We start from the raw sequence: 72,089 nt of genomic DNA on the forward strand, positions 1-72,089 counted from the left end.
CAGACACAGTTCCCATGAAACTAAGTCTTATCTTTATGTTTCACTGTAATCTGAAGGAAATGAACACAGAGCCCTAATGTTATGTTTGCTTTATAGCATGTGTTCTTGCAAACTGAGGGTGCAGAATAGACAATTGGTTTTTTTTTTTCTGGTTTCCTTGTTCCCAGAGATATTGTGACCTGTTGCCCAGCATGCGTCTGGGAAGCACATGCTCATAAACCTGCTACTACTGCCCCAAAATCATTGCTGTGCCATGTGCAAGGCACTCCTGAGCCTGCACTAGATATACTAAAGCTCCAGTTATTTTTGTAGGCAGCATCACATGTTTTTCCATCCCCTTCACATCTCACACCTGCTTGACTTGCAGCCAAGCTGCCTCCTGCCAGCAGCTTGTACATGGTCAGCTGTCCTATGCCAGGGAAGCAGATCAGCCACATATGCCAGACTGTCAGCAGGCACAATTGTCCCACTGATGATGGGTCACAGTTTTGGACAGGAGCAAAGCGATCACTTGTTCATATTTAAGTAGCTCTGGTCCCTGGAATAATGTCAGGCCACTGTGGGCTTGGTGGTGGTTTCACAGTTGGACTCCAGGATCTGCCAAGAAAGACTGCTAAATCTTTCTTGTTTACATGATTATGTACATTGCAGAGAGGCTAGCAGTAGGTTTACATATGCCAGCAGTGATGGCAACACTGCAGTGAAGATGCAGTAGATAAGTGACCACCTTCATCACCCATCAGCCACCCAAATCAACGACTGCTGGGAGAGCATCATGGGCTAGGAGCTGAGGATTCATCTGCCAGCACCCAACTGAGCAGCTGTGGGCTGGGCACAGCCTTTGGGACTGATACTGCTGCAACCTGATGCAAAAAATGTGCCAGATTATCTCCATTCATCAAGTGAGAGAATAGAAAAAATGGCCATTTTAATACAGTCAGAATTAAACTTGCATAGAAAAAAATGAAACTAGATGTCTAAACAGAATAATTTTTTTATAACTTTCACAGTGATCTATAAATCATCCCCAGCTAGTTCACGTCTGAGTGGAAGCTTTTTGTGGAAAGCTGATCTTATCTTAATGCAAACATTTTGCTCCTGTTCTCTGGAAAAATGTTCGGTTCAGTTTGTAGAAAGAAATACAATCTTGTTGAGAAATGTTGGGATTTGTGACAGTCCAGGAATAAAAAAACTCACAGAAAGATAAGGTGGAAAAAGTGTTATTAGCTCTCTGGTAAAGGATCAATTCACTGTTTGAAAATGTTGCAGGAATTTGCTCTCTTCTTTTGTATGGCACATGTGAAAAAAGGATTGACTTTTAAATATAATGTTATAAATTGGAAATAAGTTTCAAGGGTAAACTTAGAAATGAATATTTAAACAGTAATGCTACCCCTTTGTACTGACGAGTACAATTAAGAGGCAAGTAGACCCATAAACACTGTAAAAGAGCAAAGCCCTGCCTGGTGAGCACTCATGTACTGACTTTGTGTGGCCTGGTAGTGAGGTGGCTACAGTGGTGATAGCACCTCTGGGATAATATATTTAAGAAACAGGAAAAGAAACCATGGGGAACAACAGTGGTGGAGAGAGGAGTGAGAATATGTGAGAGAAACAGCCTTGCAGACACCCAGGTCACTGAAGCAGGAGAGTAGGAGGTGCTCCAGGCGATGGAGCAGAGACTCCCGTGCAGCCCATGGTGCAGCCCATGGCGAGGCAGCTGTGCCCATGCAGCCCATGGAGGTCCATGGTGGAATAGATCTCCAACAGCAGGCTGGGGAGGACCCCATGCCGGAGCAGGGAAGACTATGAGGAGTCCTCCCCTGAGTGGGAAGGAGCAGCAGGGGCAAAGTGTGACGAACTGACCACAACCTCCATCCCCCTGTGGCATTGGTGGGGAGGAGGCAGAGAAGTTCAGGCTGAAATTGAGCCTGGAAAGAAGGGAGGGGTGAGGGGAACGTGTTTAAAGATTTGTGGTTTTTCTCATAATCTGACTCTGCTTTGATTGGTAATACATTAATTTTCCCAATTCTGTTTTGCCAGTGATGGTTGTCAGTGAGTGGCCTCTCCCTGTTCTTATTTTGACACATGAGCCTTTGGGTTTTTTTTTTATCCTGTCCAGCTGAGGAGGGGGTGACAGAGTTGTCTTTGATGGGCATCTGGCACCCACCCAGGGTCAACGCACCACAGCTCACAATGTCCCTCAATTTTGATTTATTCCTGACACTAGAATAGGTGAGCCTTTCCCATAAAAGGCTTGCTCCTACTCTTTTCTTCCCAGAGCTGCCCATTTTCTGGGAGCCTGGGGAAATCTATCTCAACATTATATAATTAAAACACTTTAAATGATGCAAACAGAATTGTGGCAGGATTTTATTCCATGGTCTGTTTTGTAATTTTGCCTATTCATCCCATTTTGAATCTAAAACTTGTTTAAACACACCATTAAACATTTCAGTTTATTTACAGGAGGAATGCCACTATTTCTCACTTAGCAAATTAGTGAAATGAGGCATATAGAAACTGGGTCAAATCACCATTGTCATGGATTTTCCCTTGTGTACTCTATGACTGAGTTCAGCCCATGTAATAATGGGTAGCTGAGACAGGTGATGCACCTAGTGATGCATGAAATAACCTGTGGTATTAGCTCCTGAGTGAGAAAGGACCTGACCTATAGCTGATGCTGTCTTCAGAGGCTGAGAATCACATTAAGAACAGATCACCAGAGTAGGTGGGAATGATCTCACAAGCTTAGATGTTGGGTTAAGGGCTTGATCTGAAGGCATCTGAAGAGAATGCAAATATCCCAGTGGCCTGAGTGCATTGCTTGAGGTCCTCACAATTTCAGCCATTTCATCCGTTCATAATTTAATAGTTTCTAGTGCAGTTATCTGAATGGAAACAAAAGGATTCTCTTACAGCACAAATCCCTAAAATAATAAGTTTTACAAACCAGTGCTTCAGCTAACTTGCCATCCAGTCTTGAATAATATTTCACCTGGAAACAAATGAGATGATTTCTGAAAGATTGTTTGTGTGGAAAAAATTAGACTATTTAGGATAATGTAAGAAAATTGTGCTAACTGATGCAAAGATACAATTTTGTCTTGAGATTGTGAATGTACTTCTTCTGTTCTTTATTAGCTCTCATTAGATGTTGGTTTAAAACATGATGCTGATTTAGCTCATGGAATTTAGCACAATGAAGAACAAAAAAAAAACAACCCAGTTTTGTTGTCTCCCACTTTAACATTCCGTTGGTTACTTGAGAGTTTGTTATTTGAACAGGTTGTTTCAGTGCATCACTTCAGTTACCTTAATGTTTTGATTTTGCTGGGAATTGTATTCCAAGAATGCTTCTATTTTGCCCAAATCTGTGAATTTTTTAAAATTATTACATTCAAAATGGTGTCTCAGCTGAACAAGAGATCAGTGACTATAGAGCGAATGAAAATCAGTTACTGAATACACAGGTATTCACACCCACATTAAAAACTTAAGAGTATGTAACAAAGTCAAATGTTCCAATATAGCTGTGAATACTGTGAGTAGCTACAGAATTTTTCACTGTTTTTAATCTCATATGACTATTTCGAACATGAGCTTCTTATCTCCTTTATCCTTTTTCAAAATCCAATAAGTGAAATAAAATTATGTTCTAAAAAGATATCAGAAAACAACGGCCAGAGATATTAGTGGATGCTTATTTACACAGGTGATACTGTTTTCATATTGCCACAGCGTTGGTCTAGATGCTCAAGTGTTAGGTTTAGGCATTGAGTAAGTGCGTTTGGAGGCTCTAGCAATCCAGAAGCAATAGTTTTTGGCAGACGCTGGAGTGACTATAGATCCATGAGATTATTTATGACCTATAACAGCATCTCTACTGTCTATTCCTGCTACACCCAAAGTCCCATCCCCACTTGTTGTCTGAATGTGATCCTTTGTGCAAATGGGCTATGTGGGCCTCATTAGGGATTTATACGGTCTAAAGAAACATCACTTGAAAATTTGCTGTTTAATTTAAATGTGATCTAATATCGCAGATTGAGTGTATACAAAATTTCAGTAATTTTAAGGATTGATGCTTTCCATGTGTGGCAAATCACTCTTGCTCAGAGATGCATGTATTAAAGTGCTTGGTTGATTTAGGATGTGGATGTAAATGGCAATGCTTAGTTTATGAGCTTCATTATTTCTGGAGTGAGGCTTCCCATACAACCCATTAATCTACCTGATTTTTATTATCTCTTTCTCAACAACAGCCACTTTCTTAATAGATATTTTGACATTGAGGTTTAATGGCATTTAAAAAGATGACAGACTCATGCACAAAAGTTATAAAATTGTTCAGTCATGAGCAGATCATTCAATCCCAGAAATGGAATCTCTACTTTCCTTTTTTCATTTAGGTTTTAGGATTTGCTATGGTAGTTTAAACATAATACTCTGTATAAAATAATTTACTTCTGCTTTCAGGTGAGGTTTCTTTCTCCATGCTTGTGTACAGACTAGAAGAATGAGAGAGACAGCAACTAAGGATCCCAACTACACTTACATTTTTCCATCATTTACAAAATCAGTATAGAGCAATTTGATAAAACAAAGAACTCCAGCATCAATGTGTCTAATCTTAACTACTCTATGGGCTGCTCTTCCTTTATTTGTACAAGCCTCTCTGCCTTCGGAAACACACCGCGCCTCTATACTTCTTTAATTGAACAAGATGACCTTTGGAATCACAGTGCATCTCCATACCAGTATAAAATTTGAGTAGGTGGCCTTCCAATTCTGAGGCAAAACCAGGTCAAATTTCTTATTGAGAAAATTCTTCTGGCTAATAGGGTTCTTTATCTCAGCAACCTGGGTCAATAATTCAGATAAGAGTTTCTTCTGTGGATTTATAACGGACTAATTTATCTTTAACATTCTATTCATTATACTTTGCATTTGCAAAAAGCTCTCTACATTTTAAATGTATGCATATATTTAATCTGCCATTAGTTTTCATAATGAACATGAAAATTAATATACATAGCCACCTCAAGCCCATTACTTCATTATTTTAATAGCCTTCATGAGCACATTCATGCTAAAATAATAGGCTTTTTTTTTTTAACAACCTACATTATTTACAGGCAGCAATATGCTTTTGCTGCAGGCAAAGGAAGAACCATCTTTTCTGATGGCCTGAAGCTTCTCACCCAGTAGATGGAGTTGCAAGAGGTTTAAAGATGTGGTCCTGCAGAGAACATAGATTTTTCCGCTGTGTACAGAGCAGTTTAAACTTCATGGATGTGTTCTTGGAACTGTCTGTATGGTTTAGCACATGTTTTTAGCTCTGAAACGCAGTACTTGTGCAATATGTTCTCAACATAATTCTGGACTAGTGCCTGTGTGAATGGAGGCGCTCACAGTGAAGGAGTAATGTGATCTTTAGAATAGATTAGTATGAATGGGAGTGCTTCAACAGCAGAGATTGGACAGATGCGTGTGGGATTTTCATTCCACTTGAAGGAATTGTTAGGAATTGTTGTTTGTAGTCATTACTGCACTTACAGGGTGTTGTACCTCTAAATGTGAAAACCTATCTTTACAATAGGGGACAGACTGCAAGAGGATTTAGTTTTATACAGGAGGTAGCATGCCTTGCTTTCATTGCTTGGTGGTTTTATGGTTGTCTCTGGGTTCTTATCATCTGTATTTATGAACATGGATGGGCAATTTAGCTTGTTTCGTTATAAAGACAGACTTGGTTTAAGTGAAGTTGGAGTGGAGATAAAACACATTTATCTTTAAAGTGATGATCTCCTTTAGAATTCTTAGCAAACTCCTATACAAAGGCAAGAATAATCACAGAACCAGATACCTTGGAATGACCCTCAGGTAACCCCAGATCAACCCCCTGCTCAAAGCAAGGTCATCTGTGAGATCAGACCAGCTGTTCAGGGCTTTATCCAGTTAGGTCTTGAACCCTCCAAGGATGGAGACTGCACAGGCTTTCTGAGTAGCCTGGCTGTTCTCAGTGAAATTTCTTTCCTTATATCCACCTAGAATGTGTTCTTTCAGTTTATAACTCCTGACTCTTATTCTCCTGCTGTGCACTGCTGTGATGAGTTCAGCTCCCCAGTAATCTTCCAGGCAGGCACGGCCAGGCTGCTGTGAGTCCCTCCTGAGGCTGTCCTTCATCTAGCCTGAACAAGCCCAGCTCCCTCCACCCCTGCTTGCAGAGAAGGGGCTCCATCATTGACCATCCTGGTGGCACCCACTAGACTTCCCCAAATTTGTCAATGTCTTAATATATCAGGCCCAGACTTCTGCAGGAGTAACTTTAGAAACAAGGTCTTAAACTTGTGTTTCTCTTGTGCATTTTTATACCATTATACCATTCCTTTCTCTTGCTATTCATTGAACTAACCTCAGCACTGTTAAGAAAGCAAAATCTATTATCATTCCTAAGATGCATTTCTCATAATAAGTATCTTCTTGGGATTTCATTAAGAACATTATATTTGATTTTCCTACAGGGTCTTCCTTTCATTTTCTTTGCTAAACTCCATGGATGGATGACAGTCATTTTTCAGGATTGATTAATTCTTTAGTGATAACATCATTAGTCACTATCTGAAGATCCAATAATCCTTTAAAGGAGTGATGTGAAAGTCAATAGGTGCATGAAAAAAGGCTTTGAAATTGTTTCCTGTTTCTAGCAAGTCAATAAAGGCCCTTGATGGGAGGCTGAACATCTCACTATCCCAGTGTAACGGCAGATGGCTTTCGCGTCCCTGCAAGTGCTAAAAAACCATGTAGGTGAGTCCCTTAGGGACATAGTTTAGTGGTGGACTTGGCAATCCTGGGATAAAGGCTGGACTTGGTGATCAAAAAGGTCTTTTCCATATTATTTGAGTCTATGATTTTCAGCACAGGACACAAGCATGCATGCAAAACAAGAATGTTTAAAGCTACTTTCAGGCTCATCTGCAAAAAGGGTCTCTTTCTAAGGCCCTCAGGGTGGCAATATGCAGGAAAAGGATAGTGTTTTCTCTGTCTTTATTTCAAAATGGCATTTGAAAAGAAGTTACCTGTAAGCTCTACTTTACCTTCATCATTGAAGGAGGAATTACAGATGGTAACACACTGGGAGGAGCAGTCTGCACTGGAGGACAGGGCTGTTGTTCAAGGAGACCTTGACCAGCTGGAGAAATGGGCTCGGAGGAACCTCTTGTTGCCCAGCTAAGGCCTTTTGATACTTCACAATCCCAGTTTGTCTCTTTCAAAAATGGGGTGAATGAGACTCACCACTGTGAGAACAGGTGGGCAATAGATGCATGAGTTGAAAAGCTGAGCTGGTATTAGGCAAATATCCCAGCAGTACGCATGAGCTCTCCTCATTGTGGCGCTATAAATGCTGTATCAAGTAGGACTAAAACATCATAAAAAAGTAAAATACCTTGATGACATAAAGAAATATTTCTTCTTGTTTAGAGGCAAGGAAGGTTTCTCACAAGCATCCCTCTCTCCAGAGCCTTCCTTTGGTTGTAGCAGAATAGCTCGATTATCCCATGCTGCTCTCTCCTTACAGGAAAACCTGCCTTTAATTTCTGTCTGTGTCTAAAGTGAGGAAAGTTAATTAATGACCGTCATTTTCACAAATGACCACCAGAGTTGAATTACCAGGACAGAGTGTCAGAATATTGTTTTTTCCTCATCTTCTTGTCTAGGGTTTCTGTTTTGACTCAGTGTTTAGCTTTGCTGGAGTTGCCCAAAAGTAGCTGTGCAGCAGAAAAGCTGAGACATCCCTGAAGTCCAGCTTGAAATGCAACATGTGTCAGTGCATCTGGAAGAATAGCTGAACGGGGGGGCTGACCCCCTTTGTAAAACAGAGATATGCCGGTGCCAGTGAGGAGGCTGAATTTGGCTAGGGCAAATATGCTAGGCATGTGCCTTTGCTTAGGGAAAGGAGATAAAAGCTTTTATGGCAGCTTATGTAGCCAAATAGCCACCTGCCACCTCCTTTGCTTGCGCAAGGCCAGGCATCATGCGAAGGTACCAGCACATGCATGCCCATGACAAGGCACGGAAGGGAAAGCTTGGATCCACCTTCCACCACCAGGGCAGTCAGACACCAGAGCACTTTCAATACTCATTTGTGAAAATAAATGATGTGTTTATATCAAAGACTGAGAAGTTGCACTTTTCTTCAAGAGAAAGAAACAATGCTTATGCCTAACTCTTACTTAGAGTTACATCTGTGCATTTCAGAGCACTTGGGATAGATAGCTTTTTTTATTACTGATTAAATAAATTAACAGAGGTTCCTTTACATTTATTTCACACGTCTTTTAAAACAAACAATTCTTTTCTCAGCTGCTTAAGATCAGAAGCCAGAGGTCAGTTGCTATTTCACAGAGATTTTAAAGTGGAGATATTTACTGTAGAGGTTTATAATGCCATCCCTGACCTTGGATTCCTTGGTTAAAAAAAAGTGTTTAAGTTCCAGGAGAATTAGGAAATACATTAGAATGGAAGAGAACTTTTTCACCATGCCCTGTAAAGAAGTATTCTTTTGAGTCACAGCCCACAGTCTTGCTGCTCTTTCTTTGGTTTTCCTGCAGGTACCTATCAGAAGCAATCAGAGGAAGAACAGTATATCAATGAGAATAACACATGATTTTATTCCACTACAAATTATTCATGTATTCAATTTCATTGAGACTTTTCCTGTAGGACTCACTAGAAAGAATTACCAACTGGAAATTAAAGGGACAAGACATACAGCCATTAATTTTCAGAAACATTCAATATCTTTTTGTGCTGTATTTTTTCCAATTAAGTGAGTCAGTTCTGTGCTGGTTGTGGAAAAATAAAGTAATGGCAAGTTAATTCTCAGGGAAATGTGAATAGGTTGAAGCTTGTTACTGAGTTGATTTAATAAATTCCTATTTGTCAGCCTCTGGATTGCAAACGGGTGGCACTGTGCAGAAGGACCTTTTCAGCATCATGCAAAAGCTAACTATTAATAGAAAAAATATTTTGTACATAAGCACAAAGACAATATATATGAATATGTGTTAGTTTATAGATATACCCCATAGTAAATCTATTTATTCAAAGATTTTCTGTTATGACTGTAACAAAATTTTCTGAAACTGCTTACAAATATTTTTCATTAACTATGCAAGTCTGACTGTATTTATACATATATATGTGTATGCACAGGTATCCTCATACATGCACGCATGAATGCACCATCACGTTCTGACTGGATTTGTCTTTAGCAAATGGCTGACAGTGCTAAGAGTACTAAAGCGACTTTCGTCATATTGAATTAAAGTCACTCAAAGGAAATTGAAAAACAGAGCTTTGTGTGAAGATGGAAAAGTATAAAAACAGAAAAGGTCTCTCATCCCCTTCCCTTTTGCCTCTCTCTTCTGTAGTGTTTCCCTCTGTACTGCCTGTTATTCTTCTGCTCCCTATTACCCTTCTAAACCCTGTGCTACTCCCACTTATTCTGTTCTTTTGCTTTTATACTAACTAGCAATACATCCTTTCATGTTCCTGCCAAGCCTGGCCACGTGGCAATTGCTCACTCTCTCATGCACATTAACTTTCCTCATTGTCCTTAGCTGAAAAGGTGCAACTGTGCTGGCTCTTCAAGATCATTTGTTTTAGATGGGATTTTTCAGGGTGATGAATCAGGTTCATTTTGTTCTTCAGTCATTGAACTGCAGCTTTGATGTTTCTGTTCTTCCCACTAACACGTCAAAGACAGTATCTTTTCTGCAATATAACACCACACCAGGCAGTCTGATGGAGGGATAAGTTCATAGCATTTTAGTATCCAACTACTACCAAGTGTTAATGCTATTTTGACAGTAGTAAAATCTGTGTCTGTCACTCCATCTGTAATAAATGGGAGATGAAGTCACGCTGTTTCTATGCAGGGGCACAGTGAGAACTAAAGGATGTGATGCTAAGCTTATGTGTGGCACTAAACATCATGGAAATACACCATTAGCTGAGCTTCATCTGATCTGTCTTATGATGAAAATGAACATCCAATAGTGGAATAAGTGTTTGCAAATATTTTGCCATAAATTTAAATCACAGATATATTTCAATAATAAACATAGGAGTGTATCTTTATAGGTTGTTACTTGAGTTGTGTGGGTGGCTAGTCTTTTATTTTTATTCAATGATTTAGTGAAATCACATGATTTAGTTATTTTGTCTTTAGTAAGAATACTGAACTCAATCATCAGCTATGCCAAGAGATCCTCACTCCTATTTAAATCATAGGCCAGTAACATTAATATTACACAGTGTTTTGTTTGTTCAATTTGAATATGCATGAGAAGCTGTCCAGAGAATGCAAGGCAAGACAGCACTTTTGTTAAAATGTTAAGGAAAAAGGACTTTGCTGAGTTTAAAGCAATCTTCAGGTATCGTAACATAATAAAATTTGGTGCTGAGTTAGTTTATGAAAATACCGTTTATACTTTCTCATTCAGGAGTCAATATGAAAACCTGAAAGCTAGATCTTGTTGCAGACTCTAAGAAAAAAAAATATTAACAATTTCTGAAAGCCTAGCCTCATCAGCTGGAAAGCACTAACCACAATGTTCCCAGTCATTGTGGAAAGAGCCTTGAATTTACATTTCCAGAATGACAGAACTGTTTATAATGCCATCTCCTTCCATATGAAAGACTGAGGATCTGAAGCTGCAGGCTCTTCAGGGTGGCAGAACAAAAAGGGGACCTGCGCAGAGGAATGATTGATTGCTTTGTGAGGATTACAGGCCGCAGTTAAAGCTGGAGGAGCTGCCTGCATGTCTCTTGCATTTTGGAAAACGGTCTCCATTCTGCTCCCACTGTTGTTTCTATTCCCATACATGGCCCAGTTCTGATTTTTGTCTCATTTCCTGACACAACTGGCACAAGTGGTTTTTTGATCTGTGAGATCAGAAACAGATGCTGGGTATATTGACCTGATGATTTGGGGACAGGATTTATGGGTCTGGCTCCAGCAGCAGACCCAGGCACCCACTGATGGAACAGGGAAGCCTGAAAGGTCATGACATCATGCCTGTGTCGCAGACTGAGGAACCACCTGTTTAAGGCATCTTTGTTTATGTGTAATACATTTTTTTTAACCAATCAGCAAGAGAAAAACTTGTTCTATGACTTTTATAGAAGTGGACTACTGACCGGTGTGTTTTTTGGTAAAAGAAGACCATTCACTGTGTTTGTCCTCAGCAAAATCCTCTGTACCTCACCACATCACTTACAAAGTCAGGAAGCAGACAGGCAGACAGCAGACGTAAGGTTTAAGGTCAGGTTTAAGACACCCAAGTACTGCAAGTATGTGTGTGCTCTCAGTTACCTCTACAGTCAGTGGAGATCTAGTCTATGTCAACTGTGGAGCTCAGCATGCAACTGAAGTTGCATGGACAATGCTCAAGCAGACACAAATGGTAGGATTCAGTTGCACAAACATAGACATACTGTTGGTTTGGGTGCTGTGAGGCACCTTTCTTGGCCTTTTGCAGGCACTTCAGAAAGGTTCATGTATCCCTAGGGTATGTTTGCCATTCCTTGCAGATGTCTCAGATACCTTCTGCTGTACAGACATGGGCCTGGACAACCTGCTCTAACTGACCCTTCTTGAGCAGAGGGATTGGACTAGGTGTTTTCAAAAGGTCTATTCCGACCTAAATGATATGGTGGCCTCAGCTGGAAATACACCCATGTTGTACACCATGGATTGGGCACCTGGAGTTTGCAGCTCTGCCGAAATTCCTGTAGGCTCCAGTGACAGTGCTCACTCCAGCTTGATTCATTTGAGGATGCTTAGGAGTCTAGTACTCCCATGAGATGCCTTACATCTGCCTGTGACGGGCAGATACAGAACACTTACGGGAAATACAGACTCTTTCTGTGCCAGGCCAGGCAGGACACCCTCAGCATCTCAGGTACACTGCATATTAAGGTTTGCGTGACCATCTTCTCAATGGTCATGTAATATTATGCCAGTAACACTGGAATATGCAACCAGGAGTCCAGATAGCAAAGCCTGCACATCCAAAATGAGTTGCTTCCATGGTAAGATAACTCCTTGCTATTATGTTATTCATCTACTTTGAGTGTGCTACATTTCTGCATTTTATGCTTTTGCCTCTTACGTTAATAAGCCCTCAGCTACCTGGAACTTCCTTGGTATGCGGGTATTTGATCAAGCCACTTCTAAACCGTTCATTGGGCAAACTAAGACTGCTATTTTTTTTTATTTATTTTTGCATTTAAGGCAGATTTCTCAGAGCTTAATCCATTCCTGCAGCCCTTACTATGACAGTTGTTGAGTTTCTTAAACCATGCATTATGGTAGATCTCCTTGCACCACTGCTGCTCAGTAACTGTAGCATTGCAACAGCCATCACATACCACATTGTGTGGGAATTGTCCTTCTTCACCTATCCTGCCCAGTACCTCATCTTAACTCTAAGTGTTTTTCACTTTAAACAGGGGAAGTTTAGATTGGATATAAGGAGGAAATTCTTTCCTGTTAGGGTGGTGAGGCACTGGAATGGGTTGCCCAGGGAAGTTGTGAATGCTCCATCCCTGGCAGTGTTCAAGACCAGGCTTGATGAGGCCTTGGGTGATATGGTTTAGTGTAAGGTGTCCCTGCCCATGGCAGGGGGGTTGGAACTAGATGATCTTAAGGTCCTTTCCAACCCTAACTATTCTATGATTCTGTGATTCACCACGACATACCCCGGCTCTCACTCTGTAGGCATAAACAGCCTGTGTGCAAACCTTGAATTCAAATGTGCTCAAATGGATGATGGTTAAATGAGACCAATTCACCCAACACTTGTTTCTTGTTCTGTCTTTATTAGTTTTCACCAGAAAATAATTTACTTTGATTTGTGTTTTTTGCGTTTGTGTTGCAGTCTCTGCCAGCAACAATGGTTTTTGTTTTTTCCAGTGCACTGGTAGACACTGATTAGCAAAATAGGACAGTGAAAAGCCGTAAAGCGTTTTAGTAGTATTTTGTGAACAAAGAAAAATCCCAAATCCAAATGGGCTTGAGTTGCTTTTCGTTCATCTGTGAGTTTATATTAAGGGACGCTTCATTATGTACTAAAGATTTGAAAGATCCCTCTCATGCTGGAGGATGTGGCTTACTGGGATGATGTGTTCCTTTTCTTACCTGGATCAGAACAGGGCAAATGAGCTGGCAGTTGAATGCTGGTGATCTTTCACTGAAGTAACTATGGTTTCCCATTAAATCATAACAGTGCTATTATCTGAAGAGGAGAGAAAGCAGTAGAAACAAATGAAGGATGAAAAGAGCTGTTTCCATTTTAGTCTCTGTTTAAAAATCAAGCTGTACTCAGAGACACTCATCCCAAATATCCATTACCCTCCCTATTTGGTTATTCAAGGGGAATCAATCTCATTTGCTTGTATAAAACACTTTCTCACACACTGACAGGGCAGCACAGGGAAGTCCCTTATATGTTCCCTGAGCAGAACTGAAGCTGAAGCACTGAGCTGCAGGTGGGGGTCCTGGTTCAAAACCTTGCTGTAAGGCATGTTTCCAGTCTTGCAGCCTACTGCCAAGGTCCTTTCCTTCCCACCACTGCTGCAAAGTGGTCTCTTCACATTTTGCTGCAGCTGCCATTATTACAGAGCAGCCTGTGTCTAGAACTGGTAAAAGAGTGAATTAGGTTGAAATCTGGGATTTCAGGGTAGTTTGTTGCACTCCACTTCTAACTGCAGACTTCCCAAGAATCAGCAGTGCTTGACTCCTCCGTAATCCCTCTACCTTGCTGCTTAAAATCCCATTTTTTAGTCAACAAAATGTACCAACTTGAGTGAACAAGCTAAGACCAGAAATATCGGAGGGGAGTATATCAGCAAATTATCTCCCTCTCTCCCACCTCTCTGTCATTGCTGTAATCTCATTTACCCTGGAACAATAAGAGACATAGAGGAATCCAGTTAGCTTTCTTTATTTCCCTTGGTGGATGTGACGGAGCTGCTTGTGACCTATTGAGCTGCTCTAGCCTATGTGGGGATTTCAGAAGCCAGTTTGCTTATATATAGTTGTAATTTCTTCAGTCATATTGAAGAAGACTTTATTATTTTCCCTCTCAAAATCCAGAAAACCAAGAGCAATTAGCTTTTCAGGGAGGCACATGTTATTATATGACAGGTTATTATTTGTCAGCATAGGAGCATTTTATTGTTACATGTACTGTCACCTGCATATCTCAGTCATGGACCCAAACATCGTCACACTGGGACTGTCTGTAACCCTCAGATTAAAAAAGTATTCCTCTCAAAAAAAACCTTTTTGTATCCCTTGGATTTAGCTGAGGGAAATATGTCTTTTTTCCCTAAGCTGGTCTATTCACCTCTTACAATGCCTCTTGTACTTGGAGCCTCATGGTATTGGGCAATGGTGGTTTTCTGTACAGGGAGCAGGACAGACCTCTTTTGGGGGAATGTCAGACACAACAACCCTTTGCAACCCACCTGGTCACTGCAAATCAGGGCTTAGAGAGCAGCGAGATGAGTGGCAGGAAGAAGAGAGACATGGGTGCCTCACTTGGCCACCCTTGCTTGGCTGGGTCAAGAACTGCTCTGGCAGCCTTGCATGCACACCCCAGGCAGCTCCTTGCTGTTCATTGAGGACCTTTATGCTCTCTTAATGCTCTTTTTTTCCCAACTCAGAAACATTTTGCAGTCACTGTGCAGACAAGTCATATCAGATATGAGAGCAACTTATTTTAATGTATCTTCAAGTTGTTCAGTTCTCATGTGAACAGTCTTGATGGTAAGAGCCCCAACATGAGGCAGACAGTAACAGCTCTGGTATGCAAACATGAAGTCCAGCTGGCAACTCATGTTCACTCCTCCAGCCAAGGCACATACGAATGTGACCTGTGTGAGGCACAGCAGGGATGATGACGTCCAGCAGCCGTTAATTTGCTCCTAAGGCAAATGGGTCCAAATGGTAAAGGCTTTTGCAAATGGAATTTACTGTTCCAATGCAAATAACTAACTGGCGAACAGTAACCACTCCAGCCTGAAAGCCCAGCCAGCAATTGGTTGACATTTACTCTGCAGAGAGTTTACAGATTCCCCATGAGTTGGACAGGAGCTGTGTTTTGCAGCAACAATTGATTTATTACTGTGACAACCAGTAGAAATAGAAGGACCTGCTGGCAGGCATGGGTGTGATTTGTTCCTCTGCAAACAAGCAAGAGGTGTCCAGCTGGACAATGGCCATTTCCCAAGCAGAAGTCCAGGGGAGGATGCAGGTTTTATCTCCTCTCTGCTTGAATTTTGCCTGCTAAATAGTAAAGAAATTACTTTGGGGTGTTTTGGGGTTTTGTTTTTGTTTTTGTTTAGTGTTGAACCAAAACATGTTTGTACTTAGCATTGTTTCTACAAAGTAAGTCAGGGGATTCAAAAGTCGTGTTAGACATTTCAATTCTCAAGCAATAGTATGATACTTTATCTGTTATTCATGAACATAAAATCATTCTCATTTATATTGCAGCAGCCCCTGGAGAGACCAATCAAGGTTCCATTGCGCTGATGCCTGATTGGTGGCCATGAGCAGAAACTTGCTGGTGCCTGCTTGGATGCAGTTCAGAAACATCCTTTTTTGCCATGTAAGGTTTAACATGAGCACATTCTATTCAGCAAAGCATGTAAGTGCACATTTAAAGCAATCTCTTCCCAGAAAAATGTTTCAGAGTGTTTTGGTACTGTCAAAAAGAAGGGAATTTAAACGTGTGAAAATGTTTGGCTAAGTCAAACAGGGCTGTTGCACACAGACCTTGCATCTTTTGAGCGTTCCACATATAAGAGAGTTTTCTTTTGATGCATTGAAGGGTTTTGGGGGGTGGTTGGTCAACATGTCCAAATGAGGTCTTGTGGCAGTGTTTTCTCTCCTAGGCATGTTCTAAGCCTGCCCGAGTGAACTGATATGATGCAGAGCTGCGACTAGTGGGAGTGCACTAGTCATCTGCAAGTGTATCAGGGGTGTGAGCAGCAAGACAGATGAATCATTTCCATTTTCTGAAACAAAATAATGAAGTGTAATAGACTGAATTTAAGGTATGAAAAATCAGGCTGAATGAAAAGAAAAATATGCCAGTGACAGGAGCTGTCTGATTATAGAGCAATCTTAATGGAACAAGGGAAGAGACCAAAACGGCATATACTGTTTCACAGTGGTTAATCTGGTATAGCCTAAGACAGAAGGGTTAATTCTTCACTGGTTGATAATGGACAAGCTGAGACTTCAGGGATGAGAAGTTGAAAGCAATGTATGACAATGAATACTTCATTTATGTGAATAAGGCAAAGAATATTTCTGCTGCATCATTTCTGACTTAAAAATAATACAAAATATTCAATGTTGACCAACAGTTAGCTACAGCTGTTTCATATTCTGTGTATCGTGTAAAATTGTCATATCTTACTACACTAGTAAGCCTGGAAAACACTGACTTTGTAAAGCTGATAAGTGTGATGCAGGGGAAACAGTATTTGGGATCAGTGGGGTGCATCGTAGCAATAAAGATTTTCTCTGTAATGCTGTTACAGTAATCGAAGCTGCAGTTTGTCTCCTGCACACCAAAGCAGGCTGAGGCTGCCAGAAGGTTTTCTAAAAGTTCCCTTTGCAGTGCCGAGCAACTCGCTGCTTTTGTCTCACCTGAGTTTCCACCACTTTGTGAGCAATAACACAGAATTTGCGAGCTTTAGCACAGGCTCTAATGAATACAGATAATTTTCATTTCTGGAGACTTCTACCTGCTGCAGAGTGTATAGGTTACTTTCTTATAGAATAGGGAATTACCATATTTCATGCTTAAACCAAAAAGCAAAGCACTAGGGTCAGCCTTTGTGTGCCTCCTTTTCACTGAAATCAGTAGTGATGCACTGAAAATAACAGCATTTTCTAGGCATGCACAGCACAGCATTCAGTCTTCTTTTCCATTTTGAGATTTTATTTTTAAAGACAGCCCTCTACGTAGATTCTTTTTAAGATTTCTCTTCCTTTGTGCTTATATTGTATAGCTTTAACTGACCAGGATGATTTAGCAGTACTTGACTCTCAGCATGTTAAAAAGATATTCAAGGCTCCCCTTACACGGGAAGACAAAAAGCAGCTTTAAGACACTGGCAGCTTTCTCATCTACATAAGAAAGCAACAAGAAAAGAAACAATTAAATGGCACAGCCTCTCCTGGAGCCCTCAGACCTTTCTACCACCCTCATTTTCCCCTTAGTGATATACATGAGCCTGCTTTGTGCATTAGCCTGGCTCACTTGACAGCATTATTCTCCCCAGACACTTCTAAGGCAGGCAAAACCTCCACTGCATTGTAGCCTAATACGGTTCAATGCAGGAAGAGAAACCAGTTTCAGGTTTAGTGGGATATCTACAGCTGAAGCAAGTAAATTTACTGTACATTGCCCTGAGTTGACTTTCATTAGTGCTATGTTCCTGCAAGACTTGAAGAAGCTTGATTTACACCAGGCGGTGCAGAACTAAGGAACATCTGTGTCAAAGGGAAAGTGTCTCATGAAAGCTGGTGTGGAAGGAAATGTTGATATTCACGAATCATTACTATGGGCATAATAATGGCACTGGGGAAGAGAGTGGCAGGTCTAGCCCAAATGCAGTAATTTTGAATGGACAGCGAGGTGGATCCTTAGAAACCTGGTTGGGTAGCAAAATGCATTCACCTGTGTGCGTGCTCGGTAACTGTCCTACCTGTGTGAATAAGACATTGTAAGGTTTGTCAGTGGACATGGGGGCGATGACTGTGTTGACAGGGAGGAAGAAGGAACCACTTCTGCCTAGCATAATTCACAATGGACATGATTCTATGTGTTTTAACATATCTGACAATGCAAATGTGGCTGGAAGAGGGTTGGGGGGGTGGGGGGGTATGTCTTTCAGTATTGTTAATTGTTCATCAGTTGGCCCTTGCTTTAAGGATATTTGAAAGCTCTGTTTCAGCAAGCACCTGTTTGTCACTCATTCAGTCTCAGGTGAGCTTTTGGGGTAGTTAGTTGAAAAATCAGTATAGATTGAGAGCATACCTGAGACTGAAAACAGCATGCTCTTGGTTTCACCTCTTAAGAACTTTTATGAATTTTTATTTTGATTCAAATAGCACTATAGGCAAAAAGAAAGCTGCCTAAAGGGTTACTGAAACAGCATTTCTGTCAGCTTCAACTGTAAAAAAGGCTTTAGCAATGAGTGCATTTAGCACAGGCAGGGACAGATGGGCTGTGTTGCAGAGTCCTCAGCCCTCCTTCTGTTTGATAGGAGCTGGTTCTGCCTCCACACCTTCAGATTCCACTGACCCATGAACAGACCAGAGAGGACATTTTAATTAACCTTGTGTGTCAGGTGCCATGATTGCAGCAAGGGGCAACAATCCTTCAGGCGTGACAGCAGCCAATAGTGATATTCTTGTATTTCTCATAATTTTTCTTAAGAGTCTTCAAATCATATATATAGGCAGTCTAGCAATAAAAACCTAGGTGTAGATGGCTGTTTCTGCCTGCACCTGAAGCTGTCTCCAAAGGTGGCTGTGACACACCAGCCAGAGCGTGGCATGAGTTGACGTGTTACATGCCTATCGCTTTCCTGAGATTAATGCCGTGTGTCACTAACTACTGCAGCCATCTCCTATGCATCTAAAAGCAATTTCAACTCTATTATAAAGTTCTACCCTTTATGGTGGTCAGGAAGCTAAAAACAGGTTTCATTTTACCTACAGTCTTACCAGTTGCCACCAATCTACCGTTGGCTATTGAATCAATTCTGCTGACAGCTATTCAGTGTCAAACCTGGACTAACCCCAGATTTACAGCTGAAGTTGATGTTAGTTAAGAACTTAGAGCTGGTCCCTTCAAGTTTTAACTCTGTATGTTGCAGATTGTATTAAAGATTCAAAGTTTCTTAGAAGCACGAGGGCTGGCTGCACAGGGCAGATGTCCTGTGGGATAACTTCTCAAGAGGATAGTTTCACTTGCTCACTGTCCTCTGAAATTTTCTGCACAGTGAACTGAGGAGCTTCTGTATAAGAAGGGATGTCAACTAAAATGATGATAGCTGTTTTTTTTTCTCCTAATTCTCCTCAGTGGATTTTCTCTAGAAAAGTGGTACATTTTCTTCCCAGAGCTCACAATTTCTTATGGAAAGGGTGACCTGTTCCTTTCCTAAGCCTTGAAGTCCAAAGAGTAGCAGGAGTAGCATTTGGGTATCAGGGGTCTCAGGAGAGATCCAGGCAGTTAGTGCACATTTTTTGTACTTCTTTTTTTTTTAGATTAACTTGGAATAAAGGAAAATCACCTCTGCTGGGTTGTGCAGAGTATTAAATAAAAGGAAAACAAACATCCCCTAGCTCACTCCATCCATAAGGGGCAGAATCTTCCCTCCAGCCCTGATTTCAAAGCCAGTGGTTTACAGTAGTTTCTTGGTCTGTGAGAGGTGTCTCCCCTGAGGTCCCAGAAAGCCTCTTGCTTCCTACCATATGGATTGGAGCTATGCAAGACTGCCCTGTCCCTCCATCACTGTCCAGATCTCCCCTTGCTCCTGCAGGGTACCCACACCATGGGCCAGGCAAACAGGCAGGAATCCATCCTGCCCACCCACAGCCTTTTAACAACATATAACTTACAGCAATGAACCCAACAAACCCCATCCCTAGGGCAGAAAAACACATGGAGCCTGGCTTGAGACCGGCCTGGGCTGGAGACCAGCCTGGGCTGGAGTGGCACCAAGGTTGTCTCAAAGCTCTTTCCATACTGACATGGCATAGGCAGACCTCTGTGCCCAAAGGCATTGAAGAAATGTTGGAGAAATCAGCAGAAATAAAATTATTTCTGATGAAAGAGGCTTATTTTTTATTTAATGCCACATTAAATAAATTGCAAAGTGCAGCAGTGAGGATTTAGTGCTTCTGGTGCTAACCATATTACTTAGCATATATATACAGTGATTTCCTCATTCAGGAAAGAGCTTTTGTTAACTTAATTCACCCTCAGTCACCCTCTGCATGTCACAAGGGAAGTTAGGAACATTTAATATCCCTGCTGATAGATAAAGTATATGGCTGGGACTGGCACAGCTTTGTTGCTTTTCCTCTTCTCCTACTGTCAGCATCCCACCCAAGTCGATTTGTGATGGATGCAGCCCATAGTTGTGTCCTGGAAATCTTCAGCAGTGCAAGAAGCAGTATCCTGTCCCTTTGGTGACAGCCAGCTACGGTAATGGCCAGGCAGCCAGCAGGAGCAGAGCTGAAACTGACGGCAAGTAACAGACAGGTCTCAGCAGATCAGAAGATTGAGAGAGCACGTCCTAGAGGCTGAGAGCTGGGATGCAGAGGGGAGGATGGAGGTGAAGGGATGCTTGGGCTGAGGGCACTCGGGTGGGCTGTTGGCCTTATTCAGGAGAAAATCTGGGACAAAGGCTGGTATAGGAATCTGGTACAGAGGCTTCAAGGTTGCTTTGAATTATCTTCCTTGATGGGGGTATGTAAGGCAAGGCATGGTAACAGGGGTGGGGAAGAGGATGGTAGGTAGGTCTGGCATGAGGCTGGGGCACAGGTATACAGAGTAGGTGTCCCTGGACATGAGCAACTTGGGGTGTGAGGGGTAGTGCTGGGAAAGGGCTTCAGCCTGGGGGAGCCAGGGGCTGATTTTCATGTCAGGATACCTGCAGAGCTGGCAGTGTTCCTGGAGAGCACAACTGTCCAGCCCCTATACACTACCACTACTCCTTGCTCCCAGCAGGACAGAGCTTTTCCCAGCAGTGGATGTATACCCCTTTGCTAGTGGCCAGGGGAAAATAAGGTACCAGGAGAGAGCACAAAGCCCACAATGCAGCAATGTTGCCCCACCAGTCGCTGTTCCTGTGGGGTGGATGCCACAGCCCTGTCAGTTGCCCATATCCCAGGAAAGGGTTACAAGGACCTGTGTGGGGGTCTCAAGCACAAGATGCTCAGGGATGGATCATGGCTTGCACTGCTGCTTTTCACGTAGGCAAGGGTCTGCTCAGCACAAGAGGGAACAAATACTGACAGCTACTCTAGCCCTTTAATTATTTGGGATCCTACTTTTAATGTATGTAATTATACCCATGTGCCAGTTCTCCCTTCTCCTTTGAGCTGGTGTAACTCCTAGTTTCAATGGATGTCTCTGGTAGAGACCAGATCCATATACTGCAGTTATCACATGAGCCAAATTAACGCTCATACAGGTGACACTTGCTTTTGGCAAGGGTAGTAGGTACACACTGGTGTTGATTAATCTGTTGGCTGATGAACAAGCCACTGATTAGCACCTACTACCTCTGTAAACATTTACAAAACCATACAGTTATTGTAGGGGTGGGATGTGCTTTTTCTAAAAAAAACCCAAAACCCTAGTAATGTGTTCATTCACATAGATATTTTTACCATAAAGGAACTGGAGATTATACTATTTTGGTTGAAACATTTTTTACACTTACTTTCAAAGAGTTAAAGTTTCTGATTTAGAAGAGCTCAGTTTAACTCCTCTATAAACTTCTTTTGCTTTCATAGTGATTGAAAAAACAGTGAGCTAACAACGTTTTAAAAATTACTTGCTTATAAATCCTTCCTGAAAGATCCCTGCATGTATAAATTATTAGTTATAACTAAAATCTAGAACTGTTCTTTTTTTTTCATTTGCTCCTTAAAACACATTGGTTCTGTTCTTCATCTCTGTCAGCTTAATGTCTCATTGAAAATCTCATTTTTTTCTGGAAAGAGGAACAGATAACTTTCCAAAAAGTTGAGCCCAAAATCACATTTTACAAAAATAACACCATTCATTGACTCTAATATTCTGCACATGGTTGACTGCCCATACTTGCAGTACCTCTAGGCTAAAACTGCTTGTAATGTTTTACTGTAAACCTGAATCTAATACCAGTGAGATGCTGCTTTACTTTTATTAAGTAGCAGTTCTCCTAGCTGCAAAGGCATTGAAGACAGCCTGGAAGACACAATCTGCATGATGCTGTTCTTTATTGTCACAGGTACAGAGTTCTGGTGTGGCAATGCTGCACATTCAGGTCATTGAACATTTACCGATCAGGAAGGACTTTTCAGTCTCTAAAATGGTTACAAATGCTTTCTGTTGGAATGCACTCATTTAAAGCAGTCTGATCTCTATGGAGTCCTACTATTTTATTTTGGGAAATCACAGCAAAGTCTTACCAACTGTTGATGGAGACACCATGGGTTAATTTATGTTCATGTTGGAAAAGCAAAGCAGCGCTCACTCCCAACTCTGACAGATCCCGCAAGTCTTTTCAACGGTTGATTGTCAGCTTGCCCCAGTCTATAGCTTAGCGCTGACAACAGCTCACAGTTTATTTGCAGCTCTGAAGCCTGGTCCTATAGTGTTTCTCTTCTGACAGGAGATGAATAAAGGTGTCACTGTGGGAGACTTTTAGCCGGCTGCTATAAAAAGGACCCTCTTTGCCTTCCCTCACAAGATCCTCTAGTTCACTTTTGGAGCTTGTAGCTTTCCCCTCAGTTGAGTTTAGCTCCATCAGCTCCAATTCATGCTTGGCAGCTGTTTCTAAAACTCTTTGTTTGTTATAATACCTGACAAAGTTGTTAATGATCGGATGGATGGGAAGGGCAATCGCTATCACCCCACAAAGAAAACTGATGGCAGCATTCAGCTTTCCTAGTGTTGTTTTAGGGTATATATCTCCATATCCAACTGTGGTCATGGTAATGATTGCCCACCAAAACGACTGAGGGATGCTTTTAAATAAAGTTTCAGGGTGACTTTGCTCCATGGTATAACCCAGGGCAGAAAAGACAAAGATTCCAACAGCTAAGTACATGAGGAGCAGCCCAAGCTCCTTAAAGCTACGTTTCAGGGCATACGTTAGAGTCTGGAGCCCCGAGGAATGCCGTGCAAGCTTGAAAATCCTTGCGATCCTCATGATGCGCAGTGCCTGGACAGCCTGCTGGACATTGCTCAGCTCCATGAGCTTGGCTCCCAAGTGGGTCAAGGTCAGGCTGACATAGAAAGGAAGTATTGCTAGCACATCAACAATGTTCATGAAAGATAAGACAAAATGAAGTTTGTTGGGAGAGGAGATCAGCCTCAGCACATACTCCATGGTAAACCAGCCTATACAGGCTGTCTCGATGCTATCCAGGGTCGGGTGCTCTACACGGTTCCCCTCTGCATCTACGATCTGGAGGTCTGGGATGGTCCCCACACACATCACGATGGACGAGATCAAAATAAAGAGAAAGGACAGAACAGCGATCACTCGAGCTGGGTAGGACGATTCTGGCTTCTCCAGAAATTTCCAGATGTATTTTTGGCACCTTTTCCAGTGACTTTCTGAGGCATCCACTCCTAAGTCATCCAGAATCAGTTGCACCCTTCTGGCTATTTCTTCCAGTTCCTCCTTTTTTTCACTTAGATGAGCTTTGCAGCAGTCATCCAAAAATTTCAGATCCACTTTCCAAAATTCCATTTCATTCTTGAAACATATGGGGCATATCCCTTTCTTCATGTGAATTTCCCCAAAGTAGTACACGTCAATAATGCATCTGAAAGCATCTGGATCTCTATCAAAGTAAAACTCTCTCTTTCCAGGATCATAGTCATCACAGAGGGAGAATATGCTATCGTATCCTCCCGATAAACAGTTGATCAGCTCTGCCAGCCGTGTTTCTGGGTATTGATTCAGGTTATCTCCGTAGAACACCTGCCTTACCCCACCGACATTAACTACAATCTCAGTTTCTTCATTTCTTTCTGATCTGTCACTGTCCATATCTGGAAAGCTAGAGTCACCTGCCATTTTAATTCTATCAGGTTTTATTTGATTTTCAGCTTCTTGTTTAGTTTCAAAGCTATGTGATTTTAATGTCTCAGGAAAGCAAATCGGTAGCGAGTCAGCTCTATCACCGACGTTACTAAATTGACACAGTTGTGGTGGGAAAGGTTACAAAAATAAGCCTGCAGTCAGGAAAGCCTCGTGAGGTATGCAACAAGCTGCAGGGAAAAGACAAGTCATCGGGCTGCTGTGCCTGCAAGCAGGATGTTAGAAAGCTCCAGCAGATTTGAAAGAGAAGAAACCATTTAATAAAACTCACCCCTCTGTTCAGTGCTCGAGAGTCTTTTCAGGTCCCATTCTCTCTCTAAAAGTGATATTTATTCAGAGGTTGGAAGTCACGGCAGAGAAATAAATCCTGCGCTCTGATTAATGCAACGTGCAGTGAGTGACAGTTCTCAGAGAGACAATCAGCAGGGTGAGCCCACAGAAACGTGTTGCAGTTTCTCGCTTCGATTCCACAGAATTCCCTAGAAAGCTGCTTTGGAATTTTGTTTCTCTGTCCGTTTTCTTTTTACTTTAAGGTCTTCCCGAGTTTTTCTGTTGACTCTTGCACGTAGTCGGTGCAAGTGTGTAGAGGAGAAACTTGTGCTTGTTTTCCCTTTGCTGTTTCCCAGCACAATAGGAAGCCCAGACTGCGAGGAGTCCCTTCCAAACTCTACCCTCTTCTGGTGAAACACAGCAAAGCACCAGCTACACGGAAAACGCGCAGCTGTTTATACGCCTGTCTAGCTGTAAAATTATGTGTTTCTGTACCACCATGCACTTTTAACATTTTTTTAAGAATCAAATACAAAACATAACCGTGTATAAAATCATTCAGAGGTTCAGAAAGACACCGAAATATAGTCTTCTGCTGGCAGAAGACAGAGGAAAAAGTATTGTGTTTTGGAATAAATGCACAACATAAATCTTGCTCTCAGCAAGACTGGAGCAAGTCTAGAGTAATTCCCTGCCAGTACATTGAGTTACTGCAGATTTATACTGTTGTCATTGAGAACCAAGCAGAGAACATAAAGATTTCGAGGTGACTATGGAGCAAAACTTTCCCTGCACTCTCTGCACATTTCCCACAGCACTGTGTCCTCAGTGTTAGCCATGCTTTCTTGATCTGTGGCCAACTGACCCTAAGGAGGGTTTGAGTAACTTACATCTATGATGATTTCTTGGTGAATGTTACTTACCGGCAATAGTGCTTTGCACTACATCCAGCTCTTAACAAGTAGAAGCAGAATAACAAGCATTTCCTTTTAACTTTGTTTTCTCCAAATTCCAGGATTTGGTGAACATTCATTCCCCAGACCCTTAAATGCAGGTGATACAGTTCATTTTAGTGGGTCCTGAGGGCTCTTATCCAGCAAGAAACTCATGGTTAGCAAGTTAACTGTTTCTGGGCATAGTAGAATGATCTATACTATCAGGTTTTGATCTTTTTCTATTTACTGGCTTCTGAAAAGCTTCTAAGTGGAGGGGAATAGGGAGCTCTTGCATAATTAAGGAGAGTGAAAGTATGAGAAGGATGAGGTGAATTCATAATAGAGGAAGACTTACAAGAAACCTATAAAAGAAAGGAACATAAAGGCCTTTCTCTTTGTCTGTCACACACATCCATGCACAAATTTACAATGCAAAAACTGAAGCCAAGGGAAGTGCCCACTTGCTGCTCTGTTATAGTCACCCAGTCAGCCAGTCTCACAGAGAGGAATAAGCCATGCATGAACCAGAGCTCCATAATCTTCAAATGACTGGGCTCTGTTACTTGTATCCTTGCTGCAGAACAGTACGGAGGACAAGGAGCGTAACTGCAGGGGCTAATCACTTTATTCCAGTGACAGTCCCAGGGAAAGAGTAATATCCATTAGTCTATACCTGCATCACACTGTTAATCTCTGGAGGCCAGTGTCACCTTCAGGTGTTCCTGAGGCTACTTCATAGTGTGAGTGTAATGCAAGATGTCCCTTGAATTCTCTTCCAAGCACATGTAAGTTTACTGAGACTTGCAGGCTTATTGAGAAAAGAGAAATACATTGGAGATCTGGAAAAAACTGAGGTTTTGTGGGTTCAGCAATGTTTACCCACCTGGGACTTCCTTGGCCACTAACAGGAATGGTTTGGCTTGATTTTAGCACAATAAATTTTAAGATGCCAATAGAAATCTCATACTTGCACAGGGGAAATGCATATGCGATTACTGACTGCCGGTTCTTGCAGAACAAAACCGAGACCTGGGAAAGTTAGGTTTAACATGTTGTCAGGCTACATCGGCACAGGGAAACAGGTTTGTTAGGTTTAAATCCTCAGATTCAACCATCTCAGATACCTACTCATTTCGATCAGTGATTCACTTCAGTAACCTTTTGGCTTTTCTGCAGGTAATGATAAGAAATCAATATATGGTTGAGCATGACCAACACAGAAAGCACCAACTTCGTTTCCAAATAGGCTTGTCTCCATACCCTGCAATTTTACAGAGCAAACACCTACAAAATAGGCACACAAGATTACATTGTTCAATTTGAAAGGTGAAATCAGCTCCTCTCAAATGATAAATCTCAGCACATTCTGAAAAGGTTGGGAAGAAACTATTTTTGAAATGCCAGATCAGTCCCTATGAAGACTTTACTTAGTGCAGCTGCTGAAATACTTGTGCTTTATTCCTTCTTGTCTTGCACCTTTGCAGAGCTCTTTACACGTTTCAGTGTACCTGTCAAATGTCAGAGATCTGCTAGTATTTTAAATCCACTTTGATAAATGTAAATGATCCAAAGAAAGGTGAGGGAAAACCTTAATGAATTTTTTTTTTATAATCAGACATATCGTTGAGCAGCAAACAAGAGCAGAATGAATAATTTACAGCAAACAATTTATTTCACTAATTGAATTCATTTTTCATTCATGAAAAGAGAGTATCTCTAGTCTAAAAATTTCAGTAGATAATTGTTGCCCTGTAACTAGTTTATGAGTAGTTCACTGCAATTATTGCAAATTCAACTTCTGTTGATTTATCTGGACTGGGCAAGCAGGCCAAGCTGTGCTCTGTGTCTGCTTGAAGCATTGCAGGCTGGCAATTTAACTCCTACAGACCGAATGAGACAGGGAGTTTTCTTTTTGTGCCGGTACTTTGGCTCAGAGAACAGCACGCGGATTTGAACTGGCAGATGTGTTAAGTTTTGGCTGTAGTTCAGACTGGCTGCTTCAGGAAGAAGGAGAGTCTCAACAGACCTCAAGCTCTGCAGCCCAAGGGATGGACTCCGAGATTGCTGGATACACCTCCAAGGGCAGCCCCAGCAGGGATGCCCAGGATCTCCCCAGGGAGCTTGGACCCCCGCAGGGCTTTGTCTACAAACTATAGAAGGAGCTTGAATATGGTTCCTCAGTGGCATCAGGCCCAACGTTGAGTGTGGCACAAAGCATCCCACAGCCCAGCACCTGGGGACCTGAAGCAACAGCAATGCTGTAAGGATGCTGGAGCTGCAGGTTTGGCTCCCTTGTTTGCCACTTTTTAAGAGAGAGCCTTCACCAGTGGGTGGCTTTATGTTAGTCTGTGAAGAGAGATTGCTCCTCTTGAGCTGTAGTCTGGCTCATTCCGCACTCCTGAAGCTCAGCAAGCATCTCTGCCCTCCTGGCTGATGCAAACAGCTGCTCCCCACTGACTTATGCACAGTAGTGATGCATGAAGGGAAATGAATGGGTTAGGAGCCAACTTTAAGGAGGTAAGATTGGACTCCATGTGGAGAGGGGTGTTTAATGCAGAAGCAGGAGTCAAGCAGCCTCTCCGCAAGCAGGCCACAGCGTAGTCAGTCCCCTCCCCTGAGCACAGCCCTGCTTTCAGTGCCTGGGACCATGGCAGCACCTTTGGCCAATCTTTCTGGACTCTACAGGGCGTTTAGTGCTGTGTCTACACATGTAAGCTCAAGTTGAAGGACCTAACTATGACTGTCTAAGAAAGAAACAGTTAGAGTATGTCTGGCACAGATCCAGCCCACACTGACCAACTAACATGGACATTACCCAGCCACCCTGTGTCCATCAGAGACCATTCCCAACTGGAAGTTTGCAGGCAACCACCTGTACTGGAGACTAAAAGGATCCTTAATTACATGGAAACCAGCTGCCAGTTGACCTCAATAACCAGAAACATCCTTGGGCACATGTAAAAATGATCTAGGGTGCACTGAGTTGTGCTGAGTCACCTGTTGCCACTGGACGCCTGCTTTTTAGGTGCTATGATTTCTATGCTGCACACTGTTTTGTGGCCCTCAGAGGCCATAGAACTAACAGCAACCTTGAGGGGATGGTGGTTCCCACTTAGTGTAACCCTCTCCCACAATTCTCCTTTTGCCATATCATATTTGGTTTTTAAATGACACCCACAGGTCAGCAACTGTGATGGATCCAGCAAGAGATCTCAGCATCTAACAAGCAGCTTATCCTCAGCTAGATGCAAACTGTGGAGAGCTACTCAAGACAAGAACATATAATGAAAATGTACTATAGAAAAGTCAATAAGAGACCTAAAGGAGAAATGGGAATGGAAAAATCTTATTCTGTCTCCTTTCCTTGGGGTATTGTGAGGATAAAGCTTGCAGCCAGCTGCATGGGATCTGCTTTGGCAGCTGATAGCACAAGGTTCTGTGGTTCTCTGTGGAAGAAATACCATATAATTACTTCACATCAATCACAAGAAATGGGAGGCAGATAATCTCAAAGAAAGCGAAGCAATTAATGATGTCATTGCAGGCTTCAGAAAGAGCAGGTACTCTGATTATTTTACTGCAGCCAGCTTTAGTAAGGTGTCGTGGTTTAAACCCAGTCAGGTAACTTGTTCACTCACTCCCAGTGAGTGGTGCCGAGCTGACAACAATCGAGGTCCGTGTCCGTCCCCCCCCCCCCCCCCCCCCCGCACCGGGGCTCTCCCCTTCCCTGCTCCCGGAGGAACGGGGAGGAGGATCGAGAGAGTGCAACTACTACGGGTTGAGACAAGAACAGTCCAGCAACAAATCACCACCGCTACTATCAGCTAAAACAATGATAAGGGAAAATAACAAGGGAAGAGAATACGATACCACCGGCCAAGAAAGCGAGTTCCACCCGGAAGCCCGTGTCCTTCCGGGTAACTCCCAGTTACCCCCCACCCCAGGCATGACGTGCTGTGGTATGGAATACCTCCCCGGCTAGCCCGGGTCAGGCGCCCCATCTCTGCCTCCTCACAGCTTCCCCTCCTCCCTGGCAGAGCATGAGCCTCACAAAGTCCTTGGTCAGGGTAAACATCACTTAGCAACAACCGAAAACATCGGCTTCACCAACACTGTTCTCAAGCTAGAAGTCAAAACACAGCACTGCACCAGTTAACACAAAGGAAAAACATGACTGCTACTGCTGAACCCAGGACATAAGGGGAGCAGGAAAGACTGCTGTAAGAATCCTTCAGGGTTTCCAAATCTAGGGTGGTTTCTAGTGGTTAGTGAGACAACCTCGCCGTTAGATTGGTGTGTCAAAAGCAAGATGCTATGAAGTGTCTGAACTGAGATGGGTATCTAGACTGTAGCAGATAAGTTCACCTTGTGAAGCTGTTCTATGTGTCTCTGTCTTTGGCATATTTACATATTTCTCCATGACTATAATTTCAGATCCAGTGAGCCCTCAGTTTATTTCCCCCATCTTAGTTACTTTGGTTCTTTTTTCAAGTTCAGAATTTATATATACTAAGTCAATCTATTTATTTTATTAGATCTTTTAATTAATTCCTCATTGAAAGTCTGGTAATAGCTTGCTGTAAATTTCAAGTGGTCTTGCTTTCCATTTGACATTAATGAGTCTGTTTTCTTATAGAATTAAACCTGCGTTAAGTGACCACCCAGGAGACCAGCCAAATCTCTGATTTAATGTAAATGGCTTTAAGTAAATGAGATGCAGCCTTCACTGCAAGCAAATAACAGCTGAGTTGAAATTAAACGTATCGGTGAGGCATGAATGGGATGGGAGCTGGAGATGCTGTGAATATTTTAAGGACCTTGTCTTGTTTATAGTCACTATGTTTTGAGGAAGGACTGGAAGTTTGCTTCCTGCTCTGAAACACTCTCACCAAAAGCATTCAATTAATGTTTCTCCCTTTGAATATTGTTGCATGTACAAAGAAAAGAGAAAACCTAACATCCTGGTTTTGGGTGGGGTAGAGTTGATTTTCTTCCTAGTAGCTGGTACAGTGCTATGTTTTGGCTTTAGTATGAGAATAATATTGATAATACGTCACCAGATCCCCACAGATGTGATCAGCAAGGTAACAGCAATGTCTCTACCAACTAATAAGAAAGAAACGCAAGCTTTCTTGGGTGCAGTGGGGTTCTGGAGAATGCACATCCCAAATTACAGTTTGATTGTAAGCCCTCTCTATCATGTGACCTGGAAGAAGAATGATTTTAAATGGGGCCCTGAGCAACAACAAGCCTTTGAGCAAATTAAACACGAGATAGTTCATGCAGTAGCCCTTGGACCTGTCCGGACCGGGCCAGGTGTAAAAAATGTACTGTACACTGCAGCTGGGGAGAACGGTCCTACCTGGAGCCTCTGGCAGAAAGCTCCAGGGGAGACTCGAGGTCGACCCCTCGGCTTTTGGAGTCGGGGATATAAAGGATCTGAGGCCAGCTATACCCCAACTGAGAAAGAGATACTGGCAGCCTATGGAGGGGTTCGAGCTGCTTTGGAAGCCAAAATATGTACCAAATCATATCATTACCAACAGTTGACTCAGTGGAAAGACCAGGAACATGCCAGCAGATAAGGAGATGGCAACAGGCAGAGAGCTAAGTTTTGGCAGCCAAGACATGAAGCCAGTTTCTAAGCCTGTCTGGGGAGAGATTTTTAATGTATTTTAATGTTTTCTTGTAAAAAAATCTAACACTGCAGCCCTCTACTTTGCTTGGAGCTGGAATAATTATTAATAATACTCTGTACAAGTTGTTGTTCCTAATTCTTTGAAAGGAGAGCATGTGTAGCAATTTAGCACATACCATTTCACAATAGAAGAGATTTTTATATTAATGAATATTTTTACTGTGGGCAATCAAAATAACCAGTAGAGGAATATAATCAAATAATTCACAGTAAACATGGTCAAAACCACTCCTGTATGTGTACCCAATGAAAAGGAAAAAATATTAAATGTTTTCTAGTGTGGAAAAGCTGTGAAGAAAACTGGCTGGAAAAAAGCCACGGAAAACATTTCATCAGTGTGCTGAAACAGTAATAAAGAATAAAATACTTTCATTGATCCTAGAAAACATTGCAACACACTAAAATACAGGCTTCAGCAGAGCCTGCAATTCTCGCATGCTCTTGCAAGTATAGTTATAATTTTTCTTCTTTCAATGACTGGTACAGGACAAAGGAAGAGAAGGTGTGTAGGCAGTAGCAGAGGCAGAGTTCGTATCTCCACAAATATGAAATTACCCGTGCTGTACCCACAGAGGAGTCCTGTGTATATTTGACTTCATTAAAACCTGCAGTACTGAGAGTTGTGGCATGATGCTCTGGAGCACCTCGCTGACTCCTGCAGACTGCGGGCTCTTCAGGTTTACTCCCTCCATCTCCTGCAGAGATGTGATGGTCACAGTCCTGCCTGTAGCCAGGAAGATGGCTAGGGATTGGAGGAGGTGGTGTTCTCTGGCCAGGATCCTGCTTGCACAGCTGCATTGAATAGAAGCATTAAAGCATGAGAATTTGGGGTGATAAAAGTAATTTTTTTATCAGAAAACCTTTGCATTGTAGATTAGGCAAAGAGGAAAAAATCATACCTAATTTTCCTTTCCCATGGTGTCCTAATCACTACTTTGAGAAGTGATGGGGATCATGTTCTTATTCTTGCTGTCTTTGAAAAAGAAGTCCAAACCTCTGTGTGACCTTATCTTGAAAAGCTGATTTTATCATCTCCATTTTAGATTTCCTTAGCAAAAATTTTTGCTGAATTCTAATGGAATTTGCTATGTTAATCAAAACTACATTTTCTGGAGGACAGATGATGTGTCAGAAACAATTTCCTGGCCCTTTTCTGGATCTGTTGTCTGCCATTGGGCAAGTTGTTTACCTTCTTGCTACTTTTCTTGAGCTGTCTGGCAACACATTGCATTTCTTAATAGCTTACAAATGAGTCAAATCAAAAAACATTTTTAATTTGGAAAACAGAATACAAATAAGCTTTTGCATTATCTGAATGGCTCTAAAGCCAACCCACATGTTTCTAAGTGATTTGACTAGACAATGAGTGAGTCAAGCTTTTTATCTGTTCTTTTTTATACAATAATAGGTTCTGCTCAGTTAAGGTTTTATTTTACTTTACTAAATTGAATGTGTTTCATTAGTATGTGCTTTTTAATTTAACATTGTATTGACATTTTGCATACTAATTCTCTTTAGTCAGGGTAGAGTCATAAATCCATTCAAACAATGCAATACATGCAACACAGATTCATTGCAGTGTCCTCAATGATGAGATTACAGAGTCCAAGATTAGCCATTCCGGAAAAAAAAAGGCTAAGAAGATGAAAGGAAGTTCAATGATGAATGGGAAGCGTCACTGCTGAGACCTTTCTTTGTTACCATTCTGTGGCATTTTCAATTGTTCTGTCCTGATGAGTAATGAGAACTTCATTGCTTTTGCTAAGCTTCACTGTGTATCACTCCTGCAATGAACGCAGGCTAATCTCAGGATAGCAGGGACTCCTTGGTTCTGGTGATGGTAAAATTTCAAACATCCTCTGTAGTTACAGTGATTTTTCTTGGGTTGCCTTTACAAAGGAGTTCCTGACTATGCCAGCAATGATGTTAAAACTTCCCTTAATGGAAAACATCTCCCACATGCTCTATACCCAGTTTTAACTGCTCATTCCTCTCTAATCTTGTCTTTAGGCTTCTGTGCACAGTTAGTAAGATGACACAGTAACAGAACCATCAGAAAGAGGAATCACCCCCTGTCGGGATATCCACAGTCACAATTTGCCACAAATCACCAAAACACATGCCAGTTGGCGATGTCTCATCATAGGGGGCTTAACTTTGGCTTATTTGAGAACGGAGCTAGGTACAGTAACATTAGCACCATAAATATTATAAATAATCTATCAATAATCATTACATGACTAGATTCTTCCCTCATATTGGTCTTAAGCTGGTAGTGTGCTGAAGGTAAAATCACTGCCTGTTCTATACATTTTGCAACAAATTCCTAATGTATATGCATGAAGAAATAAATGATCACACCATATAGCTTGGGAAATACAAGCCTGCTCCCAGCTGCATAGTCTACTTGGGATTTATTTCATAGCTTGTGACAAATCATTTACTAATCAACTATTTACTGTTTATTCTTCATTCATCTTTTGAAGTCTACTTTTTCCTTGATAGGACTGACTAGTAGTAATTAATTTTCACTAGACTTGTACAGAATACAGAATGTTTTCTAGGAATTTCTGATACCTTGACATTTTGTTGAGATGCAGAAGGAGGAAAAAAATAATCTGTATTTCGAAATTGTCCTTGTAACAGCATGTCAAACAGATCCAAATATAAGATACCCAAATCTTTGGTTTAGCAACACTAAAATTTTTCATTGTGAAAATATTTATAACACTGTACACTAAATATTACATTCTAATGTTGTGTTCCAAATACAATTCTGTTATTGTAATACAAGGCCAAAATAAAAAGAATTGAAATGACAAACTGCAATGAAACAGTTTAGCTACAGAAATAAATATATTTTGACACTATGAAAACAGTTTCTTCCAACATGCTTATGTTTCTCAAATGTTTTTATTGCAAATTTTGGCAACTTTTAATTGAACTGAACTGCATTTATCTGTCATCAATCTCTGCTATCAAAAAAATTATCGGTTCTATTTCCACTGTACAACACCAGCAATTCTAGCACTCATGAGATTCTTCATATTTCTTTTCTTTGCCAGAACCTTTCTTAGAAACTAGAAATGACAGATGGAATTTGTGAGAGAAAATGATACTTTCAGCACATACAGCCCAAGGGCAAGAGAAGTCAACATCCTCCTCTGGGATTTTCACTGGCTCTTGCCTTTGTTTTCTCTGTAGCCCCTCTGGTCTTATTTAGCCTGAATCTTCTTCAATTGCTCTCTGTGTGTACATTTTTCACAAGGAAAGAATGTCCTTAATAAAATCTTTGGAAAGCCCAGGAGTGTCATGAAAGTGTTCTTTACGCTAATCAAACAGTAACAAAGCCAATCCACCCACCCTGCACAGACTCAGATCTCAAAACAGCCAAAGGTCTGTAAAATGCCAATGAAAATAATATATTTAGTGTCAGTGTTATGAATGTAATGAAAAGTAGAATTAGAATGTTATTAAAAAATCTCTCACTGGTCCACCCACAACTAGTTTCTAACTGCAGAACTGCAATATCAACGTCCAATATTTATAGTATACAAATGGTATAATTGCAAGCCCAGAACAAAAATACTCTGCATATGACACATCTCTATGTGGTTACAACACCTTGTACATTTTTTGTTTTTTTCATGGGAGCATCTGAATTTCATATTCTGGAAACCCTTTTCTTCTGCAGAACCATAGCAGAGTGGTGCACCACCCTTGCATATTAGTTTAATAATGTGTATCAGACTTGGAGTATATTTTAAACCCTCTGCCTTCATTCCTCAGTGTACACTCTGACTATTGCCAATTTGAATACTGTTGTTAATTCCTTGGTTTTTCTCTTTTCCAAATTTGACTGTGAAGAAGTTGGCACTTGCTGGTTTGGGGACTAAAATCTAACATTCCATTAAAATGGGTGGGTTTTGACAAACTTATATGTGATTTTTGTGCATACATAGTGGAAAATTTTGTTCATTAACCGAGTCATTATTTAACTTAACAACAACCTTGCTGCATTCCAGAATTCTCTATTGGGTTACTAGCTGGTGACAGCAAGTTGGTTTTCAAAAGATGCCAAAGCTTCCAAATCAGCATTTCAAAAAGAGGTAAGCATGTGGTAGACTGTAACTGCAGAACACAACATAAATACAAATGGGTCTAGATTCATCTCGACTTGCTGCAAATTCCAAATAACTAAGTGATATTCCCTTCTCTGTTTACCATAAACTCATTAAAAAGACTTCTCTTACTTTAAATACAAATTTATATAAATATAAATTTAAATACAAATTATAGCCATTTTGCTCTTTTTTTCTGCTCACAAATTGCTTGCAAAATGATCCTTGTTTTCTTCAAATATATTTGCTACCTATACTTATTATCTATTAGTACCCACAGTTACCATTGAATCCTTTCTTTAACGTTGTTAGGAACTTATTCCAGCAATAAGCAAGAAGCAACTGAGAATGAATAGCAATCAAGAGCAGAGACAGGACATTCATATGCTAATACCTTTTATACACATGATTACTTGCAACATGTTTTGCATGAATAACAACCATTTCTTCAGCTTGTAAACAGAACCCCTGTAAGTGTGTATCTGCAAGTAGAAAAGCAAAGGGGAAATGTATGGATGACTCCCGTGGCTCTCTGGAGTCAAAGAAATATGGATGAATAAATATCCCTAAGCCCATCTCTGACACTACACATTGCAGAGATGTTGAGCCATGAGAAATTCCAGATCATGAGGATGAATATAAAAACACCCACCTGAAGTTGCCCCAGTAGTTAGGAGGACAATAGTTGGGGGCAGAGGATGGAAGAAGAGTGAGGAGCTGACAGCAGTCTGCAACCTCACTGTACCATTAGCATACAAAGAAGCACCCATTCATTTTGTCTTATCTGCCAGCCCCAGCTTTACAGTCTTTGGAAGCCAGAGGAAGGGATCAGTAGACATTTGCTGGCAAATGAGATTCTGTTTTAATCCACGAACAAATGTCTATGCTTTGGCAGCAGAGATTTTTATACTGGTCTGAAAGCAAAGAGTAAGAGAAGGCCATCTAGCTCTCTACAGGACTCCTGGTTTAAACAGCAAAAATACTGCTTGCTGCAGAGCAGAATTCCAGCTTCCACTGGCAAAGTCTACCCTGGTGTCCTAGACACAACTGTCTTGTTCAGGCTAAAAGAAATTGATTCTGCAGGTAGGATTGTAAACAGAGGTAATGACATTTAGTAGCACAAATTATATGTCTGAAGAAAACAAATAAGCTTTCAGGGACATAAACTGCCTTCTAAACCTAATAGCCAATGTGTATTTGCAAATACCTCTTTGGGCCTGGATGTTGAAGTTGCTGTATAGAAATACCAGCTAGTTTTAAAAAGTTTATGGTTAGGGTATCCAAAAGTATCCAAAAGCCAGTGAATTCACATGAAATATTTTTATGATGTGTCCATTTGGTTCCCTTTAGGGGCAGGTACATAGGAAATTTCCATCAATACTGTATCGGGAAGAAACTGCTAATTACTAAGGGAAAACCTTAGCCTGAGAAAATTGTTGGTTACATGTGTCCAAAGCACTTGGCTATGTTCATGATAGAGGTGAAGTTCCAGACAAGAATGGGCAGAAAAAAAAAAACAACCAACTCTAAAGTCCCTAAACCAGTCCCTTAATGAACATTTCTCATCTCTTCTGTACCCTAAAAACTTTGATTCTAGCCAAAATGGCAAGCAAATATAGTCAACTCATGTTCACTGTCAAACTATGGGCAAAAATATTTGATGAAACCTTTTGAGATGCTCACCCAGACTGCTGGACCTATTTCATTTAGCTGTCTCCCACAGCTGTGTCGTGTGCCTGCCTGTTTCTAAGGCATCAGTCACTGCGATACTGTGGGCTGGCTGAAAACCAAAGAAAAGAAGCATTTGAAATAAGTATTTCCATTAAAATGAAAAGTTGGTTTGTTTGTCCTCCCAGCTGGCTCTGAGACTGCCTCAGCTGTAATACCTGTGCTTTGCATCCTGGGCTTCAGTTACATTATAGTCTTGTGGGGTCTTTTGCTAGACTTTTTGGGTTCCCAGGCATATTGCCATTTTTTGTTACTTACACACAAGTGCCTCTATAAAAACCTTATTCTCCAATCTTAACAGTCCTTCAGGCTGTGTGAGAACTTTCATTCCAATTTTCTATTTTCAGTAAAGGTACTATACAAAAGCTGTTGAATTATTCAGAACTATATGTAACTGGTATAAATTCTCTAAGCTGTCTAGTTTCATTAAAGGTAAATCCCAGCAGACACTGTAATTACAATGAGAGAATAAACCGAAAGAGTTAAACAACCTGTAAATGAAAGATAAGTTAAAAAACACCCACATTCTGCTGTTCCCCTATATTTACATCAAAACATTCACTGTTACCTAAATTCTTGATATTAATTTAGAACAACCTATGCCATTACATGGAGGACTGATCTTTATGACGATAGACCAGTAGATGGTAAATTCATGGCTAAGAGTAAAAAATTCAGCAAGTTATTTTTTATCTGGTTCCCGATCTCCATGTGGGATAAAAAAATGGAAGTACCTGCCTTGGGAAATATTCCCAATTTGGCTATGTTGCAACTGGGAAAGATAAACCTGCGCTGGGGTAATAGCAGTGAGAGATCCAAGATATGTAGACATCTGAACTTGGGATGCTTTGACTCAGACTGAATCGCACCACCTTTGCCAGTGACAAGAGGGACTGTGGGACATTCCTGTGAAATTATCCAAGGACTGGGGGGATATTCACATCCTAAAGCATAGAAGCTAGACAACTGCATGAGGCACAGTTGACCGTGAAGAACAGCTATGAGTGTTATAATCACAAAACTCAACTGGACAAATTAAACTTCTAGCAAGTGCCATAAGCAGATGTTAGAAGCAGGGTCTCTTGGAAAATGTAAAGCAAATGTTGCTTACAGTATGCTGACTGAAGAGAAGTATCTATTCATGAGCACTCTTTGGCCAAGTCCACCAAAATACAGAGCTAGGTAACCACTTAAAGCAACTACTTACGAATGCTCCTCCTGTACTTTTGATAGTTTTACTTCTCAGTCAATTTTCTGGGATGATTGCATGTGCATTATCCGTTCAGCTCCTGTGCAAACCTAGACAAACAGAAAGAGTTGCCCTCTTTCAGTGTCTCCTCTGTACTGGCAGCAGACATGGTCCCCAGTTTAGGAAGGTTAAGTAATCCCATAAGAGGACAGAACTACTACTACTATCTTAATCGATCTTTTATAAAGCTGCAGTTCCAAGCCATTGATATTAGAGGCATTAAACAGCATTCAGGCTAACTCACTGTTGAAAGCTCAGGAGCTAAAATAAAAATGGATTTGCCCCAAATATATATTAGATTATCTCAAATTCATAAAACAACTGCCTATTTATGAGCAGTTTATAGGCCGAGTAAGGCGTTCATTTCCTGATGCCTTGTCAAGAAGAGTGCTCAGAAAGAAAAGTGTAGAAGAATAAAAATACTAATACCTGAGTGGTTTGTGAAGAAATATAAAAATAAAAAATCAGGTGATGTATTTTCTTCTTTTAAGGATGCAATTGCCCTACAAGGTACCAGGTTTCACATGGCCTGGTAAGAAAGACTACTGCTAAGACTTAGAGCCTTGCAATGAAGGAGAGAGACAATTCCCTACACACTGAAATTTTGGATGTGTATTTGTGGTAAGTAAGTGTTAGTGAATGTAAGCAAAAGTTGGAATGCACTGAATAATGGAAATGAATGTAGAATGGATTGTTGCTGCCCACTGACAATTTAGTCCTAATTTAGGCAACTCGACAGACCCCCCCTTAATACAGGGTAAATGTACCAATCGTTTTGAAGCAGTATTTGACAATACGAAATACATTCTTCACAGGCTTATTTATCCTCATCTGAAGAATGAAGGGAACAATATTTTCTTCATCTTGGCTGTTACCTGGGGATGTACCTGAGACAGGGTCCTTGGGGCAAAGGCTGAAATTGTTAGGGTTATTTGAGATTGGTTTTAGTGGTTTCCAGTTAGAGCTAAAAAAGCTATGCTTTTTGAAGTGTGATTTTGGAGAGTTAATGCTTTCTTTTGAAAATCTGTAATACTTCAATATTAACTATTTTTTATCTGAACTAATGCTACAAGTCAGCCTTATTGGCCTGAGCTATGAAAATATGAAATTCTGGCCATTCTTATCCAAACAAGTACTAGAAAGGGCATGTGGACTCACATCCATTCCTATAGTAGTGACCCTTTACTGTAGAGTGTTGCACCATAGTGTTGGACACAAACATGGCATCCAGTGTTTTCAAACACATGTATTTAATGGTAGCTGTACAAAATCCTAGACAGATAGAACAGTGATCCAATTCTGAGTGGTCTGCCGTCAGCAATTCATATTCTAATTAGGAGTTCAAACTGCTTTTACCAGATTGCTGAAATACAAGGTTAAATGTTCATTTTGCATACTTGGGTATCAATACTGTGGCTTCTCTAACCCCATTTCTTTCTATGCAAGTAAATAGCTTTACCTCTTTTCTAACTTTATACAAGTAGTAAGAGCTACAAGGAAAATAAAGGTGCAAAGCTTATGTCTACAGAGGTAGATAATTAGCATGTCTATCCTCATAAGTTTTTAAAAACACGTATAAACACTTCCTCATCCAGCTTTACTATCTGCATTAATACATTTATATTTAAATGTAAGTATCTGCATTTGTAAATACACATGTTCTCTCACCTTGTACGAGTGCTGGAAATGGTTCCATACATTGCAGAGGACTGCAGTGTGTAGGTGGCAATTTTCTCCAAATTTTACCAGGCAATTTAATCAGGCAATTTTCAGACAGCTTGGATTATGGATTTTCTTATCTTGCTAAAGAACAACAACAATAGTGTTGTTAAAGCCATTAAAAGATAATAGCTGATACCTACAGAGCTAGAGAGGGCTAAGAAAGTGGAGAAAAATGGTTCTTGTTTAGGTAACTGGGCCTAATCCTGAAACTCAGTGAGCTACCCCAGCTGTTCTTTCAGTAGTGGAAACTGCTCAGCACCTTGCATCCCAGATTTACAGATTGGCTGCTGTAAATAAGCATAAATTTCAGTTATTGGTAAACGATCACTAAGACACAGCTGGCTGCATCAAGTCTTGGGAATGGCCTTGGGTTAGTGGTCTCAGAAACCTAGGCTTTATCTATCCTTGTCCTTGCAACTCAGCTGGCTGCATGGCCTGGGACCATGCTGTGTTAATCTAAGCACTGAGCAGCTTTCACGTGAGCTGCTACAAATGCATGGCACAACACAGCATGGACTAAACCTTTCAGTTTATGGTTCTCTGTGGCATTCTCCTCTCACACTGATCTACTGCCAGTGACTGAAATGTAGATAAAAATGATTCACCTGTGATCATGTAATCCTGGTCATATGAGAGAATAATGAAAAGAAATAGATCCTGTTCCTTGACATATGACTTGACAAGAGGTGCCCTTATTTCTAACATGTTCTTGTTGCTATTCATTATATAAATATAGAAGTTACCTAGTTATCAAATGTATTAGTAAAGGCTGAAGAAATTACAAATTTTACAGTAATTTGCCAGCTGGTTTGAAGAAAACTACCATTGTTGATGTTTTATGATAAGAGAATTATCAAACAGATAAAACCAGTTTCCTGTATTTGATTATTAAAATAAGAACATAACAGGTTTGAGGAAATGGGGCATGGAGTGACTTTATTGACTGTGAATATTGACTGTGAATAGAACTTCATCAAGAAGGAAAGGAAAGGCCCCAGCTGTATTTTTCAGCTAATAAAACCATTATACGCTTCAACCTAGAAATAGCTTGGAAATAGCTTCTCAAATTCTGCAGTTAAAACTAGGAGCTTAGTGCAGTTTCTTGCATAAAGGCATCTGGTGTTCTTTGAGATGACCTTTGATATTCTTTGAGTATTGCTCTTGGTTCAGTCCAGAAGGACCTAGATCTTGTGCCTCTGTCACACCTACAGCCCATACATGGGTCTCAGACATCCTCAGGCACCTCAAAGGGCACTAGATGCCAATGTCTGGCAACTGAGTGTAACACTAAGAATGGACCTGTCAGATTCTTCTTCCAGCTCCACCACAATTTTCCTCCAGGACTTGTGTTAAACTTTTAAGATAATACCTATAAAGACACTCATTTTCCATTAACTTCTGTGGGAACATTGATTCTTGAAGAAGAGGTGCTTATGATGGGATTCAGCTAGCCTAATTTAGATACCTTATCTGTGCCTGCATTATAGATGCCTAGCAAATAAGTTCTCCAGAAATCCAAGCAGACAGGATCTTCCTTTGAAGATATCTCACCACTGACTGTATAGGAAATATCAGATCTTTTTTTAGAATAACTGGGTTGCTTTGGTATTTAAAATGTAACATATTAGATGCCTGCAGTTGGATAGACTGGATTTCTTTGACTAGGTATGCGGATGTGAACTGCATAATTTAAGTTTTAAAAAAACAAGATGCACAGACTTTGTGGTTATCTGGTACATGCATTTCTGAGCAGGCTGTATATAACTTTGGAAGCCATATATCCAAATGTCCATTTGAGCAAATGCAGTCTTTTGGTGGTGCAGATAGAGGAAAAAAGGCAGTGAGCGGAATTTTTGGCAGACCTTTGAAGCTGTTGGCATTAAGTTACACAATCTGTTTAACTGATATAGTACTATTCACATGATCTAATCGCAAGGTAAACCAGTGTTTGGGAAATATACAGATTTTAATACGGAAAGTGAGCTATCACCATCTATGTTCATCAAACCAATTTTTCTCCTTCTATCATCCTAATTCAGAAAAATGGAAACATCATGAAATTTTCAGTGTGAAAAATCATCAGTTCAAGAGCAAGCAGCAGGCTAAGAGAGTGCAGCAGAAACAATTCAGTGAATTAGACCAAATAACAAATACATCTGAGAGAACCATGACCTGGAACATACAGAAACAAGATAGGATTCACAAAGAAATCTCCCGGTGTGAACTAGTCTAGTGGTACTTGAAAGTTCTAAAAAGAATAAAGTCTAAGCAATGCTGCCTCACCAAAAATTTCTCCAACACTGCAGTAAACACAGATGAAAGATTTGGATGTTTTACTCTGCATTCTCCTATTAAAAATTGTTGTTCAGTCTATCCAAACATAATAGTCTTCAAAATTTGTGACTGGGATTCATCTCACCTAGCTTTAGACATTTGCAATCTCTACAGCTACATCTGAGCCCATCGCCTTTGGCTCTCTTTGCACTCAGAGGCGAGCAATAGGTAATCTAGGGTGCAATTCAGCTGTCCTATTTAGGATGACTAATTTTAGGTTAAGATGAATCACATTCCAGAAGTGTCTACGTCTCTCCATCAACTAGAAAGGGAGCTCAGATGTGAAATTTCTGCATCTTATTTTTTCTCAGTGAACACTGCTTTAGAAACTCTGAAACTTCACGCTTGCAGCCTTGATTTTATGCTGTGTAAAAAGGGAAAAACATAAAGTTAAAAAAAAAAAAAAATCTTGAGGAAGCTGGAACAACTTCAGAAGACTGAAGGCAACCTTGAATCTGTCTGCACCAAAGGTAAGCTGGTGCTTAGTGTCACATTGATGGAAAAAGGAATTCCGCCTGAAGAGCCCTTGCAGGAGATTAGTTTATGTGAAGGTTTCTCAGTAATGAGGGAAGCTCCCCACATTGCCACACCATTGCTCTCTGAGCTACCAGGACTGTTGAGAGCAATTTTGGCTTCTTTCTGCATCATCATTCATGACAGGTGTGTTTCTAATGAGCCATCAGCTGAACAGGAAAAGAAAGTGCAGAAACAACCAATGTTCAGTTGCATTACGAGTTTTCCATATATCTGTCTACATTCTTCAGATTAGTGTTCATCAGACCAATTTTTGCCCCAAGTTGCTCCTACCTTAAACACATTCAAATAAGAGGAGTTATGGTCCTGTTCTCCTTAAGATTTTTCATGGATGTGTTTTCCATTGTACATTGTAAAAAGAACTACCTTTTTCCCTTCTTCAGGTACCCACTAAGAGGAAAATTTGCAATAGAAGAAAAGGACTTACAATGCTTCTACAGCTGTTCCCACCTCTGTGAATACATGGAGTAACAGCTGATGCTCCATAGCTGGGACTGAGGGAGAACTAAACACAACAGAAGTACTGGGCATACAATCTCCTGTGGCCAAAAACTGTTGAAAAGGAAGTGTAACAGATCCTAACAAAATAACTTTATGGATGGGAATGAGGCTAACGAATAGATTATTGTCCATGAGAAAAAAAAAACAAACAACAAAAAACCACCACCAAAACCACAGTAATGTTATAATTAAGAGTATTCTAAAGTGGTACAAGTAAGGAACACTAGTGTCCTGTTCTGGGTGATTTGTTTCTAAGAGTCAGCTCTGCTCCCATCTTTACCAGACTTATTCCTTTTTATAAGAAATGGGCAAGTATGATTGAGTTTTCCAAACAAAGGCATGAATTTGGATTGGCTGTCAGCTCTGTAGTTCAAGCTTTTCTGCCTGTAGCTGCTGAATGCATGGCATGGTGTGAAAAATGAGTACTGCAACCTCACCAAAGTCAGGGGAACTGAGCCCCTTGCAGTAATAAGGCCAGCTTAAGGAACAGCAAAGAAACACTTGGCCATCTCAGCAAGGAAAAAGTCATCCCTGTGCTTTTCATTCTTCAGCCAAAACATACAAAACGAAGTTGTTCTGATGCATAAAGTACATCTATCAGTGATAAATGCTGTTCCACCTATCTTCTTCCCATCTTATCTTCTAAATGGTCTATTCTATTTTACAACACCCAATTACAACTTTGTTATTCTTTGAATTACTGTAAAACTGAACAGCCTCCATATGTTCAGAGCAGCTTGAAATTAGCATATCCTGAACTTGAAAACGGCAGTCTATTAAAAATCTGGACATATTAAAACGTGCCATCTGGAAACCTGCATATGTTTGTCTCACACAGTGGGCTTCAGATGCCAGGGTCAAATGGAGACTTCTAGCTATCCCAGAAAAGATCTTATATTTGTCACCACTCAGCTACAAAGCTTCAGAGAATTCTTATACTTTCTTGGAAAATATTATATTATTTCACACTTAACATTTACTCTGCTTTCAGTATAAAGAACATAAAAAAAATCTAAGGTTTGCTATGTTATAGACACTCAGTTGGATTTCTCAATTAGGCTTATAGCCACAGCACCAATAAAATTCTGAAGGTAGGAATATGAAAGTTTTAACCCAAACTCAATTGTATTTTGCTATGCCAATAGTCTCATTTTGTGACATTTCCATCAAACCAAAGGCCTGCTGGAGAGCCATTTCTGCTTAAATGCATTTTTGTTCTATTCCATTGAAGGTGTAAGGAGTAATGCTTTCACAGGAATATGAAGTAGAGATGAAGACTGGGCTTGTATCTCTTCCAAAAATCAAAAGTCCTGAAATAGACCACATAGTTTTTCTCTTTACATATCTGTCAAGGCAAAGACGGATCTCTATTTTATCCAAATCCCTATTTGAACAAATATGCTGCACAAGCTGAGGGCTGGTTTCCATTTTAATAGCAAATATTCTGTCAATAACAACCTTGTACATGAAACAGGAGCTTTTCTATTTATGTTATAGAAATCAGTGATTGAAGCACAAAAATTACTCGTGACAAGTAGACACAGGACAATAGATTCTAGCAATTTGAAGGGCTTTTTGGAAGTGGCACAGCTGAAGTAAATAGAATTTAAATTATTCATATTGCTGCGTACAAGACTCAAAATCATTATTAACTAACACAACAAATTTGGCTCAGTGCATTCACTTGGCTACCTGAGGGATAAATTTGGTGCAAAAGCTGGGATTCTACTCCAGACATAGACTACTGTAAGAGCAGCTGCGCATAGGTGAGGCATGCGGCTAAACACTGTAGTCAGTGGAGATTTAGCATAGGTGCGTTATGCCCGTGGCCCAAGCACGTACAAAAAATGAGGTAGGAAAGATCATCTTTCTTCCTATAGCTGCTGAATCCAGGAGGGCCTCTTAATCTGATTTCAACACCTATGTTTAGACAAAAAAATACAGTTTCTTAGTCAAAGAAGTCAGTGATGCTTGACTAAGCGGAAGCTCAGTATCCACTTTAGGATGGGATGAGTTACCTTCTAGATCCCTTTGAAGGCTTTGAGTCTTCCCATTGATTATAATGGGATCTTAAACACCTAGCATATAGGAAGATATCTATATGAAAGATGCCTACATGTATGCATCAGAAGTCAAATTAGTTCAGAGGTGCATTTTTCTTTCCTCTAAATGCAGAGAAATCTTACCTTATTATCTTAAACTGGATACCTGATACAGGAACAGCCAATATGAGGAGTTGAACCCCCACTGCCAGCTTGCCATACGCTTTCCAGTTTAATGCAACTATCCTTTATATCAGACATACTTCATGTAGAAATAAGAAATAACAATTTATTGCGTTGAATGAAGAAATAAAAATTATTATGTTATTCTCTAGTGAAAATGTAATGGAAATACTGTTTCCTGCAAGTACCAGAGCTTGCATTAAAAATCCAGAAGCTGATTAACCCTCATGTGTGTGCTGGTACCAGGAGTATGAATTTTTGGTTTAGAGATAAAACAGGAAAAAAGTGTCCAAATGCCATTAATACATTCGTTAGTATTAAGTTGATTTTCCAGATGCTATTCTATAATTATCATGATTCCATCGTGCTAGAGAAAACATAGATCAAACTTGTTCATGATGTAGCTATTATCAGACTTTTTGTTATTATGAAACACTTCCAGAAGAGTAGTCTGCTTCAGGTGATTTTCACCACTGAAGATACTCAGGAAAACCTGGAAGATCTGTGATCTGACATCTGGACTCGAATTATTCCCGATGCACTGCTTTCACTCTCCCATAGACCTGACCAACTAAGACTGTTTTTTTCTGGATTATAAAAACTTGATGGTGTGCTGATAAAGGTTTTTTTCTCAAAGGCTTTGGCAGCTGCAATTAGTTGGACCTTAATGACTCTGCAATCTGCTGTTTACAAACAAGCAGCCTGAGTGGCAGCAAGTATTCTCCATACCACACGAGTCTTGGTAAAATCATTCCAGTTTTTCTTCACAATCTTCAGCAATACCTCTCTGATGCTTCAGCTGTGCTCTTTCCAGTCATAAATATTTTGACAACATCCTTTAGTATCTCAATCTCTAATCTCAGTCAGATTCATCTGTCATTTAAAAGCACATTTGGCTTGCTTTCTTATAAGGGGTAGGTGGTGTGCTTTCAGTAACCAGTGTCATTAGAAAATACCAATATGACCAGAAAGCAGATAAAAGACTAAGAAGGGACATGAAAGACAAGAGAAAAGTAAATAATATAAAGCAAGCTATGGAAATCTCATCACCCTTTCTTGGAAAAATGAAGTCAGGAGAAAAAAGATGAAATTAAGAGGCAGACAATTTAAAACTCCTTTTTTTTCTGCAGTGTTTAATTGCCAAAAGATGCTCTTCACATAATTTTCCACGTTGTCTCTGGTATGTCTCTGGTCCTCAAAGCAGAGGTGGTTTCCTATGCTTTAGGAAAGTTAACTGCATCTTGCAGGCACCCATTGCAAAGGATTATGAAAAAAAAAAATGGATTAATTTGGCTTAGATATCCATATGTCTAGTAGAATATTATGTGTGGTTCAGGAAAACAATCAGAATAAAAATTAAGAAGATGCTACATCAGTGAACAGGAGAAAAAGCAGTAGGGACATGTTTACAAGTGTCTAGTACTGGCTGATACGAGAGATGGTTTATACTACTGCATAAATAATACCTATGTTTTTGCTTCTTATTCTTGTTCACTGGCAGAACAGTGAGAGGCATGCCAAATAAAAGTAAGAAAAAAATACTTAGAACTGATTCTCTGGAGTCTGCAGCCATCCACTTCACTAAGGAAAAACTCAGGGTACAAAACATTTCTGGTCCTTGCAGAATTACTGCAAATACTAATGGAATCACAAGTCTGTGCTATCTATCCATTTTCCAGTATGAGGTTGTTGTTTTTTCTGGGCAGTGATTATGTATTTTGAAATTTAAAAAAAAAGGAAAACTCTTTCTTGACTTCTTGCTGAAAACATAATAGAAAACTAGATTTTGTACTCACTTCTATAGAGATGTAAATAAATTAAAAAGAAGTACTCCTCCCCTGTATTTTTTGCACCAGTGATCAAGCTCCTGGGCAGTGAAACACAAAAATCTGCAAGGACTCCTATTGCTTATCCATTCTTAGAACGGAAAAGAGGGAGCAATACAGAACAGACTGAGCACTGGATCCATGCTTTGACTTCTCACTCTAAGACATGCAACAGCAAAAGTGAGATTTATTTGCTGTGCTCTATATTTATTCCCCCTGCCTCCTGTAACAAGGAGGAACTATGATTTCATGTATCAAAGGGGATGACAATAGCGCCAGGGCCATAGATCTCATGTTTTACCCCCAACTCCATGCTACGTCTAAAGTCTGAATCTATCTCATTGTGATAGATTTGCCATTGCCAGGTATGTTGAACATGAGTGGCTCCATCTTCTGCCCACTTTTATGAGCCATATTTAAGAAATAACAATATTACTATTAATTTATTAATATTAATAAATTAATAATAATTTATCATAATAGATTAAGGGCTAAATATACGTACATATGAATCAGTGATGTGGGGTGTCACGTGCTATCAAGAAATTTTTACCTCAATTGGAAAATGGTTGATTTGCACTATCCCAGTTATGGACTTACATTAATATCCCCAAGGACAATGAACAAGAAAAACCCCAGACAGATATATTCAGGAAAACGTAACTGTGAGACTTCTGAAACTGGAATAAATGAAACTAAATGAATTTATTTTTGAGAGAGGGACAAGCCTATGAGTTGACCTGAGTTAGCTAAATTTTATGTATTTATATATTTTATAAATATATGTTTGCATTCACATGGAGATACAGATGTAAAGCAAATTACCTGTGAGTATAAAATAATTTCCTATCTCCAGTATGATGATGGGACAGATAGATTCATACTTATGAGGTGGGAAGGCAAAAAGGGTTGATGAAACTGAGCACACAGTATTATGAGGTGGGAAGGCAAAAAGGGTTGATGAAACTGAGCACACAGTATAAATGTTGTATTTGTAATTAATATACAATGATGAAATGTGGCATCATATTTTATATCATATTTTGAATTAAAACAATGCTGATAGCTAGCAAAAACCCCCTCCATCTTAGCTTAACTAAAAGGCAGGAACATCAGGCCCTAAGAAATTAAGCATGAAATGAAAAACAGAAAGGTTAAAAAAAATGCCTTGACTTCTTTTCATTTCCTTATTCTGTGTTATTAAACCAATCACAAGTAAGTATTAACCCACTGCTACCACAGATCAGAGCCAATAACTGCCATGCACTGGATGCATCATACATATGTGCTATACACAGGAACAACTGAAGGCACACTGTGACACAACTTAGAAAAAAGCTGTTGTCTTTACCAGTGATGCTAGGAAAGGCTTCTGCAAGCAAACTAAGACTAGCAAAATTATCTACATCATCACAATTAATACTCCTATATTTAGATCTCTGAATCAATCTAATTTGTGCACATGTTCAGAAAATCAATGCAGAGAAGGATATACTTTGAATCATAGCAAAAAGTTTGGCACATCTTTTGGATGTGAAAATAGCTCTGTTCATCTGAAAATCTGAATAAAATATTTGGAACTAGTGTTCTGTGAACCTGAACTCTTCCATTTTCAAATGAGTCAAACAGCAGCAGTGCAGCTTCCCATAGTTACCATACTATTATTATTATGATTTGTTTTGCTATGGCTGAAGATGTGTTTCAGCTGCACAAGCTACAACAAAGACTTAGTTCTGCTCCAGAAAGCTTGCAACGTCTAACAAAAAGACAAAAAGACATGGGGAAGAGAAGATTTCCCGGAATTAACAAATGAGGAAAACAGCTTGGCTTTTATTAGATCACTTATTGGGATGAAAAAATAATGCACTGATCAAACCCCTCCTGATCTCAGCCTCTGGGACCACCAGACCATGGGTCTCCATAGTAATCTTCTCTACCGTCATACCAGTATCAGTCTGGTGGAAAAAGAAGGAAGCTTCAGTAAAGGATCTTTACAGAGGTAGGGCTAAAAGTCAGTGACCACCCCTCCCAGCCCCGAGGGAAATTCTCATGTCTCTCATGTTTCTTCTCCATGTTTCTAAGTTCCAACCACCCGCCTCTCTCCAACAGTGGTAAAGTTGAGCAGATGCAGCACTGCACTATCCTGCCCTCTGCTCCTCAGTGCACTCCTGGCTCATCCATGCACCTGGGGGAGAAGAATTTCCCACAACACAGTTTTGCTCAGAGCAATCCTGATGGGAACAATTCCTCCGAAGGCATGAAGGAAACATGAACTACGGCCATTGTGAAATGTAGCCTGGGAATACAGTGGAATGTACCACAAACTACTGATACTGATTTAAGGATTACGGACTTTCAAATGTGTTTTCCAATATTTTGGCCATTAAGACTCATATTTTGAACACATCTCTAAAATCAGTTGGCCTAAGTTTTTTTTTTCACCTTCTCTCTTTATTTCATATAAAAGCAAACATCTCCCACAATCCCCTAACTCCTGAAACCAGAACTGAAAAATGCCACTTCTGAGGCTCCTGTGGAAAAGCAGTAGCCATGTCAAAGCAGCTCTAGAGAGCTATTGATAAAATAAATTTCCCAGGTAGGTTGATGAGATTTTCTTCAGAAGGAACCTCCTCTGTATCTACAGAGAATTCAGTAGCTACCTGGGCTAGATCCCTGCTTAGGAGGGTAAAGTCGGGTTGGAGGAACCTCACCTCCAATTTCACTAGGTCAAGTAAATGCTACACCTTTGTGCAATATCAGCATGTGATTTTTTTTACTTTTGCTTAAAAAAAATAATATTGCTTAAACTTTTGCACCCACCCACCATATGCAGAGAAGCACTCAGTCCCTGGAGTGCCATTACAACCGCTATTGTTTTTAATGGCAGTGTGTGCCAAGTCAGGAGAAACACAGCACACAACAGTGGTTATTCATCTCTCTCCTTTTCTAAACAGGTGCAAAGTAAGACATTCATTTCACAAGCCTGTGCTGTGCCCTAATAAATACTATGTGATTTGAAATTTCAGCACTTGGGCATGTGAAAGTTAGTTGAAGGAGATAGTCACATGTGGGGTTTGATTATAGTATTTTATCACTCAGACGAACATCTGATGTTTAGCACAGCAGCTGGAGTGCTTCTTTTCATGTCATAACAAAGGTTGCCCTCAGATAGCAATTACAGACTTCCTAATAAAAGGAAAGGCGTGTTGGAACTGCCTGAAAAGTTCAGAAGCTAGAGACAAACTTTGGAGAAAGAGTTTGCCACCACTTTGAATGTGGCAGTTTGATGCTTGAGTTGGTGTACAGCAAAGTGGCAAATCTGCCTTGAAAACATTTCCTCAAAACTGGAGAAGTAAAATAAATAAATAAATAAAAGCAAAAACCAAGCAGCTGGGCAAAAAGAAAGTCTCCAGGATTTCAAAAGTCTCTGCAAAGTTAATGTCTCTGTAAAAATGTACAAAACCAGTTTAAAGAATCATTATATGATCTTTTAAAAGCAAAGAAAGGCATAATGAAACAGAGATGCAGAGCAAAACATACTCTGCAGAGAACGTTCAGAGCTGAGCTGCCCCTACTGAGTTCAGTGGTTAAGCATTCATAGCTTTTCCCAGGAGCAACATGTGCAATAGCAGCTATATTTTCTAGTAATATTTCCAAGTGCGCCTTATTGGGGTTCTCATGAACTGCTAATGGTGTACATCTGTGCTTTTTGTACTTCATAGAATCCTAGAATAGTTTAGGTTGGAAGGGACCTTAAAGCTCATCCAGTTCCAACCCCCTGCCATGGGCAGGGACACCTTCCAATAGACCAGGTTGCTCAAAGCCCCATCCAACCTGGCCTTGAACACTGCCAGGGAGAGGGCATCTACAGCTTCTCTGGGCAGCCTGTACCAGTGTCTCACCACAGTGAGAATTTATTCCTAATAGCTAATCTAAATAGATAGACATATTGATAATATAAGTATTAAGATATCTGACATGACTAGAGCTAGGTACTTACAACAACCCTTGATCAAAATAATTTGTGTGTTTTAATGCAGTTTAGGGCACTAAATTACATCTGCATCTCTCTTCTGTCTTTGAAAATTCCAGGAGAATTTCATTTCTCATCTTTTGGATTTCTATTTTTCTCCTCTGACATTCAAAACTATTTATCAGTGGCCAGCAATTTCATTAACAAATGTCTTACAAATTGTAATGTATAGAACTTCTAGTTTTACCTTCGTAGCTTCCCAGGGATTCTCTTCTATTTTAAACAGTGGAATTAACAGTTCTAAGGCCTCAGACTTTATCATCTGCTTTACAGCTGGAGGGGACTGTCCATATATAATTTTTATCTTCAGTACACTGGTAAGTACAATTGTTCCTATTTCCCTTAACTGATTAATAACTTGCTCTATTTTTTTGCCACCTGCCTCCTTTGCCTATAGACACTAAGTGACTAAATATGCCTTCCCAGATTCTATGCACTGTGCAGACTCCTTTCTATTTTCCATGGTTTTGCATCCACCTTTTCCTGGATTGCAGCTGCATCTTCAAATTAGGCTGTCAGATTTTGACATATTTCTGTGCGAATAAACAGGATTTTCATTTTCTGCGGTGTCTAGGCAATGACACTCTGCCATGGCAGACACTCCTTGATCATAAAATTGGAGCTTCCTACCCTTTTTGAAAACATGCCTTCCCTCATGCACAGCCTCCACGTGCCTTCTAAATAAAGCTGTGTAGTTCTGCACTAAACTGATTAGCCCTTACAACCTGGTGCTGCATTTCATACTTAAATAACCATTACTTTGTTAATATATGTGGTCACAGAGATATATTGACACCCTTAAGAAATATGATGGTTGTTTGCTTTTTGATGTGGAGGCTGAAATATTGACCTTTAGGAGGCAGATGAAAGGTACTTTCAGATGTTTTGAACTAGTCAAGAATGTACCATAGGGAAGATCCACAGGGGAGGAATGAAGGAAGGAATATAGGCTGCACTGTCAGAAACAACATAACAGACAAAGCCTGCTGGAGAGCAATGCACAACATTTTTCTTGTAAATCCTTGAGCCAACAGCAGCTCTTGTGTGTCTCTTCATCCATGCTGATGGGGCATGTTCCCAGCTGCAGGACTGGGAGGGAGGGAGGGAGAGAACAGCCAATACATTGAATTTGAGCCATCTGGAAGAATAGGGATAAACAGGAAAAGCAGTGCCTTCCCCCCAACTTTGTAGTGCCACTGCTTTCAGGTGTTACTGGTATTATCCTTTGGGAAGATCTGAACTTCAGATATGCACACATGTATATGTGTATATGTGTCTACATGTGTGCAGTCTTGGAGATACTTAGTTCAGCTGCAGGTTGCTGGGCAGTTTGGGGCTAGTGCAGAAGCCCATCCTCCCCACCACCACTATGCTCATGCAGTCTCCAGACGCAGTGTGGTGAGTTTATGGGGAAGAAAATAAGAACGCTGTGCAGCAGGCTGCTGCTTGTAGCCTGTAACATTAGAGATGTATGGTCTAGCAGAGGCTTTGTTTTTGCTGCACTGCAGTGAATGTTGGTCATACACAGCTACTTGCTTTAGTTGCTTCCACAGATAAGCTCACTGCAGTGAGCACCTCTGTGCCTTACTGTCTGATACTGGTGGCTGCCCCTGCCAGCATCTCACTGACTGAAAAGCAGCTGTCTGCTTGGTAGAGGTGGCCTGTACCTGCTCAGGTGACACACAGGCAGACACAGTACAGCCACAGCCATCTGTGCACACTGTGTCTGATCACAGGCATTGTCCATTGTCTGCTCTGCAGCACTTTGCATTTTTGCCAAGATTTTATTTTATATTATTCCATGTGCTTCCAGGTAATTGATCATGTTTCTTGACAATTTGGAAATACATTTATATGAATGCATACACATATATTTGTTTGTACATACCAGGCCTTGGGATGCTGCTGGGGAGGCTTTCTTCACAGATACTTATAGAATCATAGAATAGTTAGGGTTGGAAAGGATCTTAAGATCATCTAGTTCCAACCCCCCTGCCATGGGCAGGGACACCTCACCCTGAACCATGTCACCCAAGGCTTTGTCCAACCTGGCCTTGAACACTGCCAGGGATGGAGCATTCACAGCTTCCTTGGGCAACCCATTCCAGTGCCTCACCACCCTCACAGTAAAGAACTTCTTCCTTACATCCAAACTAAACTTCCCCTGTTTTAGTTTGAACCCATTACCCTTTGTCCTATCACTTCTATACTACCTGTGCAGATCTTCTGCCCCACAGCTGTTGTACATGATGAAGGCACATGGGTGTATGACAGGGTATTTGCATTCCTGCTGCTGGAGTGTTTTTTCTTGCCTGTCCCTGTGAATCCATTCCCAATGAGGCCCCAGGTCCTCAGGGGGTACAGTGGTGGTACAGTGTACCTCAGGTAGTACAGTGTTGCTCATGCTGACAGCATACACATATCTGGAGTAACTCTGTCTCATGCCAAGGTGGAGAATGCTCGTTTTATGTGGAGATGAGTTGACATGATGACTCGAGGAAACCCCTCCTCTTGTGTACTCCCATCTTAATGTGGAAACTGACTAATCCATAAGCATTTTCTGGCTTAGGAAGTCCTCTCCCTGACCACCATGTGAAGGACCTAGCTGGCTTAGGCACATCTTTGCAGCAATTAAATCATAGAATCACCTCTGACACAATTTCTAAGCAATGTATTTGCTTTTTGAACAGAATAGATAGATAAGAGAGAAGAGGACCCAACTATTTTACTGCTGTCCTTGTGCCTGATGAAATATTTCATGTACAAAAGGTTATTCTCCAGCGCTGTATATTTAGTCCTACCTGGAATGAACATCATCTGAACAAGACTGTAAATAAGCCCTCTGTTTTTATAGCAAAGTCACATTGGTGGGGCTTAGCCATCTCCAACAACCTCAGCAGCAGACAGAAGGGCTTTTCTGGGAAGGCCTTCAAACCTGCCCTAGGCAGCAGGTGGCAAACTCCACTCTGCTGAAAAGAAGGCACGAGAGATTCAGGATTTGCTGTGGTTTTGTCCCACAGGTTTCACTCAGTCTCCTGCTTCTCAGATGTTCAGGCTCTCATTCGTCCTCACTGGCCATAGGTGCTAAACCCAGGTACCTCAGTGAGGAGCACAGTCACCTCCTGTGTCCCTGTGGTCAGTGGAAGGAGGTGGGTCCCCTTGGGACAGCACAGGTCTCAGTGACTTGAACTGACTTCTGATGCTGCAGCCTCTCTCTGCCCATTGCGAGGAATCCTCTCCAGGAACAGCTAGTTCAGCAAGGGGAAATGAGCATGGGATGAGAAGCACTCAGTGCCAGTACTCCTGCTTGTCCATTCACACCAGAGATCATCCCAACACCATGCTGAAATGGCTTCTGAAATAAATCTCAGTTCATCATGAATAACAGTGTTATGATAAAAAGTGTTAAAGAAACACTTTCCTACAAGCCCAGTATCTGGTTTTTACACTCCTTTGGCACCACAGAGTTCAAGTCCGGAGTGACATTTGTGCTTATCGCAAGGGGGTTGTTAATACAAATCCTAATTTGTCCACTTCTTTGGCCAACCTCGCCCTCCTTGGCTCTGAGCTGCTGGGGATGTGGCATTAGTGCCCTTCATTAACAGACATACACAGAGGGTGGCTGGGAGCATCTGGCCCCTGCCCATCTGTCCAAAGCCAGTTTTCTCAGCACTTCTTTCCTTGACATTTTTTCTGTTACGTTTACTTTATAACAGCACAGAAAACATCTCTTCTAATGCTTGGAAAGGTATGTGTTTCTTTTAAAGCCTGAAGGCTTCAGGGCATCCTATTGCTATCAACATTTCCTACTATCTTTGACCAAAGACATTTCCAAAGCTTGCAGCACAGCAGACGTTGCTTGCACATGTGACAGAGATACATGTGAAACATTTGACAGAGATCAGGTGAGTCAGGTTTGACAGAGGGGGCTGAACTCATGCTGTGCCGTCAGTCTTGTCAAATCATTCCTGGACGTCATCCAAGCCTGAGCGGAAGCTCTTGGGAAGGACAGAAATTTGGCAAGTGCCAGATGACAACCTTTTTGAGCTCCCAGCTGCAGCACGATGTCCCTGTGTGAGCACAACCACTGATGGAGTTTGAGGCTGGGGAGCAGCACAACTGCTGCATCCCATCCAAGTGGAGAGTTATGAAGTGGAAATGTGGAAAGCCTTAAAAGCCACAAACCAGGCTGTTGTTGCCATCATGGCCCAAAAGCATCATGGTAAAAATTCAGGACCTTTTCCATCTGGGAAGAGGGTCTAGATTTTTGTGAATGTGCTAAGTTCTGGGTACTGGTTACTGGCTGCAGAAGGGAAGTACCTCCAAGGAATAACCATGGAGAGCACTTCTTCAGGAAAAAAGAAGCTGACAGCCACTACCAAAATTGTTTTCTACCAACAGGTCCTCCCTTTTGAGACAAGCAGTCGGTCAAAAATTTGTGGCTGTTAGGAGGAGAAACAGCAGATGATGCCTAGTATTCCTTCGCCTCCTGCTTGCATTTAAGTAACATTTGAGCTCCTCTTTCCTCGGCACAGCAGGGACCATACAGCATCTGTCTGCTTCTCCTTTTAAGCAACTTTCAGCCAGTGCTCAGTCTGAAAAGCACACCAGGACTTTTCTCAAGAGCTTTCTTCCCGACAGCCCACGCTCAGGTCTGGCACAGCTTTGCTGCCTCTTCTGGTCCATTCTTTTCCATCCAGCATGTGCACATCACAAACCCAGCCCCTGTCTGCCCAGGGCTTTGTGCCTGCAGTGCCAGCCCCCAGGATTCTGGAAGGAGCTACCAAAGGTTAGCTGTTCCTTGAGTCCCTCTAACATAGAGGAGTGTGGGCACACAACTTACAGTCATTTATAAACAGCATACATCACATCAGAAGACAACTAGGAGGATGCTGTACACATAAACTGCAAAGCTTTGATAAGTGGAAGAAAGAGATCCCTTACAGACTTCATTTATCCTCTCTCCTCCAGGCTGTGCAGTACATGTACAATTGCCGCTGCTGACACGCCTTACATTTTGTATTCAGGTGTGAGCTACCAACAATGTACTTTGCAGTTAAAATAGACCCACCATGTGAGTCTGTTACAAAACAGAAAAGGGGTTATATAAACCTTGGCTTGCTCTGGCAATAAAATCTTTGTTTCTACCAACTTGTCTCACCTTGAGCTTTTCTCTTATTCCTGTGGAATTGGTATTGACAAGCACACAAACCACAATGTCATCCTATGCTTCCCACTTCTTGCGCAGCTGTCGTCTCAGATACCTAAGCCAGCGATCTCAGGTAATTTCAGTATTCCTTGAAAACATTGAACCTACAGATAAGAAGTGAATGTTCTCAGGGATTAGACAAGGGTGCTGTCATTAGAACTGGATTTTTTTCTTTAGCAAGTAACTTAGAAGAAATGTTTCCAGCCAGTATGAGGATCACTCACTTTCATCTACTTGACATTTCTGCGGGAAAGAGTGGAGGGTTGAGAAATCCACCGTATTTGGGCACTGGAAAGAGCATAATGTGTTCCAGATAGTGCTGAGAAAAAGTCCTGGAAGGTGGGTGCCCCAAAGCCAGAGAGAAGCTTTTCCTATGGGCTTTTCCTGTCTCTTCACATTACAGAAATACAGGTGCCATTACCCATTCAGGGATGCATGATAAAAATAGTAAACATGAAAGTGAACCTCTTAGAAGGTGAATTAAAATCCTGAAATAAAATACTTTATCACTGTTTGCTTGGGTTTCACCTCATTCCAACACACTTGCTGGTTTCCAAAGACAGATTTCCTGTGTTTATTGATTAATAACTGTCATTCTTTATACCTTCTATCAGACTGACACATAACCATGATGCCTATTGACAGCATAAATATGGACATGTCATGGTTTAAACAAAGTCAGCCACAAACGAAGCAGTTGCTCTCTCACTCCCCCCCCCCCCTTTTTTGGCCTCCCCCTGCTCCTGGAGGGATGGGAAGGAGAATCAAAAAGAATGCAACTCCCATGGGTTGAGATAAGAACAGTTTAGTAACTAAGGTATAACACAGATCACTACTGCTACCACCAATAATAGTAACAATAAAGGAAATAACAAGGGAAGAGAATACATCACTTCATCACCAGCCGACCGATAACTTGCCCCCCCCAGCCTGACCAAGCACCGACCGATACCTCCTCCTGCCGTCCTCTAGCCCTTCTGGCTAACTTCCGGTTACCTCCTGGGCATGACGTGCTGTGGTATGGAATACCTCTTTGGTCAGTTCAGGTCAGGTGTCCTGTCTCTGTTTCCTCCCGGCCTTCCCTCCTCCCTGGCAGAGCATGAGGCTCACAAAGTCCTTGGCCAAACCAAAACATCCTTGTTATCAGCTCTGTTCCCGAGCCGAAAGTCAAAACACTGCACTGCATCAGCTACCAAGGAGGAGAAACATGACTGCTACTGCTGAACCCAGGACAGGAGGATTTGACTTTAAATTCTAAACGTTTTCCACTACATTTTGTACTGATACTGTAATAGCTTGGAAACATTTAATGCAAATTTATTGGAACAAAAGGCCAGCAGTGGCTTGAAAGTGTGTTTGCACTGTTTGGAGGAGCTTTACATAAAGCTAATTTCACCTTTTTTAACCTTTGCATAGATTCTGTCCCCCCAGTCCTGGTATCCTTGCTCTCATCATTAGGATCTTCCAGTCATCCCCAACCTTCTCTCTGCTGCCGGCCATATGCTGAAGACACAAAATCTTGGAGTATCTTGGATATCTGATGACTGTACTGTCTGCATCATCTTAGTACCTTGCTACAAAACAGCTGGAAGAGCACTTGGGAGCATCAAATCCAAGTCCCTGTCTGCAGAAGGAGCAGCTACCACCAGATCCCTCCTGACAAGCACTAGTCCAACATGTTTTCTAAGCTCCTGTGAGGGGACACCACAGTCTCCCCTAGACATAGTGTTACCTCACTTCTTATCCCTGAGCAGTTTTTCCTAGTGTTTAGTTTATATCTCCCTTGCTGCATTTTAAGCTCATTAAGAAGAATTTGTATGCAAATAGAAAGCATCCCATATTTTATCCTCTAAAGACGATAGCAATAAATTATCAGAAGCACCTTTAGGGCTTCTCTGTTACATATGCATGATCCCAGCCTCAGCTTAATACTCAAAACCCACCCCTGGCTCTTGAAATGCTGTTAAGCTGCTGCTTGCTGCACTCCTGAGGCAACTCTGGGAATTTAGACAAGCCCAATGTAGTTCACTAGGGGTAAGCAGGGCCCATGTGCTCACTGGGGAGGTGTCTAAGGCCACTTTGACCAGCACACACTGAGTTCATTTAAAAAAAGAAAAACAAAAAATAAAAAATACAAAAAGAAATGTGAGTGGGACAAACAGCCTCATCCAGTCTCCCTGTGGCTTCTCTGTGCCATGATGCTGTACTGCAGCTCAAGGACCAGCTGACACTTTTCCCATGACAAGGGTTGTCTGTAGCCTCATGCTACACTCAGATTTCATCTCCCTTCTCTGATACAGCCCTCTTTGGTCTTTTCTCCAGTCACCATCTCTCTCTCAGCAGTGCAGGAGAAGCTGGAGGTGCTGGGGAAGTCCCCAGCAGGAGTATTTCTGCTGATGTCTGCAAGAGATGTCTTCCTGTTGTTCCTATGCTTCAATGCTGTGAATGCCCCTTCTTGCTCCAAAGCCATAACCAGAAGCTGTCACCACTGATCTTTTTCAGTGGGATCAGGCCATGGCTTTCACTACTACAGTTAGCACACTGAGAAATCCAGCAGCTGCTTAATCTGATTAAAACCAAGCCACCAAGCAAAACTCAGAAACAAATTCCCTCTTGTGACTAAAACCGTGAATCAGGCTCATTACTTTGAGATGACTAATTTGGCGTCATAATACAGATACCTGGCTCTAGAGTGGTGGAGGAAACAGGATACAGGTGTTACCCGATGAAGGAGTTCAGGAGAGTCAAATAAACTGCTGCCAAGCTGACCGTGAAAGAGGAAACCAGGAGATATATGACCCAGGCCTGAGACACAAAAATTCCTTCCTGGTCCTACTGATTCAAAACCACACACTTCAATCAAGTGCCGAGTATTTTCTCAATGTGTCTCAAAGGTTTAGTCTACAGACTAAATTGAACCTGCTTCTCTTTCTCCAGTGTTTGTTATATCTAGAGTTCATATTATAGCTGAACTACAGTACTGAGATGTGATTCTGGGTGCAGCTGCAGTCACAGTTCATCCTCCTGCTTAGGTTCTACCCAGTGGAAATTTGGCAGAGTAGCCAGCCCATTTTCCACAGAGAGCCTGGTGTATGAGCTCTGCCAGGAACAAGAGATGGATGAAGTCTCAGGGTGAACAAGGCATCTAGGAAGTTTCATTGAACCAGCCCTGCAGGTCATGGCATTTCTAGCAGACCAACATCAGCCCAGCATGACTGTCCAACATTTGTCTGACTTCATCTTGGAGTAACAGTGCTTCATCAGTTGAAAACTCAGACATCCAGTAAGTGAAAAGCACCAGGAAGAGGAAATTAGTTTGGCTGTAGAGCATAATGTAGCAAACACTCCCCAGAGTGTCTCAACTGCCTATCCAGAGTGTAAAAAATAGTATTAATTTTAGCTGTATCATTATGACGCATTTATTGAGGATCCAGGACCTGTGGAACACTTTTTGTTCTGTTTATTCCATTTTATCATTAAAAATTTAAACCGGGCTGCACACTAGAATGAAGTGTGTTGCTCTGAAAGTCCAAATCCTGTTCTCTTTTCTGGCAATGACAAAATTTCCATTAGTTTTACTAGCACAGCACTGAGCCCAAAGCTAAAAGTAGCTCCATGAGTGACAGAACCATTGCATTAAAAATGAAATGCCGCTCCTGATGCAGAGCTGAGTTTCTTTCTTTGCTGTCATTCATGAAAAATTACTATGATCTCTGCAGATGCCATCTGCTTACGTCTGTGCCTTCCCTCCAAACTTTTCTGTGACTTGGCTTTTTTGGCCACGACAGCAGAAACACTGATAAGGTGACAGTGACAAATCCAAGCCCTGGGCATTCAGGGTTACATGGGGAAGGAGGTGGGCATGAGATCAGCTCAAAGTCTGGGTGCTTAGGGAAAACATATATAAAGGACTCATCAGCAGTCCTAGGACATGTGGCATCCTTCTCTCAAATTACAAACCAGGAAGACTTACAGTGCATTTTCTTGTCTTTTCATGTTGGATGCTATTTTTCTCATCAGCTTCACCTGCCCAGCTAAATCTTGAGAAAACAAACATGTTGTTTTCTCTCCAGCTGGACTGTTTATAAGTTCAGGAAGAAAAAAAAAGACTCTTAGGAGTCTGTCATGTACTTTGCAATTTAGTGTCTCTCAAAAGGACCCAGAGGATGAAATAGAGACTTGCACTTTTAAAGAAAAGTTTGGGGAAAAAAAAAAACCTTAAGAAAACAACAAAACCTAAAAGCTAAATAAAACAAATAGCACAGAGTATCTAAAAACCATCTTATGCCTTTAAAAATGAAATCTCTTGATTTTGGAGCTGCAGTTGTGGGGGGTTGATGCTTGTAAAATCATCTTTATGCAAATACAATATTCACGGCATGTGCTTGTCAGTAGCATCAGCTTCTTGTTAAACACTCATATATTCGTGTGCTTCCCCTCTGGCAAACATGCAGACAGTATGACATGTGCTGAAAGTAGGAATCCAAAGGTTTGTGTTACATGCTGCATTTAGCTGTGGCAGGACAGCTGGCTGGACAGAAAGTTCTGGACAACAAAGCCTGCTGCCTTTAAAGCTGACACCTTAGTACAGCTATTTTCATCCTCTTCCTGCTAAGCTTTTTGATGGCTGTAGCTCTTGGACCAGATAAGGGGGAGAGCAGTCAAACCCCTATCCATCACACACCACGATGCTGTGGTACTCCTCCACAAACACCTTGTGCAAAGCTACCCCTGAAGAAAACAAACCTCCTTCTCTTCCCCCACCCAGCCAGTAGCTGGGCTCTAGATTAACCTGTAGGCTAAGGCTAGATAGTCAAAACCTACTGCAACCACCTCACTTGTTTGCAGGCTTGTTTATGACACAGCACTGCAAAAAACTGCCTGAAACCTACTGATAAGGTCAAGCCCCGAAGAACACTTTCAAATATCTAATTATCTCATTTAAACCTCCTTCTAAAACACTTTATCCCTAAATTATGAAAAGGTTTAATAACAGCTTTCAGCTTAATTAACTGTTTTATTTACCTGGAATTAAAGAACACCACAAAAATCTTGATTAATTGCCCAGCAGCCTTGTCTGACATATTGTAGTGTTAAAGGGTTTCCAAGAAACTGATTTTTTACAGTGCAATGTAAGGCTTTCATGAAGTCAATACCTACTTCGTGAAAATACAGAAAACCAATCCCATGATGTAGTCTTTCTTCTCTGAAAAATTCCACAGAGCAGCAACTTGGCTAAAGAGTGCAGTGATCCGTTCAGCTAAAAAAGAACCTTTCACAACTATGTGAAAGCTGCAGCTTGGCAATATTCCACACATATCTACCCAAGGTCAGAATTTAACATAATAAACATTTTTAGTTAACAAACAGCTCTTCTTCTGATGTGGAAATGGCATTAGATGAATTTGCATAGTGTTTCAAAAACATATGAGCACAAGCAATTGCCAGAAACATGACTTCTAAAGCTTTTTTGCTATTGTTTGTCATTTTCAGATGTTTAGCACAATTTGGATTCCTTCTCAAATGGTCTGGTTTGCATGCAGAAATCTAAACTTTTCATGTTCAAAAGCCTCACTCCAGTCAAAATGCATTTGGGGTGCTTGAGAAATGGAAAATGAGCATATAATGTACTGCTTGTTATTGTTTAGTCGAAACGACCAATCCATTTAAGAACAGGGGTGACTTTCAAGAACACCCAGCACAGTATTAATGTTGAGATTTTAAAGCATTTTCTTTGACAAGAAAATGAAGAGAAATGTAGTAGGATGTCAAAATGCATGAATTGTGAATTACCATTTAATATTCCAGTGGAGCGACATATGAATAAAGACAAGGGCACCTTGATACTAAAAATAACCCTTTGTTTTTAATGTTGATCTGCAGTGGTAATGAGAGTGTTCAGCATTTCTCAAGTCTATCAATTTTTAAATCGAGCAGGTTATGTCAACCTGAAGGAAGAAAAACTCACTCTGACTTTTAGACAAAAAGTATTCTTTTCTAATTTACCTCTGATTTTGGAAACAAAGTATATCCTACAAACCAAAGGCAAACCAAAGGCAAGCTACCACCTTGGTATTATGCAAAGCATAAAGTCACATCACAGTGAAGAGAGCCCCTGGGAGATAAAAAACTACTTGGTGTCAGGACCACTTCAAACAGCGCAGGATCATCATCCTGCTGTGATGTACAAACGGGCTTTCGCATGTAAATCTGCTACAATTCAATTAATATTCATGAGGTTAACTCTGATCCTTTCTCCATTGCTATTGAAGGACTAATTTCACTGAAGCCAAACAAATTGCATGCATGTGACTGAACCCAGAATTAGGCATGGTTTGGACAGTTTTTATGTTTTGGGGGTCTCTTTTGAACCTGCCCTCCAAGTCCTCTCATCTTCCATGGAAGCCCCTGGCAACATTCCAAGGGAATTCAAAGTGAATTTGCCAGTGGGAAAGTGTGCATTCATACTTGGACTCCATGGGAGAAACAGCTCTTTACTGAGGAGCAAAGAATATTGTGAATGTCATATTTCTAACAGGACATTGTCATTTTCTCAGTTTCAGCACAAGTTTGCACAGTGTCCAAATGCCTTTGTCACTGATAAGTAGCCTGTCTCAGAAGGTCTTCAAAAAAGATGTTAGGCAATGAAGAGAGAAAGAGGAATACAACTCAGAATGAGGGAAAAGTGAAAAGAAGGTAACTGTGATATTCTGTTTCAATAACAAGTAAACTTTCTATGTCTTCAATGCAAGAGAAAAAAAAGTTTTGTGACTGAGAGGCATTTCAAATGACCTGTCACAGCACAAAATCCTAGCAGAGACAAGGCACAGGTCTCTGGCAGTCAAGGCAAGCTTTGTGTCTTTATTTCACAAGTTACAGTGCAATAAAAACCACGGTGCATTGTTTCTGCAAAGTCTGCATGTTAACATAGCAATCCCGATGTCAAAGATATCTCTGTTTTCTATGAGAATAGCTATGAGACCAAGCGCTTTTAAGCACACTTTAAAGTATTCAAGCAGAATATTGAGCTACATTTTATAGGCTTACGATTTACCAAGCAGATACTTAAATTTGGCCCTCAGGGTAGGGATGAAGTGAGGGTTTTGTGGCAAATTCACATTTGTACAGTTCTTGTCCTATCCTCTTCAGCATGCAGCAACTTTCATAGACCTAAAAAGATACAAGAAATTCACTGTCTTGTTATTTACATCTCTTATTTATTCTTTCTGTTCTTCTTTCTTTATGCATCCATGCTGTAGATCTGTAAATAAACAACATAATAAAATGGCTTTTACACCCAGGCCTAGAGAAATTCAGTTAACAGATAGAATTATATATAATTTTACATAATATTGACTAGATTTAATTCCAGACCATAGCAATCTTAGGAAAAGAACTCCTTTTGTTATGCACATGATCAGTTCTGGATGAGCACAGTATCACAGAATCATTGCATAGTTTAGGTTGGAAGGAACATCCGGAGGTCATCTAGTCCAACTCCCCTGCTCAGTCAGGACCACCCAGAGACAATTGCCCAGGACTTTGTCCAGATGGCTTCTGATTATCTCAGGGATGGAGACTCCACAGCTTTCCTGGGCAACACATGCCAGTGCTGCATTATCAGTATTTTGGAGATAGCTCATCCTGGAGAAACATATACTGGCCCTGGGCTCTAAAGTCCTCTTCTGCTCCCAAAAGGCTATTCAGACTCACTGGATCCACAATGACAGCTGTGATGGAGTTTTTATGATGAGCAGGACTTATTCCTAGGGTCTAATGGGAATTATACAGGGGTCAAATTGGTCAGCAGACACCTATTTCTAGAGAAACGAAGCTTTTATCATGTGTTGTATGTCCATAGCTATTGTTGTGCAGGACTCCTAGCTCTACTATGGAGTTTCAAATTCCTATAGGTTTAGACAACTGAGCCCACGCTAGATCTACTTTTATTTACTACCTATAAAGGCTGCGTAGGCACTTCAGACTCCTATAGCTACCAATCTGCAGACACATAAATGTAGTTAGAACAGTCTTGACTGAATCTCATCCCATCTCTGTTCACTTCAAAGTGATTATTATTGACTACTCTGCACATAACTTACATTGATGTGTGGGTGCAAGGAGCAAGCTAGGGCTAAGCACAGGCTCTGGCTGGCACACAAGGGCTGAGGAGATGCATTCAATGGGCTGACACTTCACCCCTTATTTCTCCCTCAGAAATTTCATCTACTTTTACACTTTCAAGCAAAGTTTTGCCTTACTATAAAAAGCAGATGTCTTCAGTGTTTACTTCTTGCCACTGCCAAAACTTTATAATATCATCTTTCTGGTTTAAGTGAGCTAAGGAGCTTATTTAGCCCTAATCAAATAACTGCAGATTTTCCAGGCACAGTAAAGCTAAAATCCAGTGATTTCAGGCCACCTACAGAAACATCAATAACATCTGAATTTCTTTATTACTGAAATGATTGATTTTATCTGAATGTCATTCCCTTGCATGTTAATTTTAATCTGGTTGTGAAAGTGAGAAGTTATTGAGGCTATTAGGCAAACATTCCCTGAATCAAAACTATAGGCTAATTACTTCTAGAGACATATGGCTTTTATTATGCATGAATTAGTTACTAATTTACCCATCCTGCATTTTAATATTCAACAAGCAAGCTCAGATTTGTTTTACAGAAACTTTTGTGGTTTTCTAAATTGAGACCTTTGCTAGCTACTGAAGAGGTCAAAATGTTAAATAAATATTTCATGAGATCTTGGGAAAAGCACCCTATTTTACACTCTTTTAAAGAAAATAGCTTCTTGAACAGCAGAATAAAATTGGGAACTGAACAATGTTCTTACCAAACCCATTCTGGAGCCTAGGAGAAAAAAAGATGTTGCTTTAATACACAATGTAATTTGCTGGTGCCAGAAATGGAAGGACTGTGAAAGCCTCAAGACAGCTAGTTCCAATCGCTTCCTTCCACAAAGGGCATGCAGTCATCAGTGACTCACAGGGTGCATGCAAAAGAAATGAGCCATGTCTGTAACCAGGAGGAAGAGTAGGAGGAAAGAGGCAGCGGGTTAAGGGAAACCCTGTGTCTCTCATCTATGGAATGAAACCAGAGCTATGGCCTGCATAATTCAAAGGGAGAAGCTGGCTCCGATGAAGCAGAGGAGTAGATGGCTAGGACTGACAATCCTCACCTGCTTTCATATAAAGATACTAGGTGCATTGTTAGAGAAAAGCAGAAGTAAAATTTCTTGCCATTTTCAGATAAAAGCATGACAATAGTGGTGAGGGGCAAGAGATTAAGAAACCCTGACTTCCTGTAGGGAGCAAAGCTCCCAAAAACCTCCTGCTGTAGCTTCTGCATTGGAAAAGCTTAATTCCAGAAACAGTTCAGCAGCAACAGGAGCAAATGAAGTTCATGTCTCCAGGTACCTCTAGTAACTGTTGCCAAGAATAAAAGGCAGGAGATGATGACATCCAGGACCAGAGGAGGGCTGGGTGATAAAAGCCTCTCTCAGTACCTCACATGGGGCAGTAGTCACCAGAGTGGGGCTGGCAACAGGGCTTGTGTAGGGCATCCTGTTCTCCATCATGGGGACATGGGCCTGGTCTCACCTCAAAGTAGCCATGTGGAGGTCACCTGCTCCACCTGCAATGCTGACCACCAGCATATGGAACATCCCCCCCCTACTCCATAATGCTGTCATCTCCCCAGAGCTGCATTTGCTGCAATCATGGGGCACTGGGGAACTGCTTGGACAATTATTATAAGGGAAGAAGAATGAGATCTAATGAACCAAGATACAGAATTCAGGATAGAGCCAGGTAACAATCCGAGAAATCTGAAAAATATTTTGTTCCTGTTATGGGGCCCTGAAGATAATTTATTTCTTTATTCTTAACATGTATACTTTGTACTATGTGTTCCTCTCTCAGAGGTGATTTAAATCTTAGCAGGTGTTTCCTGTTATTAAAGTGATGTTGAAATCTCCTCAAGACATTTTCCAAAGTTTCTGGTTACAGATTTTTGGGGCCGGTGAGCATTCTGCTCCTGCGTCATCTCCTCAGAACAGGATGTTTGATAAATCACAGCTGCAACTTTTCATCTTTCTGGTTTTTACTGCAGCCTAATGGGAAGTTGCAGGAGTCCCTGAAAGGTCACAGGCAGCAGGGAGAAGCAAAGCGCTTTGTTGGCAGAGCAGGCAGAGGCAACTCGAGCATTCCCACTGCACATCAATCCAAGGTAGCTCCCACAGGGCACAACATTCCCAGTGTTACTGCTGTGCCAGGCCATTGCCAGCACTGCGAATGGCACCAGCTGTGGTCAATACAGAAGACAGGTGGTACGTACCTGCTCAAAGTTGCAGATAGATAGGACCTCTTCCTTGAGGGTACAGTGCCATGGGATGAGTCCTTCAGTGAAAGAGACAGTCTGGGAGAGTCCTGCTCAAACCCCAGACATGGCATCCTGTCCACTCCCTCTGTGAGAGGTTCCCCCTTGGTTACACCAACCCAACATGATCACACTTGTAAATCAGCTCTCTGAAGCTACCTAGCTCTTCACAAGAAGCCTTATTACAAGGGCATGGAGTGATGGGACAAGGGGGAACAGCTTTAAGCTGAGAGAGGGGAGATTTAGATTAGATATCAGGAAAAAAAAATCTGTGGATGTCTCATCCCTGGAAGTTTTCAAGGTTGGACAGGGTTTTGAGCAACATGGTCTAGTGGAAGTTGTCCCTGTCCATACCAGGGGTTTGGAAATGGATGTACTTTAAGGTCCCTTCCAACCTAAACCATCCTATGATTCTATGATTCTATGGGTTCTATGAAATGCTTTTAGGGGTGACATCACCTCACAGACATGGACTGTGCAAAAGACAGGCATCCCTCAATACAACCACCCAAACTCCAGGGTTTTTTTTTTTGTGCTGAAACTCCAGCTCCTCCTCTCTAGTCATGGTGAGAAACAGCACTTCTGAGGAGAGATCCAGCCCTCTGCCGTTGGATGAGTCAGCCTCTGGGGATGCCTGCTTCTCTCTACCAACATATTCAGAATGACTGGTGTACACTGATATCAGACCAAGGCTGGGTGAGATAATGCCCACACTGGATTTGGAGAAGGAACAGAGATTGAACCTGCCCTAACAGACTGAGCCATTTAGTCTTATGTTGGTATAACTTCTCCTTCAGGTTTTGTCATGGGCATAACCACGGCCAGCTTTGATGGCACAAATCTCAACTGGAGCTGTATAGTCACAGAGGATCCTGACCTCAGCAAAAAGTGATCTGCAGCCCATAGCTGGCACTAGTGCAGCCTGGTCACATTGTGCAGTGTGTAGAGTGTGTGTGTGTCTTACTGTGCTCTGGAGATGGTGTTGCCTCTAGGTCCTTCTCCTTCAGATGAAGGTACCCAAGAATTGGAGTATGTTTTCAGCCTAAGATGCCAAATAATCACAAATTGTTCCACATTAGAACAAGGGACATTTTGAAATTACCCATGAAAATAAGAGCAAAATATTATACTTGGGATCAAGGGAAAAAAATATTATAAATATATCTCTTTAAAATTTATATTGCAGGAAAAGTTATACACACTTAATGGGAAATATATGTATGCTATTAAAATGAACATTAGTCTAGATTGAAGTGTAGTATCCAGATGCATTGATGAAGTTGACATGAAGTGTTTTGGATTCTCCTCACTGAAAACAGGAGTGAAATTAATTTGTTCTCATAAACATTGTTTCAATTGAACAGCATTTTTCATTGCAAACTGGTTCTTCCAGAATTTTCAGGCAGTTCTAACTGTAACAAGAAGGATGTATGGATTACAGATGCTGCTGCTGGTCTGAATTTGTACCCTATATAAACCTATTCCCTGTGCCATGCTGAATTTGCAGAGAAATCTTTTTTCCCCGATATAAAATAAGGAAAAAGAAAGATTCAGATGAAGGGAGATTATTTTAATGTTAGAACTGTTAGAAAATAGATTGATGTGTTGTCAGAGTGAAAAAGAGACCTAAACAGTGAAAGCTAGGGCTGAAAATGTCAGACTTAAAATAAATCTAGCCAGGCAAGTTGAATTTCAAATTGTTCTATAATGCTACAGTGACACTCTGAGCAGTAATTAAATTCTCTATTGTTTGCATTCAGTGAAGAATCTTTTAATATCCTGCAATTTATCATTCTAAAATTGAATAGCAATATCATTCTCTCCATTCTAAATAGAGCTGTAATTGCTAAAGAAATGGTAAAATGAATCAGTAATTCACTCTGAACTGCTGGCATCATTCTTGGGACATGGTTTGGTAATTTTTTGATAAAGTATCGAGATTACTTCATTTAGAGTAAAAATCTGAAAGATTACTAAACAGTGAGCAGAACACAGATGCTCAGACCTCTTGAAGAGGAGGTTTGGGGTCTCTTTGCCACATCTCCTTAAGATACAGCGTGTTTCAGGGTCAAGGTCTGCTCTTGGCTACATTGGCAGATGACTGTGTTTATTTTAGTGGGGTTATCCCAAGCATGCGATGGTGTAGATAACAGCACAACTGGACCTTTGCAGCAGCCCATTGACTGGTTGCACCTTGCTCACAGCTTGCATTTTGTGCTGTTTGGAGCTTTCTACCCAGACTGCAGGTGAGATCAGCAACTCTCCATCATGCTGCAGCAGCTGGTGTGAGGGGATTGCCCTCAGCCAACTTTAGAGACCTAAGGTTTTAAGTTTTGAATTTTAAGTTTGCCCAAAGTTTACAGCTTTCTTATGGGTCCAATGTAAAGCTACTGCACTTCTTCAGGGAAGCAGAAACTTGAGCTGACAATTCCTAATTCAGTCGTTTCGTGACCAAGAGAGAAGGTCATCATCTCATCTTCCACTACTAAAATTCAGTCTCTCTTAATGTGTACAGATGAGGCATGTCATTTTAAGCTCCTCGAAGGAGCAAGTCTCCTTTGTCCCTCCTCTCACTGAGCTTCATCAGTTTCTGCTGCAGAGACCTCCTGGCAGATTTTGTCATTGATCGCCATGCAGTGTCCATTGCATAAGGAAACACCTTTTAAGCTGTTACTCTAGGATGCAGGTGGTCTAGATATGAAAACCTGTAAGCTGAAAACTAAATGTATTTTCTGCAGGATGGGCTGGTGAATGACCATATGATAAGAGGTATCCCAGAACAAGGCAGCAAAAAAATGTGAACATATCAAAATCAGGAGAGCTGCTGCCTCCCAGATGTAAAAGATGCAGGCAAACCCCTGATGCACAAGGCAAGGGCTACTCCCATGTTCCCAGAGTGTTATTTCTTCCTCAGAAAGTGGCTGCATGCAGGCACCCCATTTCACCCCTGGGCAGCTGAGCCAGAGACTCTTCAACCACATCCAAAAGCTGCATTATCCCTGTCTTCAGGGGAATCCTTGTTGAGAAGGCTGCAGTCTAAACAGAGGGCACACAGGAGAAAGGGGAGCCAAAATGCTGTCATAACACAGCATGTATGCGCTGGACCTCTGCTGGCATGAAATTGTCTGTAGGCAAACTTCCAATGAGCATTTCTAAAGACATGGCCTTCAGAAAGGACCCGTGTGTGAAGAAGTGGTGGAAGAGAGAAATCATGGAACAATAAGGGGTAAGCAATCAAAAAACAGCTGAAAAATCCTTAGATATGTGAAAACTTTGATAATGAAGACTTGGTTAAGATAAACCATAAAGTTGTTTAGCACAGGGTTCAGTATCTGCTTTTCTCACTTGGGAGGGAGACCATAAAAGAAATAAACTTCCCACAACAAATCAACAAAGAATTGTTTTGCTTTGTTACCTCTCACCTTCCTCTTTCCCTCAGCCTTCATGGGTCACCACTCATCCCAGTGTCAGTGTCACAGATCTGCTACTGGAAACCATGTTCTGCTTTTGGGGCAAACCCAGGTCAGTCATCCTCAATGGACCAAGTTCTCCTCTGAGCCAGGTAGTAAGAGCAGGGAATGAGCAAAGAGCTCTAAGCATCTCTGGCTCTCCTCCTTGGCCCTGGTCTGCCAGAGAAAACAGGGACAGCAACTATCCAGGGTGGCTGCAATGCTAGGATGAAGATAGACCAAGAAAAGGCAGTTAACACTAAAGAAACTGTATGAGGATGCAGTTTCTTTTTCCTCTAAGCTTGACATGCAGATGCTTTGGGCACTACACTTCCAAAATATTGTCATTGTTGTTCCTGAAGACTGGAAAAAGGGAAATATAACCCCCATTTTCAAGAAGAGGAAAATGGATGACCCAGGAACTACACACCAGTCAGTCTCACCTCTGTGCCTGGCGAAATCCTGGAGCAGATTCTCCTGGATGGCATGCTAAGGCACATGAAAAACAACAAGGTGCTTGGTGACAGCCAGCATGGCTTCACTAAGGGGAAATCCTGCCTGACCAATTTGGTGGCCTTCTATGATGGGGCTACAGAACTGATGGACAGGGGTAGAGCAGTTGATGTCATCTACCTGGACTTGTGTAAAGCATTCAACACTGTCCCACACAACATCCTTGTCTCTACATTGGAGAGAAATCAATTTGATGGATGGACCATTCGGTGGATAAAGAACTGTCTGGATGGCCGCACACAAAGAGTTGTGGTCAATGGCTCAATGTCCGGCTGGAGACCAGTAACGAGTGGTGTCCCTCAGGGATCGGTGTTGGGACTGGTCTTGTTTAACATCTTCATTGCTGACATGGACAGTGGGATTGAGTGCGCCCTCAGCAAGTTTGCCGATGACACCAAGCTGTGTGGTTCAGTTGATACCCTGGAGGGAAGGAATGCCATCCAGAGGGACCTTGACACACTTGTGAGGTGGGCTGATGCCAACCTCATGAAGTTTAACCATGCCAAGTGCAAGGTCCTGCACCTGGGTGGGAGCAATCCCAGGCACAGCTACAGGTTGGGCAGAGAAGAGATTCAGAGCAGCCCTGTGGAGAAGGACTTGGGGGTGCTGATCGATGAGAAAATGAACATGAGCTGGCTTCATGTGTGCTCGCAGCCCAGAAAGCCAACCGTATCCTGGGCTGCATCAAAAGGAGCGTGACCAGCAGGTCGAAGGAGGTGATCCTGCCCCTCTACTCTGCTCTTGTGAGACCTCACCTGGAGTATTGTGTGCAGTTCTGCTGTCCTCAACATAAAAAGGACATGGAAATGTTGGAACAAGTCCAGAGAAGGGCCACGAGGATGATCAGGGGACTGGAGCACCTCCCGTATGAAGACAGGCTGAGGAAGTTGGGGCTGTTCAGCCTGGAGAAGAGAAGGCTGCGTGGAGACCTCATAGCAGCCTTTCAGTATCTGAAGGGGGCCTATAGGGATGCTGGGGAGGGACTCTTCATTAGGGACTGTAGTGATAGGACAAGGGGTAACGGGTTCAAACTTAAACAGGGGAAGTTTAGATTGAGTATAAGGAGGAAATTCTTTCCTGTTAGGGTGGTGAGGCACTGGAATGTGTTGCCCAGGGAGGCTGTGAATGTTCCATCCCTGGCAGTGTTCAAGGCCAGGTTGGACAGAGCCTTGGGTGACCTGGTTTAGTGTGAGGTGTCCCTACCCATGGCAGGGGGGTTGGAACGTGGTGATCTTAAGGTCCTTTCCAACTCTAACTATTGTATGATTCTATAAAATCCAGCTCCCGTTTTAAACCATTTTAATAATTACTATGACTTCTTTGTTTTTCAGGAGGGAATCTGGTATTGTAGGAAAAAAAAAAACAAGAAATGCTCTTTGATTTTGGGTTCTTTCTCTTTAACTCCACGGAAGTTACT

General features: G+C 41.2%; 1 protein-coding gene across 1 annotated transcript; it reads right to left on the reverse strand.

Annotated features, from left to right (window-relative positions):
- Positions 1-22,077: 22,077 nt before the first annotated feature.
- KCNF1 (potassium voltage-gated channel modifier subfamily F member 1) lies at positions 22,078-24,612 on the reverse strand. Its single transcript, XM_057431812.1, has one exon. It carries the CDS (start codon positions 23,905-23,907, stop codon positions 22,444-22,446), a length of 1,464 nt encoding a protein of 487 aa, XP_057287795.1. The 5' UTR covers positions 23,908-24,612; the 3' UTR covers positions 22,078-22,443.
- Between the last annotated feature and the right edge of the window lie 47,477 nt (positions 24,613-72,089).

The sequence above is a fragment of the Pezoporus wallicus genome, unplaced genomic scaffold, assembly GCF_028554395.1.
Source record: "Pezoporus wallicus isolate ANWC-B61680 ecotype Strahan unplaced genomic scaffold, APGP_CSIRO_Pwel_v1 contig_161, whole genome shotgun sequence".
Classification (NCBI taxonomy): Eukaryota; Metazoa; Chordata; class Aves; order Psittaciformes; family Psittacidae; genus Pezoporus; species Pezoporus wallicus.

Excerpts from the sequence above, each read along its gene's own strand:
- KCNF1 (XM_057431812.1), bottom strand. The coding sequence starts at position 23,907 with ATGGCAGGTGACTCTAGCTTTCCAGATATGGACAGTGACAGATCAGAA.